The sequence below is a fragment of the Bubalus kerabau genome, chromosome 18, assembly GCF_029407905.1.
Source record: "Bubalus kerabau isolate K-KA32 ecotype Philippines breed swamp buffalo chromosome 18, PCC_UOA_SB_1v2, whole genome shotgun sequence".
In the NCBI taxonomy this organism is placed as follows: domain Eukaryota; kingdom Metazoa; phylum Chordata; class Mammalia; order Artiodactyla; family Bovidae; genus Bubalus; species Bubalus kerabau.
This window is the reverse complement of record NC_073641.1, coordinates 71,572,160-71,644,248: the sequence shown is the minus strand read 5'-3', so window position 1 is coordinate 71,644,248 and position 72,089 is coordinate 71,572,160.

Below are 72,089 nucleotides of genomic sequence, written 5' to 3'. Positions count from 1 at the left end.
ATGTGCATCTATGTGTGTCGTATGTGTATGAGTGTGCACGTGTGGTGTGTGCATGTGTGTGGTGTGTGTGCATGCAGCATAGCATAATTTTATTTGTTGATTTTTTTTCTCTCCAAATGCAATGACTTTGAACTCCTTCCAATAGAGAAAAGAAATGCAATCTCAGAGCCATGGCTGAGACGGCTCCCTGAGCAGCATCTTAGGAGAAACCAGGAGAATCCCTCAGCCTGTGATTTCCTCGCGGTGAAGCTCCAGGTGCGGTCTGTGCGGTGCTAAGCAGAAAAGCAGACCTTTAAGGTGGGTAGCGTTCCACCGGGAGCAGGGCAGGGTCGCGCCCACGCCCGTGACTCCTTGCTCCTGCCGTCAGCCAGTGTGATACCCAGTAAAGGGGAAATCGGAAAGATGAGGGGGGTGAGGACCCCGCCCCTCACATCTGTGGGCGTGACCTCTGCCCGAAGTGGGAGGGGCTGATTCCTGCAGGCCTACGGGAAAAGGTCCCTCCGCCAGTGAGACCACGATCACCATGGGACGAAGTTAATGTTTAGTGGGATTTACAGCCTCGGATTAATGGTTCTCCACCAGACACTCTCCCCTGACTTCTTCGCTTTCCCCTAGATTTTTTTTTTTTTTTTGACCACAAAAGAAACAGGGCAATGTGTGAAGGCTCATTAATTCTCTTTAGTTTTGATCCCCCCCTCTCCTTCTCGCGCCCCTCCTCCTGGAGGTTAAACAAGAGGCATGTCAGGGGCCCTTCCAGAGGCACTGGTTCACCCGAGGGTGAGAGGTAGCGCCTGGAAGGGGCGGCCCCTCCAGCCCCGGCCCCCGGTGCCCACCGCTTGCTTTATTGCCTCCTGGATCAGCAATTACACCACTGGGACAATGGACCTCCCGCTCTGGTGACCGGGGACTCAAATCTGCCCGATTTGCCAGCGTGTCTCATAGCAACACTCCCTTTGCCGTCGGGGAAGCCTACTTGCAGGATGAAGATGGATGGGGGCCTGAGAAAGGCTTGCCCGGGGACTGGATGCCGGCCCCCTGCCCCCTGTCCCACTGGATCCTGACCCCCGGCTGCCCCAAGCACCCACCTGACCCGGCTGTGGAGAGGGTGCAGCGGCTCCTCAGGACGTCTCAAGTCCCTCCGGGGACGGGGTGGGCGGATGCGGTGACTCTGGGCCCAGTGTCCCTGGACCACACTGCCATGGAGACCTGTGCTCATTGCAGGGGACCACAGCCTTCCCTGTCTCCTTGCCCCATGTACGTGTCCCGAGGAAGTGCTACGAGGTCGTTCTCACTCCCTTTTAAGTTGTGAGGAAAACAGGGAAACTGAAATGTGATTTCCAAGTGAAGAGGCCAATTCTGGCTGAAAAAACTGACACACAGCCCTTCCTTAGGGAAACACCCTTTCTTACGGTACAGCTGCGCTCTCTCATGCCTTCACCCACTGCGAGAAACACCAGCTTGGATATCAAATCTGCTGCTCTCCCTGCTGCATGAAGCCATCTTAGGAGCCGGGGACCAGGGTTATCCACCCATCAGCACTGCCAGATCTCTTCCCGGGGAGCAGAGCTTCCGGGAGAGGAGCCCATGTGAGCCCAGCCACCAGCCTTCCCCAGCGAGGCCGTGTCTGTGTCTTAGGCCTGCTGACACAGGATCACGGCAGCTAAAAACAACAGAGGTTGCTTCCATGGTTCTGGAGCCAGAACCGTGAAAATCCCAGACATTGGCAGGGCCACGCTCTCTGAGGCACGGTGTGTGGGGGGCCCCTCCTCCAGCTTCCCTCGCATCCCTTGGCTTGTAGAGCATCCATCCTCCTCTGCTCCCTTCTCCTTCCATCCGTGTCTGTTGTCTCTTTGTAAGGACACCCATCGCTGGGTTAGGGCCCAGGCTAGTGCAGCATGATGTCCTTCTACCCCATTGCGCCGGCAGAGACCCAGTCCCAAATAAGGCCTGGGGGTTAGGACCTGAACACACCTTCTGGGGGCACATGGTCCACCCCCAGCAGGTTCTGACTTTGGTGCTAAACAGAGGCCAGTCATGGAGAAAAAGCCTGAGGACTCCCCTCCCAGGACCCCCCTTTCCAGGTTCCACCAAGCCCAGCAGTCCTGTGGCTCTCAGGTCTGTGATGGGAGCTCTGCCTTCTCTGCCCCCTCCCCCAAAGAGGCCCTGCTGTTCTCTTCATCCTTGGGAAGCTTCAATTCAGCAACACGGTGCTGTATCCATGGATATTTTCCTTATAAAAAGGACTATAAAGGTTGAATGATGACAACCACATAGCAAAACTACTTCCTTCTTCCTTGGATTTTTCCACCTATGGTTTAAATGTATCTACTAAGATATCCACAAAGGTCTGTATGGTCAAAGCTGTGGTTTTTCCAGTAGTCATGTATGGATGTGAGATTTGGACCATAAAGAAGGCTGGGCACTGAAGAATTGATGCTTTTGAAATGTAATGTTGGAGAAGACTCTTGAGAGTCCCTTGGACTCCACGGAGGTCAAACCAGTCAATCCTAAAGGAAATCATTCCTGAATGTTCACTGGAAGGACTGATGCTGAAACTGAAGCTCCAATACTTTGGCCACTTGATGTGAAGAACTGACTCATTGGAAAAGTCCCTGATGCTGGGAAGGATTGAAGGCAGGAGAAGGGGACGACAGAGGATGAGATGGTTGGATGGCATCACTTACTCAACGGACCTTAGTTCGAGCAAACTCCAGGAGACAGTGAAGGACAAGGAAGCCCGGCGTGCTGCAGTCTGTGGGGTTGCAAAGAGTTGGACGTGGCCTAGCAACTGAAAAATAAAAGGTAACGATGGCCCCTCCTGCCTGAAAGGTGAGGAGCATTCTAAAAGGTACGACCATTATGAGGGTAGACAGTATTGATGGCATCTTTTCTCTTGGGAAATAAAAGCAGCCCAGACACAGTTGGAGTCCATTAAGCCCAGTTTCCATCCTAATTAGCACTGTATGCGATAAACTCAAGTTTTCAGAAATATGATATTTCTTCATATTTTGGTGCTAGAGTTATAATAATAAATTCTTCAGTGCTCTTTACCCTAAAAATATTTTGAGCCCTGGAAGAAATAAAATTATTCCAAAAAACCCCAGCAAAACTGTGATTTTGTTCCAGTTCCAATCCAGGGAAAGAAATTGCTGACTTCCTTGCATGTTGCTTGCCAAGGGAAATCTATGCCTTAATTCAGGGCAGTTGTCATATTTTGCAATCTCTCCTAAAGTTATTCAAACTATCTGGGAACAAATGTACAGAAAAGGAAGAATGCATGTTAATATTCTGTGGTCTCTAAATCTTCAGCAACAGACCCCATGGCTTCTCATTCATTCAGCCAAATCACGTTTTTTCCTTTTCATCTCCCATCACAGCCTCAGTGCAGACTCTGGGTCACGGAAGACTGAGCTGATTCTTACTGCAGTGTAGACAACTGAAAAGTTTGCTTTTATTTTATTTTACAAAGGTTTGGGGGGCTTCCCTGGTGGCTCAGTGGTAAAGGGGTACTGCTAATTCAGGAGATGTGGGTTCAACCCTGGGTTGGGAAGATCCCATGGAGAAGGAAATGGCAACCCACTCCAGTATTCTTGCCTGGGGATCCTATCGACAGGGCAGCCTGGCCATAGGGATCACAGACAGTCGGATACGACTTGGGTGATCGAACAACAAATATTTTGGTCTTGGTTGTTCTGGTTCTTTTGCTCTCTGAGCAAAAGTGTTAAATACGACTTGATGGGTGGACTGTGGGTGGGAAGCTGAGTCACTGTCTCTGGAGGAGTGCCCCCAGAGGCCCAGGCTCATGGCCGGTACCCAGGCTCCCCTCCCCTGGTGTGGGGCTCGGGAGGGGACCCTCAGGCCGGAGGGGCCGTGACACGGTCCTGGACTACCTTACTTGTCCGTTTCCTCCTTTACTGTCAGCCATTTCCTGTCTTGATTGTTCCACCAGGTGAAGTACCAACGGCTGAGTTAGAGGTGCCAGGGCACCACGGTGCTGAGTACAGTGGGCGATGTTGCCCTGAGCAGCACATCGAGACGATGGAAGACCTTGGGGGCGTTCAATTTCATGCTATAAATACCATGAGGTAGCAGAAAATGGCATGTGAGGGGTGGCTGTCGCTGAATCCCACGTGTCATCTCTGTGCCATGCAAAAACCATAAATACCCGCAGGGTGCGGCCATGTTCTCCTGTGCAGCTTGACCCTCCATCGAGAGGGGTTTCATCTCCGGATGAGAATGCAGACTGGAGAGGTGCTGTCTCTGGTATAGGGGGCTTGGGCTCTGGGAGGCAGCCCCGGACATGGTGGGCTCCCCCTCTGCAGGCTGCAGGCTCCCATCTTGCGATCTCCTGGGGCGGAGGAAGGACACACCTCCAAGACTGCCCGGCCTCCCCCGGTGGGCACAGGGGCCGCTTGGAAAGGAGGCTGCTTGGGAGGGAGGCTGGGTTGCACAGAAAGACCACTGTTCCCACCTGAGGTGGGTTCTGAGGTCCCCATGGGCAGGGATCTCCTTGCAAAGACCCCTCTGTCTCACTAGGAGTGGTTTTGACAAAACAAAGAAGTTATGCTTTGTCTTAAGCACAGGATGAATTTATCAAAACCTCCTCGGAAAAAGTGACAACAGACAGACCGATCCAGCAAAGTCTGAAACTAGGAAGGTGAGGCGTCTCTAAGGATGAGGACTTGGGGTTGCCTTTGGGGCTGAAAAACTAGAGTCTATCAGCCAAAAGGATTTTTAGCGTTTGATGATGTGTACTGAAGATACGTCAAGGATGAAGTTTAAGAAAGAGCCTTTGAACTGATGATCTCGACTCAAAGATTCCAGCTGGCCTCAGGGGCAGAAGGCAGAGGTCTGGCCGCAGCAGGGAGGCTCTGGGCCACGTGCTGCCCGTTGCTCAGTGGTGTCCGACTGTCTGCAAACCCTTGCGCTGTGGCCCGCCAGGCTGCTCTGTCCATGGGATTCCCCAAGAAAGAATACTGGAGTGGGTAGCCAATCCCTTCTCCAGGGGATCTTCCCAACCCAGGGATCAAACCGAGGTCTGTTGAATTGCAGATTCTTTACTGTCTGAACCACCAGGGAAGCCTGGTCCATGAGACACCCCCAAATGTCAAGGTCCCTTAGCAAAGCAGGATTTAGACCAAGTGGGCCTACACCATCCCGTGTGTGAGGCAAATGGCTTAGCAGTCAATTTCTCTATAAGCTGAATAATTATATGCTCAACTATCAGCTGAGCAGTGACAGACTTTATCTTCTTGGGCTCCAAAATCACTGCAGATGGTGACTTCAGCCATGAAATTAAAAGCCACTTGCTCCTTGGTAGAAAAGCTATGAGAATCCTACACAGCAGAGACATTACTTCGCCAACAAAGGTCCCTCTAGTCAAAGCTATGGTTCATCCAGTTGTCATGTATGGATGTGAGAGCGGACAATAAAGAAGGCTGAACACCGAAGAATTAATACTTTTGAATTGTGCTGGAGAAGACTTTTGAGAGTCCCTTGGACTGCAAGGAGATCCAACCAGTCAATCCTAATGGAAATCATCCCTGAATATTCACTGGAAGGACTGATGCTGAAGCTGAAGCTTCAATACTTTGGCCACCTGATGTGAAGAGCTGACTCACTGGAAAAGACCCTGATGCTGGGAAAACTGAAGGCAGGAGAAGGGGATGACAGAGGATGAGATGGTTGGATGGCATCACTGACTCGATGGACATGAGTTTGAGCAAACTCTGGGACATGTTTATCCTTTGCTAGCAAAGAACAGGGAAGCCTGGCACATTGCAGTCCATGGGGTCACAAAGAGTTGGACACCACTGAGCGACTGAATAACAACAGTCAGCTGATACTCACCAGTAGGAAATACACTGGTTAACTTTTTGAAGCTGGAGTTGAGGAGAAGAGAGTGATATAGCATTTCTTCACTGAGTCAATGCCTTCCATGCTGGCCCAGGGCTGACTGTCTTACACCCTCTGGTTCACTTCTCCTGGTTGGTATGAATACATCCACTGTGGAATGGAGAGACTGAGGCTCAGAGATGTTCAGAAACCTGTCCTAGTTATCACAGCTAACCGATGGCAAAGCAGAGATTCCAGCCTGGGTCTGCCCAGACTCCTTTGGCCCTTTCCCCACAACTTGCTTCTGAAGTCAAGAGAAAACTGGAGGTTCAGTAGGGCTCCCCAGTACCTGGGGAAGAAGGGCAGAGACCTTTCCCTGGAGGGAAGTGGGATCTGATCACCATGACGTCCTGGTGGGGCTGCCGTGCCCTGCGTGCCTCCCACATGACCCGCACGGAAGCCTCTGGAAACATGACTCCAGGGAGGTGAACTGAGCCAGTACTGGGAGCAACTGGGGTGAGTGAGCGAAGAGCCAGGTGGGTTCTTCCAGCAGGAGAAGTACTGGGCGGGCAGGTAGTCAGATGGGGCTTTTCCAGAGGAGAATCCAGATGCAGGGCTGAAGGGGGTCAGTAGGGTGAGCTTAGGAAGGCAGGGGAGATACTCCCTGGGGGTCACCTAAGGCCTTTGGGGGGCAGTTCCTCAACAAAGCAGCACTGGAGGAGGATCTGTCCGGCAGAGGACATCATCCTTGACTTTGGTCCCAGACCTGCTCTCTGGGTGGGACTAGTGACACGACCCAGGAGGGCTGGGTGCTCAGAGCAGGGAGGGGGTGGGGGGGGGAAGATACCTATCCATCTGTTTCCAGAGACGCCGTCTCCCCGGTATCTGAGTGTGGAACACGAGACCATTGCACGAGCGTCTCCCTGCACGAGAGATAAATCTTCCTACTTACACCAGCCGGTGCCATGGCTCCACGCGGCCCTGGACCTCAGGGCTTCTGAATCGTGGAGATCAGGATGGGTCCGGGCGCGCAAAGGAGGCTCCCAGGGCAGGCAGACCTCGCCCTCTTGCGCTTGCCTGAGCCTCGGGCTTCCTTTGTGGCTCAGATGGTGAAGAATCCGCCTGCAGTGCAGGAGACCTGGGTCCAATCCTCGGGTCAGGAAGATCCTCTGAAGAAGGGAATGCTTACCCACTCCAGTATTCTTGCCTGGAGGATTCCAAGGACACTGGAGCCTGGAGGGCTGCAGTGTCCTTGGACTGCAAAGAGTTGGGCAGGATTGAGCACACGGCATGATGGGTGTCCACAGAAGAGGCCAGGCCTTGGGTGACCCTGCAGGGCCAGGTTCTGAGGGCCAGGTGGAGGGCATCCTGCCTCACACCAGCTCTTCCAGGTGGAGGAGTCCCAGCCATCACGGGCCTCCCATCTGCCTCCACGCAGACTGTGCCTTCTCCCCACCTATTCCTGTTCATGTAGGGACCACCCTACTGTGTTGTGATCTAGATGCACCAAAGCCCCCACCCCAGGGACTAGATGGGGAGACCCAGGAGAAGCCCTTGGTCCCTCAGCTTCTGCTGGACATCGCCGAGGGGTCTGAAGGCAGATGACCGCAGGGGCACTGGGGCCTGTGGCTGGAACAGCTGTTAAGCCCGAGCACTTTTCCCGGACGTGAGTCCCCCCGCAGCTTCTGTGGGGAGCACACATCTTCTCCTCCTTAACATTTGGGATGATGCCCACGAGTCCTCAGCCATTGCTCCTCAACTGTGAGTTCTAGAAACAGGGAGGCCTTTCTTATTCTTGGAGAGAGGTCCTGAGCCTCCCAGGGGTGGGTTTGGGTGGCGTCCAGGGGCCTAGACGAGCCCTCTGCCCTGTCAGAGCTGAGTGTCCACTGCGGTGTGGCAGCCATTCTGTGTCTGCGGATCCTTCCTTTCCTGAACAGATCCCAGACATCAGTTAGAAGCGGGGTGACCTCCTCAAGTGAGTCCCAAGGCCTCTGTCAGAGGACTGGCTCTCCTTTTCCCTGGATGATGTACCTCAAAGCATCATGATTGCTCCAAGCCTCAACTGCCCCATGGGGAGACTCAGACCAGGAATCCTACTAGTCTCTAGGAGGCCAAAGGATGAAGATGGAGTTGACACAAAAGTTGGGAAATGTAAGTCATTATCCTTTACACCTAGGCAGGACTAGGGTGCCGGCTTCCTTCTGGAGAAGGAAATGGCACCCCACTCCAGTATCCTTGCCTGGAGAGTTCCATGGACAGAGAAGCCTGGCGGGCTATAGTCCCTGGGGTCCCAGAGATTCGGACATGACTGAGTGACTGAGCACAGCACAGGGTGTTGGCACGGCCAACTCAGCAGCCAGTAGTCATGGTGACTGCTCAGCGTCTATCCAGGCCAGGAGTGCCTGGGTCTGAAGGGCTCTCCTCAGCTGTGAGTGACTTTTATTTTATTTTATTTTTTTTTTAATTTTATTCTATTTTTAAACTTAACATAACTGTATTAGATTTGCCAAATATCAAAATGAATCCGCCACAGGTATACACGTGTTCCCCATCCTGAACCCTCCTCCCTCCTCCCTCCCCACCCCATCCCTCCGGGTCGTCCCAGTGCACCAGCCCCAAGCATCCAGCATCGTGCATCGAACCTGGACTGGCAACTCATTTCATACATGACATTCTACATGTTTCAATGCCATTCTCCCAAATCTTCCCACCCTCTCCCTCTCCCACAGAGTCCATAAGACTGTTCTATACATCAGTGTCTCTTTTGCTGTCTCGTACACAGGGTTATTGTTACCATCTTTCTAAATTCCATATATATGCGCTGGTATACTGTATTGGTGTTTTTCTTTCTGGCTTACTTCACTCTGTATAATAGGCTCCAGTTTCATCCACCTCATTAGAACTGATTCAAATGTATTCTTTTTAATGGCTGAGTAATACTCCATTGTGTATATGTACCACAGCTTTCTTATCCATTCATCTGCTGATGGACATCTAGGTTGCTTCCATGTCCTGGCTATTATAAACAGTGCTGCGATGAACATTGGGGTACTCGTGTCTCTTTCCCTTCTGGTTTTCTCAGTGTGTATGCCCAGCAGTGGGATTGCTGGCTCATAAGGCAGGTCTATTTCCAGTTTTTTAAGGAATCTCCACACTGTTCTCCATAGTGGCTGTACTAGTTTGCATTCCCACCAACAGTGTAAGAGGGTTCCCTTTTCTCCACACCCTCTCCAGCATTTATTACTTGTAGACTTTTGGATCACAGCCATTCTGACTGGTGTGAAATGGTACCTCATAGTGGTTTTGATTTGCATTTCTCTGATAATGAGTGATGTTGAGCATCTTTTCATGTGTTTGTTAGCCATCTGTATGTCTTCTTTGGAGAAATGTCTATTTAGTTCTTTGGCCCATTTTTTGATTGGGTCATTTATTTTTCTGGAGTTGAGCTGTAGGAGTTGCTTGTATATCCTCGAGATTAGTTGTTTGTCAGTTGCTTCATTTGCTATTATCTTCTCCCATTCTGAAGGCTGTCTTTTCACCTTGCTAATAGTTTCCTTTGATGTGCAGAAGCTTTTAAGGTTAATTAGGTCCCATTTGTTTATTTTTGCTTTTATTTCCAATATTCTGGGAGGTGGGTCATAGAGGATCCTGCTGTGATGTATGTCAGAGAGTGTTTTGCCTATGTTCTCCTCTAGGAGTTTTATAGTTTCTGGTCTTACGTTTAGATCTTTAATCCATTTTGAGTTTATTTTTGTGTATGGTGTTAGAAAGTGTTCTAGTTTCATTCTTTTACAAGTGGTTGACCAGAGTTCCCAGCACCACTTGTTAAAGAGATTGTCTTTAATCCATTGTATATTCTTGCCTCCTTTGTCGAAGATAAGGTGTCCATATGTGCGTGGATTTATCTCTGGGCTTTCTATTTTGTTCCATTGATCTATATTTCTGTCTTTGTGCCAGTACCATACTGTCTTGATAACTGTGGCTTTGTAGTAGAGCCTGAAGTCAGGTAGGTTGATTCCTCCAGTTCCATTCTTCTTTCTCAAGATCGCTTTGGCTATTCGAGGTTTTTTGTTTTTCCATACAAATTGTGAAATTATTTGTTCTAGCTCTGTGAAGAATGCTGTTGGTAGCTTGATAGGGATTGCATTGAATCTATAGATTGCTTTGGGTAGTATACTCATTTTCACTACATTGATTCTTCCAATCCATGAACATGGTATATTTCTCCATCTGTTAGTGTCCTCTTTGATTTCTTTCACCAGTGTTTTATAGTTTTCTATATATAGGTCTTTAGATTCTTTAGGTAGATATATTCCTAAGTATTTTATTCTTTCCGTTGCAATGGTGAATGGAATTGTTTCCTTAATTTCTCTTTCTGTTTTCTCATTATTAGTGTATAGGAATGCAAGGGATTTCTGTGTGTTGATTTTATATCCTGCAACTTTACTATAGTCATTGATTAGTTCTAGTAATTTTCTGGTGGAGTCTTTAGGGTTTTCTATGTAGAGGATCATGTCATCTGCAAACAGTGAGAGCTTTACTTCTTCTTTTCCAATTTGGATTCCTTTTATTTCTTTTTCTGTTCTGATTGCTGTGGCCAAAACTTCCAAAACTATGTTGAATAGTAATGGTGAAAGTGGGCACCCTTGTCTTGTTCCTGACTTTAGAGGAAATGCTTTCAATTTTTCACCATTGAGGATAATGTTTGCTGTGGGTTTGTCATATATAGCTTTTATTATGTTGAGGTATGTTCCTTCTATTCCTGCTTTCTGGAGAGTTTTGATCATAAATGGATGTTGAATTTTGTCAAAGGCTTTCTCTGCATCTATTGAGATAATCATATGGTTTTTATTTTTCAATTTGTTGATGTGGTGTATTACATTGATTGATTTGCGGATATTGAAGAATCCTTGCATCCCTGGGATAAAGCCCACTTGGTCATGGTGTATGATCTTTTTAATGTGTTGTTGGATTCTGATTGCTAGAATTTTGTTAAGGATTTTTGCATCTATGTTCATCAGTGATATTGGCCTGTAGTTTTCTTTTTTTGTGGGATCTTTGTCAGGTTTTGGTATTAGGGTGATGGTGGCCTCATAGAATGAGTTTGGAAGTTTACCATCCTCTGCAATTTTCTGGAAGAGTTTGAGCAGGATAGGTGTTAGCTCTTCTCTAAATTTTTGGTAGAATTCAGCTGTGAAGCCGTCTGGACCTGGGCTTTTGTTTGCCGGAAGATTTTTTATTACAGTTTCAATTTCTGTGCTTGTGATGGGTCTGTTAAGATTTTCTATTTCTTCCTGGTCGAGTTTTGGAAAGTTGTACTTTTCTAAGAATTTGTCCATTTCTTCCTCGTTGTCCATTTTATTGGCATATAATTGTTGATAGTAGTCTCTTATGATCCTTTGTATTTCTGTGTTGTCTGTTGTGATCTCTCCATTTTCATTTCTAATTTTATTGATTTGATTTTTCTCCCTTTGTTTCTTGATGAGTCTGGCTAATGGTTTGTCAATTTTATTTATCCTTTCAAAGAACCAGCTTTTGGTTTTGTTGATTTTTGCTATGGTCTCTTTTGTTTCTTTTGCATTTATTTCTGCTCTAATTTTTAAGATTTCTTTCCTTCTACTAACCCTGGGGTTCTTCATTTCTTCCTTTTCTAGTTGCTTTAGGTGTAGAGTTAGGTTATTTATTTGACTTTTTTCTTGTTTCTTGAGGTGTGCCTGTATTGCTATGAACTTTCCCCTTAGGACTGCTTTTACCGTGTCCCACAAGTTTTGGGTTGTTGTGTTTTCATTTTCATTCGTTTCTATGCAAATTTTGATTTCTTTTTTGATTTCTTCTGTGATTTGTTGGTTATTCAGCAGCGTGTTGTTCAGCCTCCATATGTTGGAATTTTTAATAGTTTTTCTCCTGTAATTGAGATCTAATCTTACTGCATTGTAGTCAGAAAAGATGCTTGGAATGATTTCTATTTTTTTGAATTTACCAAGGCTAGCTTTATGGCCCAGGATGTGATCTATCCTGGAGAAGGTTCCATGTGCGCTTGAGAAGAAGGTGAAATTCATTGTTTTGGGATGAAATGTCCTATAGATATCAATTAGGTCTAACTGGTCTATTGTATCGTTTAAAGTTTGTGTTTCCTTGTTAATTTTCTGTTTAGTTGATCTATCCATAGGTGTGAGTGGGGTATTAAAGTCTCCCACTATTATTGTGTTATTGTTAATTTCTTCTTTCATACTTGTTAGCATTTGTCTTACATACTGCGGTGCTCCCGTGTTGGGTGCATATATATTTATAATTGTTGTATCTTCTTCTTGGATTGATCCTTTGATCATTATGTAGTGACCATCTTTGTCTCTTTTCACAGTCTTTGTTTTAAAGTCTATTTTATCTGATATGAGTATTGCTACTCCTGCTTTCTTTTGGTCCCTATTCGCATGGAAAATCTTTTTCCAGCCCTTCACTTTCAGTCTGTATGTGTCCCCTGTTTTGAGGTGGGTCTCTTGTAGACAACATATGCAGGGGTCTTGTTTTTGTATCCATTCAGCCAGTCTTTGTCTTTTGGTTGGGGCATTCAACCCATTTACGTTTAAGGTAATTACTGATAAGTATGACCCCGTTGCCATTTACTTTATTGTTTTGGGTTCGAATTTATACACAATTTTTGTGTTTAAAGTCCTGGGAACTAAGGATAACTCAGGCACTTCATCCTTACTTGATACAGAAAGCATTGTTTCAGATTCCTACTTATTTTTTGGATGTAAGTGGATTTATCCTTATACAAACCAATAATTTCCATGTGGGTCATAAGAGAGTTCACCTCCACCTACCATGTTGAAAGAAAAGCAACATTGAGGGGGGAGGAACCCTGAGTCCCCACTTCCTGGTTCTGGCCTTTGGTCACTGGTGAACCTCAGAAAAGAGGTGGGACATCTCCTCACACAGAGACCAGTGGGCTGCGAGGAAGCGTATACACTGACTTCCAAATACAAAATTCCAGTCTCTACCACGACCTCTCCCGGTATAGACATCTCCGCCTGTCTTGAATCCCCTGAAGGGTGGGCAGGAAAGACTCAGGCAGTCATTTTCAGAGTGACTGGAGCAGAGTGTCTTTAGAAATACCATTAGGTAAACATGGCAGGTGTCATCGGCTCGTGTTCAGCTTCTGTTTCACTCAGCCACTCATGCTAGGCTGAAGGTCTTTTGGAAGGAAAGACGCTGGGGTGTTCTTCCAGGGGCGCTGGCTTCCTCTGGGGGGCTCTGCCCCCGCTCACTTAGGAATACAGCCTGTGTATTCTCACGGCCTGTGACGTGTGCACGTGCCTCTGACCCGCCTGCCCAGGTCTGGTCAGTGGATCCCAGCTCTGTGCGTGGGGCAGGGGGCCAGCCACTGAAGGCAAGAGGCACGTTCCTTTTGCAAGGCGACAGGTGGGGCTCCATTTGTCTGAACAACAAGTTCAAAAGGAGAGGTAGTCCTTCAGAGGGAGCAATGTGGAATTTCCTGCCCCACAGACTCAGCCATGCCAAGCATGCCAAAGCGTGGGTGTCTGCCCTGCTCTTTGAAATCAGAGCTGGGTCTTTGTCAGTCATCCCCTGATGACTGCCTGGCACCCTCGTGCATGTCTGAGGACACTCTGCACCCTGTGCTCATGGGACAGGGATGCGGAGCGCCCTCCTCTCCTCCGGGGGATGACGGCTGGCCGGCCCGGGTGTGGAGGCCCGTCTGTCATCGTCGCTGTGTGCACACCTACGACCTTTGAGGTCGTCTGGCAAGCATGCCCAGAGCCTGTCCCATCAACAGTAAATCATTTTGTGAGCACATGTAGCAATTATCACCTGGAATAAAGGTGTTGGATCTTAACAAGGGGGTGTGCCCAGGGCAGATCATCACACATCGGGGCTGCTGGGAGGCCTTGTGGCTTCGCTGAGTCACCTGCTGAGCACTTGGGTGATGGGTAACGCGCCGGCGGCCTGCGCACCCAGGCCCACGCTTGGAGACAATGCGAGTGCTGTTAGCCAGCCTGGGAACAAGGAACGCCTCTGTGTCCTGCACCTTAGCACGGATTTACTGGTGTTTCCACTGATGAGGGGCAAGCAGCGACAGGCAGCCAGCGAGCAGGTTTGCACCTCCAGCTGCTTCCGGGACCCAGAGTGGGGGTGCCTCGTCTGGGAGTAGCTGGGCTCTGTGGCCCAGGACCCCAGCTCCCCACACCTGCCATCCGGTGCCTTCCAGGTGGAAATGCAGCGACACCTGTCATAAGGAGAGCATCTTCTCTGTGAGGCTGCTTCCAGCTGGGAATGGGCCATCTGAACCCAGATCAACACACCTGAGTCGCCAGACGGCCCCAAAGTCATCTTTCCCCTGACCAGTTGTGATGTCCAGAGAAATGTCTGGAACCCCCGTGCTCGTGGCTCAGACATCCCCTCCCCCCCATCCCCCAGTCTCTCTTTCCCTTCCTCTCTCCATCTCTACTGATCTCCCTCCACAAGGCCCTCCTCCCTCTCCCCACACGCCCACAGCCTGAAAATCCACTTTTGAGATGTGGCTTGGAGATCCCAGCTCCTGTGGCCTGTGTCTCTCTGCCCCCAGCCACACCTCCCCTCTCCTCGGCCCTTTTCTCCTCCACAAAGGACAACTGGGCATGAGTGGGCAGGCCCGCTTTGCGTCCACCTGGGCGGAACAGTCACTTCGCTCCTAAGCAGATCTGCCAGCCCTAAGACAACCCTTTGTTTTCCTTTTGTAAAAATATAATTAAAATCTGATAACTGAGTGATTTGGAGGACCTGTCCGAGCCAGCTGAGGCACCTGAGGATTCCTTCTTTGTTGTGTGAAGCCTGTGAGCTCTGGAGCTCTGTGAGTTCCCCCTCTATGAAGACAAGCTGTCTATACCCACTGAGGGTTAGCAGAGCTGTGAGGTAGAGCATGTGGCCACGCTGGGAGCTGCCCTCAACAGCTGGCCCCGCCTCTGGAGCCCCAGCCTCCAGGCCTTGACCCTGCGAGACCCTCCCCAAGAGGGAGTCAACCCTGGACCTGGGCGGGTTCCTTGAGAGCCGGCCCCAACCCTGGCCTCAACAGCATCTTGCCTGTCAGAGCCGCATTATCACAGGAGGCTCTGGGTCGTTTTGGTGTCTGGCTCTCAAGCACTCGATGGACATGAGTTTGAGTGCGCTCTGGGAGATAGTGAAGGACAGGGAAGCCTTTTGTGCTGCAGTCTGTGGGGTGGCAGAGTCGGGCATGATTTAGCGAGTGAACAGCAACAGCCCAGTAGATAGCCTTTGACTAAACAACTGTGACAGGGGTGTGGATGGCATAGGCGAGCCTCCGGGGGTGGGGTGACTCTGGCCGCAGGGCTGCGGTCTAATGTCCACCCAGCAACTACACCAGAGGCGAGTGTGGTGAAGGTGCAGGTGGGGCTTTGCTGCCTCTCCTGGGCTCAAGCGGTGCTCCAGCTGCCCTCTCCCTCTCTCTCTGCATTCTCAGTGAAAACGCCACTTAGGCAGAACCATGAGCATGGAGATGGCTGGGCACAGGGTGCCTGGGGGAGCGTGAGCCCCATCATGCACAAAGCCAGCAAACCCGTGTCCCGCCTCTGGCGCCTCATTCTGAGCTGTGCCCAAGCCCTGAGGTCACCGGCTGGAGCACCAAGCACCATGAGCAAGGCTGGTCACTGTGGCCAGGCTCCATACTGCCCACACGTTTGCTGTGTGGTCAGAAGCACAGGCCAATATAGTATACACTGAACAGGCTTTCTCGTGAGACCCTCTACCAGCCAGAGCTCATCACTTCATACTTGCCATTTGTTTTTCCAAGAGGTGATAAATCCCACAAAACACATTCTATCCTAGAACCCCTGGTGCCTAACAGTAGTTATTTCTTGAATAATTGGAAAAGACTCTGATGCTAGGAAAGACTGAAGGTAGGAGGAGAAGAGGGTGACAGAGGATGAGATGGTTGGATGAAATTACCAACTCGATGGACATGAGTTTGAGCAAGCTCTGGGAGTTGGTGATGGACAGGGAAGCCTGGTGTGCTGCAGTCCATGGGGTCGCAGAGTCAGACATGATTTAGTGACTGAACAACAACAACCCAGTAGATATCTATTGAATGAGCAACTTGTTAAGACAAAATATAAAATATTTCCAAGTGATTGGGGGTAGCAATGAACCACCAATGGATAATCAGAGTGAGAAATCCAACAGCGGGTGATGACCCCCAGGTCAAGCTGCCTTCTCACAGTATGCAACCACATATCAGTTATTTTATTTTTGAAGCTGTATGTGGTTGCAACAAAGGTCTGTCTAGTCAAGGCTATGGTTTTTCCTGTGGTCATGTATGGATGTGAGAGTTGGACTGTGAAGAAGGCTGAGCACCGAAGAATTGATGCTTTTGAACTGTGGTGTTGGAGAAGACTCTTGAGAGTCCCTTGGACTGTAAGGAGATCCAACCAGTCCATTCTGAAGGAGATCAGCCCTGGGATTTCTTTGGAAGGAATGATGCTAAAGCTGAAACTCCAGTACTTTGGCCACCTCATGCGAAGAGTTGACTCATTGGAAAAGACTCTGATGCTGGGAGGGATTGGGGGCAGGAGGAGAAGGGGACGACAGAGGATGAGATGGCTGGATGGCATCACTGACTCGATGGATGTGAGTCTGGGTGAACTCCGGGAGTTGGTGATGGACAGGGAGGCCTGGTGTGCTGCGATTCATGGGGTCGCAAAGAGTCGGACACGACTGAGCCACTGAACTGAACTGATGTGGTTGCTACATCCAAATCAGTACATGGCCCTAGTTCCCATGCCCACCTACAGCTCCCCTGCCCACACAATTGCTCTCTTCTGAGCAGAAGGAGCTCAAGTAGACCTAATCTAAGTCCCCTTCTACCCTTTTTCACAGACTCAGCAGTTTTCCACATCAAATATCAGTAAAACAGACTCAGCTTATATCCAGACTTGGTAAATGACAAGCTGGAAATCTGATCTAAACTGAGAAAACATGGTTAATAATTTTTATATGATGATTTCAGGTTTTAAATAGTGATTACATAGCTACCTGCCATGAGAAAAAATGTGCTGAAGAAACACAACAAAACACAAGCTTAATTGACTTTTCATCCCTGAGAACTTTCCAGAAAACCCACATTTTGCATTGGATGGGCTTGTAGGAGACCTCAGGTCGGGTTCCACCTCCAGGATTACCTAAAGGCAGAGGTGAGAGGTTGAATCTACAAAACCCCCGCTCTCACTGTAGAGCTGGTTCTCAAACCACGAAAGCCCTGCAGATAAGCCTTAATAGTTTGTGGAGCAACGCCCCAAATGATGCAATCTTGGTTTCCCAGGTCAGCCTGGTTTATTTTGCTAAACTGAGTGTATTGTAATCTAAAATCTTATGCGACACAAACATCAATTAGTTAGCTGCTGACCTAATGAAAATGATCTTGCTGCATATTAGAGTCAGCTGATACTTTCCCTAATTAGAGAAGGCCCCAATTAGAGTTAACCTGAAGGTCAGTGCTCCCGGCTCTCAGGGCTGCGTGATGCTGTTGGTGCTCATGTCGGGCATCATGGAAATGAGCCCTGCAGAGACACGGCTGCTGCTGCCACCGGAGGACCAGACTCCACACCGATGGACATGGACGTTCCTGATCCCCCAGGCCTCCGGCGGCCAGCTCACCACCCGGGCCATGAGGGCTCACCTTTCTCTCTTTCTTCCTCGATATTCCTCCAGCCATTCTTTCTCTTTTCTGGATCGAAAAAGCTACACTTAACCACTTCATACATTACACGGAGGCCACCATCCTTAACCAATGATTCACATGGATGCTGTTTCCAATGTTTTGTTGCAATTAGAACATTTAAATAAAATATTCATATGCATTTTCTTAATTAAAACATTTTTCTCAACATATGTTGGTGAGCTTGGCTTTTAGCCTCCTCCTCCACGAGGTTTGGAAACGTTGACTTCTCATTATCTTTTCATTTCCTTTTTCCATTAACCGGTTCAAACCCTTTTTGTCAAAAGCATTTTTTGAAAGCCAGACCAGAGATGCTATGTATTTTGGAAAGAAGAAACTTAACCTCACAATTAGCAGTCTCACTCCAGATGATATTCTTGCCGGCACACGATGGTCATTTATTCACAAAACAATTTAACAGCCATAAAACTGAGTGAGAGATAAAAGTGTGCATCTTTCATTAAAAAAACAAGCAGCAGTGATATTTTACTCTCGACCCAATTATTTTCAATAAGACAACTGTCCTGAAGTCAAAAAGAAAAAAAGAGAATATTTTACATATGTATGCAATGTTCATGGTCAAACAATGGTGCTTTCAAAATAAGGCAAATACGGGCGCAGCGAATACAGCTCAGATTTGAAAATGCCCTCATCCAGTGAATTTTATTCTAGTGCACATTCCTAGTTAAGCAAATAATCTTGACCCTAAAGCTTAGATCTATTCAGTGGATGGTGTCATTCTTTTATTCCTATAAAAATGAAGTAAATGTTCCCTTCCTGGGAAGCTAAACAGAGCAGCGAAAATCACTCCCATGACACGTTCTCTGGAACACAGGGCATGGCCTCCGCATCCCTGTGCTTAAAATGCGTCTAGAGGGTCAGCACCCAGCCGTAAGCAGACGTTTTAGACAAATGTTAACTATGTAGTGATGCTGGCAGAGACGGCGACAAAAAAACGGCTCGAAGAATTTATCAGAGGAAGGCGTTTCAGCGTCCTCAGCTGCAGCAGCAAGCTGGCTCCGGTGTGTGGCCCTGAGCCTGCCACCTTACAGGGACATTTTTCGCCACAGGAGGGCTCCCATATAAAAAGTGAAGCAAACCATTAATCAAGAAATTGATCATAAAAATAGAGCTCACGCGACATGGATTATTTTAATGAAAGAAACACCTGCTGAGCAGGAGCCCCAAATAACTAAGAAACACTCAAAGTCTTTTAACATCCCGATGGCCCCCAGACTCATGCGTGACTTAACCCTGCAGTGATGGAAACCATCACCCACACAAATACACATACGCAGTGTGTGCTCTAAAGCCACCCCTCACATTTTTTGAAGCAGAAGAGAATCGTGAATGGCTTAATAGCATTAAAAAAATCCATCCACCCATGCATGAATGAATCCATTTATTTATTCCCTAAATTAATCCACATGTATTATGTATGTTACCTGGACCCCAAGCTCCCAGGAACTGGATATTGGATGACTGGAAATCTTTTCTTTTGGGGGGACGTGGATGCCCTCTGTATTTTTATTCCTGAGCAGGAAGTTCCACTGCAGGACAGACTCCTATGTTTTGAGGAACATCACCTGTCTTGCTCTCTGGCCAACGGGAGACATAAGCCAGGGCTTGAAGGCAGGTACCACCCGGAGATAACGCTGAGCACCTGATAAGGAACACAGTCTGCTTACCAAAGTTCACAAGACCTGAATTATGATACACGGTGTTCTGACTGTTCTCACATTTTGTTCCATCACGAGCGTCTTTGTAAGAGTGAAATCATTCCAGGAATTTGTGGACAACATCACCATGACGCTCCCACGGTTTTGTTTCTCTTCTTTAAAATAGCCATTCACAGGTGGCCTTCCCCGTCACCCTCAATTTGGCATCCTGAAGTGTGCCGTGAACTGGCTGCTCTGTGTTCTAAACACACGTCTACCTCAACCTTCAGATCTCAAATCTAAGCCAGGCGTTTAAAGATGATGGGAATGTGTGTGGATCCACATAAGCATGCGCAGACACATGCATGCATTTTTTTTTTAATTTTATTTTTAAACTTAACATAACTGTATTAGATTTGCCAAATATCAAAATGAATCTGCCACAGGTACACATGTGTTCCCCATCCTGAACCCTCATTTTTGATCCTCCATTTCTCTCTAATATTTTTAGAGAAACTTGATATCTCAGTCACAGGTTTTGAAGGGATGGTCATGAGTAGTACACATAATAACATGTTTTCAGGCTTTTCTAGAAACCTGCTTCCGTCCTGGTTTTAAGCAAATGCAATTTCAGATATCAAAAATGCAGAAAATAGGAAGAGAACAGGATTGTGAAATACATTGCCCGCATCTTGTGTGGAATGTATAAATTCTTGGATTGGATCAAGTGTCCAGGGCTGCTCACTTGTCTTTAGAGAATGGAGTTCCCCAGCTGCTCATTAACTGCCTGGGAAATTGTCTGAAATTGCATGTTATTGCCAGATTCATAAAACCCATATTAAGAAAAATGAAGTTAATAATGAAGTTGATCCTTACCACACACCGCCTTGCAGCCACGGTCACCGGCTCTAAAATGAGCAGCTGAAGACCAAAATGAGCCCTGCAATAAAAACTACTAGGCCCGTATGCATGTGACAGGCAGAGATTTGCTGGGTGTAAATCAGGTTTTCTGGGACCTTTTGGGTTCATCAGTTTGCACTTCTGGTCCTCACCCTGCCCGGAGCTTCAGGGAGAGGAATGGCCCAGCATGCACAGTGGCAGGTTTATGTATGTGCGTTTACATATGTGTATGTGTGCATGTGTATGTATGCATGTGTGTGATATGTGTGTGTACCTGAATGTGTATACGTGTGCGTGATGTGCGTGTGTGTATGCATGTGTGTGTATGCCTGCATGTTTATGTATGTGTATGTGTGTGATATGCTTGTGTGCCTGAATATTTGTGTGTGTGCATGATATGCATGTCTGTATGTTAATACATGTGTTTACATATGTGTATGTGTGCATGTATATGTATGTGTGTGATATGCCTGTGTACCTGAATGTGTATATATGTATGATATGCATGTGTGTATGCATGTGAGTATGTATGTCTATATGTTTATGTATGTGTGTTTACATGAGTGTGTCTGTGTGTGTGATATATGTGTACCTGAATGTGTATATGTGTGTGATATGCATGTGTGTGTGCATGTGTATATGTATGCCTATATGTTTATGTGTATGTTAATGTTTGTGTGTTTAAATGAGTGTATGTGTGCATGCATATGTGTGCATGTGTGTTATATGCTTGTGTGTACCTGAATGTCTTGATGAAAGTGAAAGAGGAGAGTGAAAAAGTTGGCTTAAAGCTCAACATTCAGAAAACAAAGATCATGGCATCCGGTCCCATCACTTCATGGGAAATAGATGGGGAAACAGTGGAAACAGTGTCAGACTTTATTTCTTTGGGCTCCAAAATCACTGCAGATGGTGACTGCAGCCATGAAATTAAAAGACGCTTACTCCATGGAAGGAAAGTTATGACCAATCTAGATAGCATATTCAAAAGCAGAGACATTACTTTGCCAACAAAGGTCCGTCTAGTCAAGGCTATGGTTTTTCCAGTGGTCATGTATGGATGTGAGAGTTGGACTGTGAAGAAAGCTGAGCGCCAAAGAATTGATGCTTTTGAACTGTGGTGTTGGAGAAGACTCTTGAGAGTCCCTTGGACTGTAAGGAGATCCAACCAGTCCATTCTGAAGGAGATCAGCCCTGGGATTTCTTTGGAAGGAATGATGCTAAAGCTGAAACTCCAGTACTTTGGCCACCTCATGCGAAGAGTTGACTCATTGGAAAAGACTCTGATGCTGGGAGGGATTGGGGGCAGGAGGAGAAGGGTATGACAGAGGATGAGATGGCTGGATGGCATCACTGACTCGATGGACGTGAGTCTGGGTGATCTCTGGGAGTTGGTGATGGACAGGGAGGCCTGGCGTGCTGCGGTTCATGGGGTTGCAAAGAGTCAGACAAGACTGAGCAACTGATCTGACTGATCTGATCTGACCTGAATGTGTATATGTGTGTTATATGCATGTGTGTACATATGCCTGTATGTTTATGTGTGTGTTTATGTGTGTGTGTGCCCGTATATGTGTGCATGTGTGTGATATGCTTGTGTGCCTGAATGTTTAGGTGTGTATGTGTGTTGTGTGCTGAGTGGTGGGTGTTTATTAACCGGGATGGAAGTACTCCCACATCTGAACCCTGGACGTGACTGTACCAGGGGTGGAACGCCAGCCGCAAGGCCGAGGGCCTCTGTCCCCCTTTCTTGGCATTTTCACCTGAGCACTGGTGAGAGGCTTTGGGGTCCCTGGAAGCCGGGTGCTCCTGTCCCCACTGCAGTGACTTCAAGCTCCCCTGACCACCTGGAAGACACCCCTGGCCTGTCCCGGCCTCAGTTTCCCGGCCTATGACTGGGCCCCCTTTCCAGGCTGTCAGGACGACCGTGAGAGGAGGCAGGCTGTCTCTGGAGCGTCAGCTGGCACACGGCAGCCCCACGCTGTCTGCTCCCGATGATAGCAGAGGAGACACCGGCAGGGCTGGACCCTCCCCACGTCCTTCATACCGAGTGCCCCACTCTGCCCAGGCCCTTCAGGGGTCTGCACCGCCCAGGCCAGGACCCCATCCCGGTTCTCAGCACAGGGGATCCTTCCCGCCACACGCACAGGGGGACTTGTCTCAGGGTTCGTCCTTGTCTATGTTGAAGCCTCCCTGAGTGAAATGGGGAGTTCAGGCCTGAAATGGCAAACAAACTTTGTCCACCAGGACCTGCCTGGATCCCATGAACCAGAAAGTGGCCACGTCTTCCTGACTCTGGGCTGTGCCCACCTAGCCTCTGTCCTCTCCGGCATCCCCATGCTGCCCAGAGCTCCTCCTGCTGCAGACCACCTCACCAGGCCGTATCTGACGGACCCTGGCTCGTCCTCATGTGGTTTGCTGTGTCCCACAGACCACGCAGTTCTACAAGGATCTACTTGAATTTCCGTGATCCGACCAAAGTCCCTTTGTAAACCTGGTCGCCCAGGTTCCCAAGCCCTACCGACTCTGCTTCTGTGTGCATGTCATTTTAAGTATTTCTCTGATCGCATTCTGCTTGGAAAACAAAGCGGTCTTCACGAGTTTATGAGTCGTAACAACAGGGCCTGCTTGGAGCAACAGCACCTTGACTCACGCCGCCCAGGAGCCGACTGGCTGATCGTTGCAACGACCATCAGGAGAGCCTCAAGGCAGCACGGACGTTGCTGTGAGACGCACAGAGGCCAGCCTCGCCACTCACAGGCCAGCCAGGGCGCGACCCTCCGGCAGAGGCCCGAGATGGATGATAAGCGGTCTAACCATTTTCCAGGACCACAAGGCAAGAGACGTGCATAGAGGCATTTCAATATTTCCTCAGACTCACAAAGAATGAAACACTTCCCTTTCATATTTAATAAAGATCTCCTCCGTCAGCTGCAGCCAGTGATAAGCGTAATATCCTTAAATGGCTCATCCCCGGATCACAGCTCAAGTGCTTCTGCCGGTCAGAGCGGGGAAGCTGTTAGGAGCTGCTGTGTGCATTTCATAAACCCAAGGAAAAAAAATATATATATTTTTTTGATTTGGCTTTTTACTCTATCTTAAATGCTTTATTTTTCAGGGGCGAGATAAGGCCTGGTTCTTCCCATAAAACCAGAGCTTAGCCGTTCCCACGTCTCCCTCCGTCCTGGAGAGGGGCCGCCTCTGCACAGATGGCTCAGATTAAATTGTATCTCGCAGTCCTTACAGCACGAGCGCTAGATGAACTGCCAGAAGGGCCGTAGGCAAGAACTAAATTGCTTTGGTTTCAGTACACAGTGAATTTGGCTCAGACAAGCTGAATCAGTACATTGAATGCGAATCCCTCACAGATTTGAAAGCAGCCTTTAGCACAATTATTGACTGTGAGTGATGATTATGTCTAATTGAAGGAGACTTCTGCTACCTGTAGCTCGGCTGGAGTCCGCCCGAGCCGCGGCCTCTTAATTCACTGTTCCAGCTTGAGAGCGGCCGCAGAAGCTAAATCCTGACGTGTGTACACACGGTCGATAAACTTTAATAAACTTTACAGGGCCCGTAACGAGGCTGAGTGTATAATTCAATTTTTTAATTCGGGGAAGGAAAATGGCTAACAAGTCTGCCAGGCTGCAACAATGCATCACTTCACGGCACGCAGGGAGCGTCCAGGAAAAGAGAGCCCATGCTCTCCAGCTCCTCGGGGACCGCACCCTGAGGGCGCCTGGGTCTCAGGCCAGCCTCTGGGCTCGCACCCACTCACTGCAAATCTGTGAGGAAAACAGAATGGGGAGGTGCTGCCCCCCACCCCCAGGAGAATGGGGAGGACCTCTTCCCGCATCCCACCCGCTTGCCTGGACTGGCAGGTCCTGGCCTACGACCCCAGCCCAGCCCGTCACACGGAGGCTCTAGGGATGGCCAGTCCTTCCCCAGAGTTATTTTCCCCAGAGAACAGAAGGCAGCTTTCTCATGGGCCTTGTGGTTAGAATCTTATTTTTTGTGCTTTTTGAAAAAGACACACACAACAGCAAATCCTGTCACTACTAGGCTGTGAGGGTCTCTTTCTCCAAGTTGATACATACGTGTGTGTGTGTGTGCTCAAACTTTATATATATACGTGTGTGTGTGCGTGTGTTCTCAAACTTTATATATATACGTGTGTGTGTGTGTGCATTCTCAAACTTATATATACACGTGTGTGCATGCGTGTTCTGAAACATATATGTACATGTGTGCGTGTGTTCTCAAACATATATATATATCTGTGTGTGTGTGCATATTCTCAAACTTATATATATATGTGTGTGTGTGTTCTCAAACTTATATATATATATATGTATATATATATGCATGTGCCTATGTGTCCCTAAGAGTGTATATATATATGTGTGTATGTCCCCAAGTTTATATATGTATATATATGGGTGTGTCCTCAAGCTTATATATATATGTGTACGTGTGTGTGCATTCTCAAACTTATATAAATATATATATATGTGTGTGTATGTATATATGTCACCAAGTTTATATGTATGTGTGTGTGCATGTGTGTGTCCCCAAGCTTGTGTATATATATGTGTGTGTGTCCCCAAGTTTATATATATGTGCGTGTGTGCGCCCAAGCTTGTATATATATGTGTATGTGTGTGTCCCCAAACATATATACATATACATATATATATGTATGTGTGTCCCCAAGTGTGTGTATACATATGTATATATGTCTGTGTGTGTGCCCAAGCTTATATATATTTCTGTGTGTTGTGTGTGTGGCCCCAAGCTTATATATATTTGTGTATGTGTGTGTGTATGTTTGGTGTGCGTGTGTGTGTGTGTGGTTTCAGCCCACTGGCAGTTTTCTGGTTGGAGTAAATTCATTCCAAATGAGCACTTAGGCCACTTGACATTATTTTAAAGAGCATTTATGGCAGGATTTGTAAATAAATTCCCTTCCAGCGCTGCAGACGCAGAGCTCAGCTGCACTTCCCGTAAAATCACCCCTCAAGTGTTGCACAAGCCTCGTCACTGGGCCTATTGGCCATTAATTTTCCTCATGAGGAATGGGCCAACGTCCTCATGGGCTTGAGTTATGATTTCCGGTAAACTGGAGCATTTGTTAGAGAGTAAAAACACAGCCCTCAGAAGGACTGCATGGACTCTGGGCGGCGGGCAGCTATGGGCGTGGGGAACTGGTTCTTAGCACCGGAGGTGAGGGTGTGCTGTGCCCCTGAGCTCAGGGTGGAGCCGCTGGCTCACACGTGGCCCCCGAGGCTCCATGGCCTGCACCACGTGCCAACCAGGGCACCATTCGTGTCCACGTGTCTGCTCACGTGGCCAGTGAGCACTCATGAAGAGGCCCTCCTGTTCGTTGACCAATAGCTGATGGGGCTTTGGCTCAGTGTCCACGCTGAGATCAGAATACCTACTCGCTCTTTCCGCAGCAACGGAAACTTCTCTTGGCCCCGTCCTCAGTTTGGAAAATTATCTTCAGCATGTCAGGAGTCCCCCGGGGGGCCTCGAGGTGCTCTGTGCTGGGGGATGCATGCAGCCAGGCATCTCCAGACCCAGAGCTCTCCTGCGACCTTGGGCAGGTCCCCTCCAAGGCATTTCCCCCTTGCACCACGAAGACGACATCAGTGCTGGAAGGGTGCTCCTTCCAGCTGTGGTGTGAACTTCAGCTCACCAGCATCACCATTTTCTTTCTGTTCCCATGCTGGGCAACCAGCGCTTTCCGAGTCCATCAACATGGGAGGTGCTGATGGGGAGATGCGCTCTAAGAAGCACGGACTCTGCTTGAAGAGGGCGCAAGGCCCAGCACATGGACTCCAGGTGTTGACATGACGCGCCTTCAGTGACTGGGCACTCAAAACAATGACAACTCCCTGAAGGAGACGGACTGCCAGGACTTCAGAGGGTGGGGTGTGGCCTCCAGCTGGGGCACCGAGATGCCTTCAAGGCAAAAAAGAAAATGGAATGATTAAGGCTGGATGCACTGGGCTTCCCTTTACTTCCTCACCTCTCCCAGCCAGGGAGAGGATTTGGTGAAATTCTAATTTGGGCGAAATCAAGATTGACTAAAACAAGCAAAAAGCTCTTCTAGGACATTTCTAGACAACACTGATTCAAGAAAAGAAAGTTTGGATTTTCCTAAGAGACTTACTCTCGAGCAAGCGCCAGCACCCATACGTGGCGTGCTTTTATCTGGGGGACATACGCTGATTGGCGAGATACTGAGGTTTTCAAAGGGAGTACTGTATGGCTTTATGGTTCTCTTGGAAAGTGAATGTTAAGGTTCTACATATATAGCAGAATTAGAGGGCTCTTTGCACACTGAGCTTTTGGGGCCCGGATCTGAACACGATGCCAGAGAGATGAGGTGAGCCTGTGAACTGAGAGGTGAAGCCTTGCTTCCAGTCCCTCCAGAGGTGTGTGCCTGGCTCCTGCGGCCTCTATCCCTGACCCATGTGGCTCAGAGTGACCAGCAGGGAACAGGGGCCTTGGCCCAGCCTATTCTGTAGAGGACGGGCAAGTCCCCTCTGATCTGTGGGGCCACCTCCCTGCCACCTGCTCTGCTAAGACAGACAGATGTGGTGAGCACCCCCTCCAGCCTCCTGGGGCCTCTGGACACTAGGGTGTGGCCCAAGCATGTCACCCCTTTTCTCTGCACCTGTTTCCTCACTTGTGAAGTGGAGCCCTGCCCCGTGGGATCACCAAGGAGTCGTGGGATCACCCGGTCTACACAAGTATATTCGGCATGGAGTGAGTTCTCCAAGCCTGTTACCTGGTATGCTCATTAATGCAATCACCTGTTAGTTTCCTAGGCTCCTGTGACAAGTGACCACTGACCCGTGGCTTAGAACACACATTTGTTATCGTACAGTTCAGAGATCAGAATTCTCAAATCATTCAGTGAGTAAAGTCAACTTATTGGCAGGGCTGGCTCCTTCTGGAGGCTCTGAGGGCAGAATTCATTCTCAGCTCTGCCCAGGTTCTAGGGGTACCCACACCCCTTAACCTGCAGCCCCTCCCCCATCCTCAAAGCCAGCACTTTGGTATCTTCTCTCTTGGTGCCCCCTGCTTCTGCCCTCCCGTCTGTTCTTTCTCTCTCTGACACCCCACCTCCCTCTTCTGGGAGCCCTAAGATGACACCGAACCCACCCAGATAATCTACAGTAACCTCCCACCTCAAGGTCCGTAACTTACCTCGTGGGAGGCCGCATACCCACAGGCTCTGGGAATTAGGGCCTGGGTCTCGGGAGGCCCATTCATCAGCTCGCCAGGACTGCTACCCCTGCTGCCTGCCGCCACGTTCTGCCTAGTGGACCTGACCCCCCATGACCCCACCTGGCCATTTTTATTTCCCTGCCCAGGATGACTGGTTCAGGGACGCACATGACCTGGCCCAGGCTGATCCAAACATTCTTGGAATCACTGCAGAGGATGGAAATACAAGCTGAGAGAGGTCAGGGACAATGCTTTCTAAGAGGTGGGAGGTCTTCCCTGAGGATGGAGCCCACAGAAGAAGACAGAGCTGGGAGACAGTGAGAAAGAGACGGGGCCTCTTGGCTCACAGCTGGAGTTCCTGGGCCTAGCCATTCCTGAAGCCCTTGTGTCCCAGCACTCCTTGCTCATGAGCACTGAGAAATATCCTTGATTGTATAAACTAGTTTATGTTTCTTCCGTTCTTATCAAAAGCAGTGTTGTGCCTGACATGGCAGAGAAGACGTCTCACTGCCTTCTAATCCCATGAGCTTTTCCCCTTCCAGGGGAGAACCACCCCTCAACCATCCCACATCAGGGGAGGTCTCACACTGCACACCGCCTCACACTCCAAGCTTCTTGGCGGTTCCTCTGAAATTTGAGGAAGTAATTTTCTTCTGGTGTGTATTTACAGGGATCCATTAGATCAAATTCACCCTTGTTTTCCCGAAATGTGGTGAGCATGATTGCTGTGGTTTGTTCGTTGTTGTTCTGTTGCTAAGTCATGTCTGACTCTGTAACCACGTGGACTACAGCACACCAGGCTCCTCTGTCCTCCACTGTCTCGCGGAGTTTGCTTGAATTTATGTCCATTGAGTCGATGATGCCCTCCAACCATCCAGTCCTCTGCTGCCCCCTTCTCCTCCTGCCCTCATGTTGCTTGTCCAGGCAGCGTTTAAACAGTTCTAAGAACACAGGCACGTAGCCCACTGGGTTACGCGTGTGTGTTCCCAGCCAGGGATGGTCACGGTCCTGAGTTAGTCTCACTCCTGTTGCACAAGCAGTTTTGCACTCGGAACTTCTGATGCGCAGCTGCTCTGTAATTCACATCCTTCATGTATTTCCAGAAGTCCTCCTGGAACTGGTTTCTTTGTGTGTCTTTCACGTTGTTTTAGAAAATTGGAATGAAATGTAAATATTCAACAGGGAAAGACAAACAACACAAATTGAATTTAGGAATGGTTTTGATGAGAGTGGAGTGGAAAGAAAGCCTAAGTTGAGGAATCGATCCTTCTTACCCCACAGGACCCGGTTACCACTGCCTCTGACACAATTCCCACTTTTCTAACTTGATGAAAGTCACATCAATAAACAACGCAGGGTCCTTTTCCTGGGTCATCACTGGTATCATCCTGCCAGAGATAAAACCCACACGTGGAGGCTGCTGGGGCAGGACCCCGATGGTTTTGGTTCTCTGGGGCACTGTCTTTACCACCCTGGGCTTCTGTAGCACATATACTAGAGACTGAGCAGTGCAAACAGCAGACACGCATTCATCAGAGTCTGAAGGCTGGGAAGTCCAAGATCAAGGGTCCTGGTGAGGACCCTCTTCCTGGTTTGTAGATACAACCTCCAGCTGTGTCCTCACATGATGCAGAGAGCTCTAGTCTCTCGTGTTCTTTCTCATAAGGACACTAATCCCATCCACAAGGGCTCCACCCTCATGACCTCATCACCCCCAAGACCCACTCCTGATGCCACCACATCAGAATTCTGGGGGGGGGCATGGGGCACAGGCTGTCAGTCCATGGCAGGAGCCCACACCGGTGATTCTGAGAACTGTGAAGCTGGGAGTGCGTCTCGCCATCAGCCCTTCAGCCCAGCCCTCCCTCTGCACAGAAGTCATTGAACTCAGATATCTGGAGACATTCAGGGGTTGAGAGGGAAAACGTTCATCATTTCAAAGGTGGTTTCCCCCTTAAGTTCTGTGTGCCCTGCATTCCTGGAAGAATGAGAACCACCATCCTATCTGGGGCAGTAAGGAAGGCTGGGAAGTCCAAGATCGAGTGAGGAAAGACAGGAGGCTGGCTTGGGATGGAAAGGCTGAAATGGGGGCAGGATTGTGAGCAAGAGGTAGTGCCAGGGCATCTGATTAGAAGGTCCACGGGCAGTCCAGTCCCGCTGGCCGTCCTCAGCAAATTCTCCCCAACGCCGAGCCCCAGCCTGGAACCCCCATTCCTGTCTTCACATCCTTCAGTGCTGCTGACTTTGATTTTGCAACCCTCTATCACACTTTTCTAAACCCTGCACCCCTGGAGCCAAGAGTGTTCTGTTAAAGCATATTTCCGTGCTTAGTGTCAGACAAACAGGGGTTGGAGAGGCAGCGTAGTTTAACCTTCTTTGCAAGGGGGGCTTTTCTTAAAACTCCATCTTCTATGATCTTACTGGGGTAGAGGGTTAAGTCAAGCCAGGTAAAATAAAGCAGGCTCCACCCTGCTTCCTGTTATACAGAATTTAAAAGTATTTTCTAAAGAATTAGGTTGGAATTTCTCCGCCCTTGGGAAGATAGAAGGCACAGTCACGGTGAATGATGCTTGAATGAGATGCTGAGGACCCTGTAGGCTGAGTCTTTAAAGAGTGGAGAGCGGCACTGAGGTTGGTATCTGGATTTCTGCTGACCTGACGAAGGTGAAGGGGGCTGCTGAGGTCATGAACGTGGGCTCTGGGGCGGCAGCAAGGAGGGGCCAACCGAGTCTGCAGGGTGGCCCCCGGGGTGGGAGACACGCTGCTCCCGTCTTTCTTCTTAAATGAGCATCTGGGACCAGCAGCTCCATCAACAAAGTCATCGGAGCCGCTGCCTCCTGGGCGCAGAAGGACGGTGAGTACCTGCCCCAGGCGGCCTGCTTCCAAGAAGAGGTCCCGGAGCCCCCGCGCTCAGACCAGTCGAGCTCACCCACGGACCCGAGAAAGAGGCTCAGTGGGGTCTGGCTCCTCTGAGGGTGAGGCGGCCGGGAGGCCCAGGTGGACACTCTGGCTGGAGACCCTGCTCATGGCCACGCACCTCCGTGTCCCTTTCTCGTCTTGGAATCATTTCATTTAAAAGTTCGTTCAATGTTTTTTAATATAATTTTATTTTTTATTTACACATGGGTCTTCACTGTTGCTCAGCTTCTCTCCAGCCACAGTGCTCAGGCTTCTCATTTATTTTTTACTTACACGTGGGTCTTCCTCGTTGCTCAGCTTCTCTCCAGCTGCGGTGCTCAGGCTTCTCAATGCAGTGGCTTCTCTTGCAGCAGAGAACAGGCTCTGGGGCACTCGGGCCTCCGTAGTGGCAGGTCCTGGGTGCTAGATCACAGGCTCAGCAGCTGGAGCGCTTGGGTAGACAGGGATTGAACCCATGTCTCCTGCGTTGGCAGGTGGATGCTTTACCACTGCGCTGCCCAGGAAGCCCTAAAGTGAAGTTCACTTTAGGCCTTCCTGATGATTTTTCACAAGCGTCACTGACCAAGTGTTTTCCAGGGAACATCTATAAGTGTGTGCCATAACGTGGTCTGATGTTTGTAAAGTCATGTATGGCGCCTGCAAGTTGGGCGAGGTGGTCAGATTGGAGTCGGTTAATTTCGCTGCAACACTATGAGTCCGTAGACATTAAAGCCTCTTTTTAAAGGAATCATCTGTTAATATAAGCGGAGCCTCCATCTTCAAACAGGCTGGATGGTCCCAGCACGTCCAGAAATCCAGGACGTGCTGGTATTCTAGTCCTGGGAGTCCTGAGCGGCCCCCACGACTGGGGTGAGCAGGGGTCAGGGCTGTCCCTCTATCCGGCTGCTGGGTGAGTCTGCATCTGCCAGGGCAGGGCTGTGCTCAGCTCCTGCGGTGATCCTTTAAACACACCAGAGAGGCGATTTTTAAAATTAGTGCAGGCACAGACAGACCACATCAAAAGTGTATTGTCTCCACTTGTTCTTGGAAACCAAACTGGCATGCTTGCAGAGATTCTTAGTTGCTAGTATTTCCCCTCCCTCATGGCTTCAAATGGTGACAGCATCCATTTGGTTAAGATTTGTTGTTGAGAAAGAGAGTTCTGAAGTGTCCGCAGTCGGCGCATGTTATTGTGCTGAGCTTTGAAAGACATCAAGCAGTTCAAGACCAGCGTGGAATGCACACACACACACACTCTCTCACGGTAATCACTGTAGTTTATAATATATAGGATGTGTCTTTTATATGCAAAGTGCATCACACAACTCAGACGCATCATCGCAGTGTTCTGTAATGTAATGGATAAATTCTGTATAATATACAGAGAGGACATATCTGTAGTCTGCACACATTGTTGTTGCTGTTTAGTCATTCAGTCAAGTTCAACTCCTTGAGACCCCAGGCACTGTAGCCCACCAGGCTCCTCTGTCCACGGGGTTCTCCAGGCAAGAATACTGGACTGGGTTGCCATTTCCTCTCCAGGGGATCTTCCTGACCCAGGGATCAAATCTGAGCCTTCTGCACTGGCAGGTGGATCCTTCAATGCTGAGCAGCCTGGGAAGCCTCCATAATGCTGGTGTTTAGTCGCTAAGTCATGTCTGGATAAATATATACATATAGAAAGACTATAAATACATTCTACACACAAAGCAGTGCACACATGGGCTCACATGTTCATGATTTTCGTATTTTATCATATACAGAACACATTTCTGCTTTTTAAAAATGTGTCTTATTCTATATAGAGAGAACATACATATATATATATACATATTCTATATTCAGTCATGTTCAACTCTTTGTGACCCCCATGGACTGTAGCCCACCTGGCTCCTTTGTCCATGGGATTTTTCAGGCAAGAATATTGGACTGGGGTGCCATGTCCTACCCAGGAGATCTTTCCAACATAGGGATCTAATGCATGTTTCTTGCATCTCCTGCATTGGCAAGGGGATTCTTTACCCCTAGTGTTCCTGGGAGCTTTTATATGAAGAATGTGTATAATTCTATATACAAAGAATATATATATACACACATATTCTATACACAAGCCACACACACACTTGTGGTAATCACTGTGGCATTCTATAACATTTAGGACGTATGTCTTTTACATGCAAACCACATCGCTCATTCTCATATATTGACCACTCAGTATTCTACAATATATAATGGATATTGTATATCTTATTATATAACATAAGAAGAGATCATATGTTTTCTGTTTACATGTATATGTATGGACTCTCTGTATGTATATGCATATTCTGTACACAAGCCACACACACACACACACACACACACACTCATGCCTCTGTCCACTGCAATAAGCTTTCCACCATTTGGATAATGTGTGTGTTTGTATTTTCCTAACCTTTTGAAGGGTGACCCCCTAAGCCTCCTCTGTGTAAATAATGCATTGGAGTAAAATATGAACTGTCAAACTCAGGCAACAATTAATTATATAGCACATAAATCCTTCCTTCCAAATGACTAATACACAGTCCTTTGTGTATGAATGTTTCTCTGAATTTTGTTTGAACTACCAGCCTCATAACATCAGATGGTGCAGTCAGGATAATTTTCATTAGAAAAATAATTATAGGCTAAATATGGTTAATAAAACATTAACTATAAATTTGAATATTTTAAAAGCATGTCCTTCTAGAAGCAGCTTCTAATGAATTTTGATGAAAATACCAAGATTACTTAAGGAAAAATAAATAGACGTGATTATTACACACAATTGTGAGATGGATGAATTACAAAAAAACAATTTTAACTTGGAAATAATTATTCTGGGCAATATGCTTCATAAAATTGATGATGATAAGAAGGAAGAAGAAAAAAATGATAATTCTTCACAGATGACAGAACATTGGGTCTAATTTCGATCCTTTCTAGAGTCATGAATTTGTAGTTATTAATCATAAATCCTTCAAGCTTAAAGTTTAAAATAATACCAAAATATAAGCTTCCCCTGAAAGATTTCCCATTGATTGAAAGTCCAACAACGAGGCTTCTGGTCGCCCCTGGCTTAGGCTGTCTCCATCTGGGTATTACCTGGAGACACGCCCCCGAAGCTGACCTGCTCCGGGAGAGTTCAGAGAGAGTTGGAGTGTGGACGCGTCCTGCGCAGGAGCCATGCCTGATGGGCACAGCTGCGTATCCTCACAGCACAGAGGAGCAAACTGAGGCTCACACAGGCTCAGGACGTTGGCCAGATGCCTCAGCTCTGACAACGCCCGCTGCCCCACGCTGCCGACCAGCCCGTGTGGGCTGAGGTCTGGCTTCCTGCTGCAGCTCTGGCCTCCGAGCCCATAATCACTGGCCCTCCTCAGCCCCTCCAGGCCCACCCCACCAGGACCCCCATCTCTGCCCTTTGCTTTCCCTGCTGCCACAGTGGCGCCCCCCTCACGACAAGTCCAGCGGGCACACAGGACCTTAAGGTCACGGTCCCGTGCCCCAGACCACCTGGCATCTTGCACTGAAGCCCCCGCCTGGCGGCTGCCCGGCCATCACATCAGCCCACGTGGCCCCAGGTGCCCTCCGCCCAGCACTGGCGCCCCAGCTTGATGATTTGAGCCCAAATGAATGAGAAACACATGGATTACATTTCCCCGAAATCACATGTGATTTGACAAATGAGTAGAAATCTCTGGCAAAACACATTTAGGCATTTTTTTTCTTGCTTCCAAGTATGAGAAATGAGTGTGAGAAGCCACAGAGACCTGGACACAGTACTCTTGACTCATCCATGCCGTGGGGCTGAGGGATCCATGTCTGTGCTGAGCTGGACCAGCCGGAAGGGGGGCCCTGCCCTCTGCCCCGGGGCGGTGGGAGTTTGGGAAGAAGAGGGCTCAAGTCTTTCTTCTGTCTCCTCCTCTGGCTGGGAAAGCTCCTCCCCGAAGGGACCAGGCTCCAGGATGAAAGCGTCAGGCCTGCAGAGATGCTCACGAGAACAGAGATAAGAGTGTCTTTAAGGAAAGGGCGGATGTCCTCAGAGGCTCTCACCTCCTGAGGAGGACTGGCTTCATGACCCTTTAACTCGTCACCTTAAACTTGGCACATCCCCCAGCAAATGACATCTCACTCAAGTCAACGAAAATGTGATTTTAAGGTGGGGTGAGCTTTGGGCTTCTCTTGTGGCTCAGCTGGGAAAGAATCCACCTGCCATGCAGGAGACCTGGGTTTGATCCCTGGGTTGGGAAGATCCCCTGCGGAAGGGAAAGGCTACCCACTCCAGTATACTGGCCTGGAGAAGTCCACTGACTGTACAGTCCATGGGGTTGCAAAGAGTCGGACACGACTGAGTGACTTTCTCACTTTCGCCAGCTTTGTCCACTTGTTTCCCACCATCGGGCTGGAAGGACGTGTGTGAAGTTGGGCGAGTCGGGGACCCTCCTCCCACCTGCTCCCCAGCTCCCTGAGGCAGCGGAGACCTGAGAGTGGGCAGTCCAGGCTCTGGCATGGCCTGCCCTGGCCCCTGGCTCAACCCCAAGGCCCTGAGCCCTCTCACTCAGCAGCCAGGGCCAGAGTGACTCGGTCCCCTTCCCCAAAGGGGAACTGGAGTTACTTGGAGCTGAGACTTCAGGAGACTGGCGGCACTGGGGAGGGGCTGCTGGGGAGCTCTCTGTGTCTCGGAGCGGGGGGGACGGGGGGCTTCATCTGCCCCCACCTGGAACAGAGTGATGCTTCCTCAGGTGAGAGGAGCCTGCAGGTAAGGGCGCCCTTGTGGCTCAGCCCGCCCACGTCGGGACAGGTGTGGGCCCCGCTGCCTCTGCACCTGCCTGCCCAGGCCTCTCTGCCCGCTCCAGGCATGGGGCAAACCAGCCCTGGGAGGCTGCTGCCCACACGCCCCCACCTCCTCTTTCTTTGATCGCCCCCAACCTTGGCAGGCTTCCAAGTGATGCAGACTCCACAGCCAATGCAAGAGACTTAGGAGACACAGGTCTGATCCCTGGACTAGTAGGAAGATCCCCTGGAAGAAAAAAGGGCTGTGCACGTACGTATTCTTGCCTGGAGAATCCCAGGACAGAGGAGCCTGCTGGGCTCGTCTCTTGGGTCACAAAGAGTCGGACACAACTGAGCACGCACCCTCGGCAAGCTGCTATTTTCCCCCGAGGATGGCTCCTCCTTACCTCGCTTCTCTCCCAGGATCGTGATGGCCCATGAGGCCTGTTTCTTGGCCTGACCTCCAGGGAACGTGCCCAGCCACAGCTGACTGCAGAGGCGGATTGGCCTCCTGCCCCCTGGCCCTGGCCTTTTCAACCGGAAGACTTCTGCCCCAGGACCCAGGCGTCTCGGGTCAGTGTCTTCCCAGAACCCCAGGGCTGGGCCCTTCTCCTTTGCTCTGGCTGCTCCAAGTGGCTTTGGGCTGGTGCCACTAGGGGTGCGCCCACTGAATCCTGCAGCTCCTAGAACTTGACGTGGGAGCAGCAGGTGCCCACAGACACCTGCTGCATTGAGTAAAGAGTTAGAGACACACATGGGAGCTCTCTTGGGGAAAGCTCCCCCGATGGGGGGAGAAAGCCCCGCTTCCTCAGCGCTCCACCTCGGCATCTATGAGGGTCCTAGAGAAGCCACCTCCAAGCACACCCAGGGAAGAGTCTGGTGGCATGCCGCGGGGCTGAGCGGGGCGGAGGGAGGTGGTGGTGGGCGGGAGCTCTTAGCAAATATGGTCTGGAAAAACGAGAGCCAGGAGGAGGGACCAGCGAGCCCTGGCGGGCAGGTGAAGCTGCAGGTGAGCCTGTTGGCAGCATCGAGTTCCAGGTCAGTTAACACGGCTCGATTCTGTGAACAGAAAGTCCCGGGGGATTCCCCGCATTCCAGTACAAAGCCGAGGGCCCAAGGATTCAGGTCGGTTATGCGGTAATTACCGCAAGGCAACAACAGTCATTATCAGGACGTAGCATCTGCAGGCCGCCGAAGAGGCAGCCTGGGAGACACCCCTGCTTCCCTTTCTGTCTGAGGTCCTGGGCCTCCAGGGTGAGCGGCCGGGCCCCTGGCCCCCTCGCGGGTGCCCCCAGCCCCTCCTGTGACTGCAGCGGAGACACTGGTCACCAGACCAGAGGACACCGCCAGGGCACGACGCGTGGCCTTCTCCTCTTGGCCTTCCTTCTGCCTTTGAAGTCTGTGCGTGCGTGTGCGTGTGTGCGTGCGTGTGTGTGTGTGTTGTGAGAAAGAGCAAATGCACAGAACACTGAGAGAGCTGCCAGGATGTCCAAAATGCGTTGCCAAAAGTTCTGGTGAGTTCACTATCAGTGACTCAGAAACACATGACTTACATTAGTATAGACATTCTTGTTTGGAACTTAATGAAAGCTGTCTTTGGCAAATGAATGCTCAGTGTCATCAGAGAGGAGACTTGACAAGGACCCAGGGGAGGGTCCAAGCGCACGAGGGCCCCATGGCTGGACTGCAGTGGAGTTGGGGTGCCCTGACCTTGGCCCCCAGGGGGCCCTCCTCTGTGGCTCCTCCTCTCTTGTGGCGCCCCATCGTGATGTCTTGATGGGATTGCCCAATCCTTGAGGTCCTGCTGGACCCTCATTCCCAAGGCCCGCCTCACAGCCTGCTCAATCACTCAGGGTCCTCTGGCAGGGGACTGGGGTACCAAAGGGCACCCACACTCTCCCCCACTTCTTTCAGAAGTTGGGACAAAGATGGGCCACGTGTCCACCAGTTGAAATCCCGTGGACAGAAGAGCCTGGTGGGCTACAGTCCTTGGGGTCACAGAGAGTCGGTTACGATAGGCACCCAAGAAGTGCCAGGGCACCCAACTTCCTTTTCACTGTGCTTATTTGTCATGAGATGAGAGAGTCCTCCTACTGGGCAACCGCTGTGCCCAGCTCATCATCTCGATCTTCACAAGAGCATCGTCGCCTGCTTCATGGAAGATGCTCAGTAAGCATGTGCAGTGGCCCCACTGCACAGACAGGAAGGTGAAGTCCTGGGGATCACAAGTGGTCCTTCTTTCCCTGTCACCCCAACCTGCGTCTCACTCCACATGTATTTTGTGCTTCCTGTCTGTTTTGATGCTCCTTCGGCCTCCATGGGTCTCCTTGGGAGACACTTGTGCCAACTAATTCTTCTCAGGAAATCCACGTTAGGAGGCCTTGCTCTGCCTTGTCAAGGCCTCTCCCCACCTGTTCGTGCTCAGCACTCAGGGGGGTTTGCGGTTCCACTGGCCGTTGTCACCATCCCGCCAGCGCCTCCCTGACTCACAAACAAGACAACGCGGAGCATCACTGTCGTGAACTCAGCGGCCAGGTCCCAGGGGCAGGCCTGCCCAGCAGCCACCAGGGAAGGTCCCGTGAAGGCTGTGGTGGGCCCAGAGCCAGCCTCAGAGATGGATGCCGTGCCCCTGGATGGATGGGGCTGGAGCGGCGGGCGTGTGCGGAGAGGAGAGAGACCCCGCTCTGCCTCCATCAGACTCTTCAATACAGCGATTCTGGACTCACCTGCTTTGCCCCCCATCGCGCCTGCCTGCTTTCAACTTTTCTCTTTCTTTCATGCTTCTATTTGTGGTTCTAGAAGTAGAAACTGCCCCCAGTATCCCCAGGAGCTGCCCGTGGTGGTCAAGGAACATTTTACAATAGGAAATCCTTTCTGGTTTTCTCAAATTGATGTGTAAGAGGATATAGCAGTCTCCCAGGGCTTCTGACACAAATGACCGCAAACCAGGAGGCTTAAAACAACAGAAATCTACTCTCTTGCATTCCTGGAGGTTGGGAGTCTGAAATCGACATGTGGGCAGGGCCATGGTCCTCTGAGGGCCCCATGGGAGGACCTTCTGCGCTCTTCAGGCTGTGGGGCTGCAGGAGTCCTGGGTGCTCTCTGACTTGCAAATGCGTGCCTACTCGTGCTCAGTCGCGTCCACCTCTTTGCAACCCCACAAACCATAGCTCGCCAGGCTCCTCTGTCCATGGCATTTTCCAGGCAAGAATACTGGAGGGTTGCCATTTTCTTCTCCAGGGGATTTCCTGACCCAGGGATGGAACCAGTGCGTCCTGCGTCTCCTGCTTTGGCAGGCGGATTCTTTGCCACTGAGCCACCTGGGAAGCCTTGCGAATCTGTCTTGCCAATCTCTGCCTGTGTCCTCACAGGGCCTCCTTATTGTAAGGACACCAGTCATTGAATTTACGGTCCACCTGAATACGACCATGTTCTAACTTCAGGACATCTGCAAAGAGCCCGTTTCCAAGCAAGGTCACGTCCACAGGTACCAGGGGTCAGGACTTCAGCATGTCTTCTGGGGGGACCCTGAACAGACGGTCAGTAACAAGTGTGCAGTGTGACACTGAGTCCTCACGCTGACGACTGGATGGACGTAGAATACTAGATTATTAAACAAAATGCATTTCTAGTCTTAAAACAATACCAAAGCTAAAGCAAATGGAAACTAGTTTTTGAATCATTTTGTTTTACATTGTTGATCTTCTTGAATAACAACATGTATTCTCATTTTAATAAGATTTGAATATTTTTTAGGAGAAAAAGACCTTGAGAACATAGGTGAATGAGTTCTTAGTTTTAAAATTCACTGTATTTGAATAAATTCAAACTTTCTACTTTTTTGCATCCGACGAAAATTCATTTCCAAAGACTTTTTAAATCTTTACTGTTAGCAGAACAGAAAATATGCGACCATCCTGATTACAACAGTGAGACTAATGATTTTGCTGAAATAAAGGCAAGGAAAAATAATCTTATGAAATAAACATATAATTTATGAATTATGGAAGTTGTTATTTTTTACTAGGATGGCACGCCAGCCCACTGGCAGATTCCCCCAGACGTGTATAATGATAATAATTAAAATGTCTTTGCTATCGTGCCAACTTGTAGTTTTGAAATAGTTTAGCTCTAGGGCTAGACTTCAATGCTGCTATTCAGTAGGTGTATTTGTCATGCAGAAGAACAGAACATGTCTATCAATATTCTAGCTTTTGTTTCTGACTGGTAAATAATTAGACATTTGCTACACGGGCCCCCAGTGATAACCTTGCCCTGAGCCCTTCAACGCCAGGGACAGGCTTTCTGGGGGGCAGTCAGAAGGGCGGGGGCTCTGAATCCCATGTTCTGAGTTTGGGGGCGAAGAGAGAGGCTCACCAGGCGGTGGGCAGAATGCCCCCAACCCTGCTCTATCTTCACAGGGAATTTGCAGAAGAATTGTTAAAATCAGCCCTGAAGTCCTGCCTGCTGGAATATCCATGCTGTCTGCATTACCCAGCTTCTGACTTCTATTCCATTGATGTCCCCTGGGATGAGCTCACCTGCTGCACCCCTATCCACCTCTCAGGGTGATTCTCATCATAGCAGCGATGGACATCCTTCTCTCTGCATGCTGATGGCACCGGAAGTCAAACATGCCATCTATCACTTCATTCTCCACGAACCTGTTCTAGGGACCAGGACTTTGTTCCCAAGGCCCTTTCACATCCGCGAGGCCCTTGCCCCCGACAGCTCTGTGAGTTGCTCAGCTTGGGAGAGGTGGGGTGAGTGATAGAATCCCCTCTGGTCAGACACGGTATGGGCATCAGATGTCCTAGAACTGTGGGGAAGGAAGGGACCCACCCACCTTCTGCTCCCCAACTTCTGCTTCCTTGGCTCTGCCTCCCAGTGGCCAAAACCAACCAGAAGTCCAGAGTCAGGGAGTCTAGATGCAGTCCCACTGGGTGAGCTTCCCTCCTTGCCCAGAGCTGGACATGGACTGGGACCCTGCTGTTTGAGATGAGGTCCACCTGCAGCATCCTTGCCTGTGCCTGTCCATGTAACGTGGCCACCTGTGCAGCCATGGGGGCTCACACCTTCCTCTGCAGATGGCATTGACTATTAGACATGTCTTCTTGCCTTGGGCTCAAGGGTTTTCTCAGCAGCAGCACCTGCCAGCCCTGCTCATCTCTTTGGACCAGTTCCTGACTCCCCCACCTCTCCTGCCTCCTGCATTCCTTCAGGTGTCTGGGGTGGAGCCCCTGCCCTGTGAGCCTCTCTTTGGAGGCCCTCAACTCTGGGTCCAGTGAGTGGGACCTCAGACGTCCCTGTCCCAAGCATCCTCAGTTCAGTTTAGTTCAGCTGCTCAGTTGTGTCCGACTCTTTGCGACCCCATGGACTGCAGCACACCAGGCCTCCCTATCCATCACCATCTCCCGGGGTTTACTCAAACTCACGTCCATCAAGTCGGTGATGCCATCCAACCATCTCATCCTCTGTTATCCCCTTCTCCTGCCTTCAATCTTTCCCAGCACCAAGGTCTTTTCCATGGAGTCAGTTCGTCGCATCAAGTGGTCAAAGTATTGGAGTTTCAGCTTCAGCATCAGTTCTTCCAATGAATATTCAGGACTGATTTCCTTTAGGATGGACTGGTTGGATCTCCTTGCAATCCAAGGGACTCTCAAGAGCCTTCTCCAACACCACAGTTCGAAAGCATCAATTCTTCAGTGCTTAGCTTTCTTTATGGTCCAACTTTCACATCCATACATGACTACTGGAAAAATCATAGCCTTGACTAGATGGACCTTTGCTGGCAAAGTAATGTCTCTGCCTTTTAATATGCTGTCTATGTTGGTCATAGCTTTTCTTCCAAGGAGTAAGTATCTTTTAATTTCATGGCCGGAATCAACATCTGCAGTGATTTTGGAAGACCCCCCCCAAAAAAAGTCAGCCACTGTTTCCCCATGTATTTGCCATGAAGTGATGGGACCAGATGCCATGATCTTAGTTTTCTGAATGTTGAGCTTTAAGCCATTTTTTCACTCTCCTCTTTCACTTTCATCAAGAGGCTCTTTAGTTGTTCTTTGCTTTCTGCCATAAGGGTGGTATCATCTGTGCATCTAGGGTGATTGATACTCCTCCCGGCGATCTGGACTCCAGCTGGAATCAAGCGTCCTCAGCATCCATTCAGCTCTGACACCTTCCCCATATGTGGCACCCGGCTGCCGGGTGACGCTGAGCGAGCTGCCTCCTCGTGGGGGCCCAGCCCCTCACCTGGGGCAGGACTGGACGAGCTGTGTCCTGGCCCCTCCTGTTCCTCCAGCATCAGGTCCTCCATCACAGAGATGGGGCTGAAGACCCCTACTCAGCGTTTCCCGTTAACCTTCTAACTAAGCCAACACCTCACAGGCGGTGCTTCCAGCCTCACTCGGTGCCTGACAAAGCCCAGGGATCTGCCCATGGGCTCTGCCCACTCTCTCCCTGCCCCGCCCCTCCCCGCCCCTCTCCACCCCTCTTCTCCTCCTCCCCGCCCCGCCCCTCCCTCTTCTTCTTCCCCCTTCCCCTCTCTTCCTCCTCTCCCCTCTTCTTCTCCCCGCTCCCCCTCTCTCCCCCCCACCCCATCCTCTCTCTTCCTCCCCTCCTTCTCCCATTCTTCCTCTTACTCCTGTCTCTTTCATAAGCACTTATTTTTTCCTTTTCTTTTCTTTCTTTTGAAACAGGAATAAAAGAAGTCCGTTTCCTTGAAGGAGGGCTTTGGTTTGAGAATAAATGAGGTTTCCAGGGGCCAACACCCCTTTGCCTGCGGCCCCCTTTGCCACGATGGGCACTTGACTCATGTGGATGGAGATGTGGCCCGGAGGGCACCAGCCTTTTATCCAGACCTCCCCTTCTTCTCCTGTGACATAGATAAGGGGGTTTTGCTTATGGCAAAGGGAAATATCCCTGAATCACTGAAAAGCTGCTTTTGTATTCTCTTGATAGTGATGCAAGCGACAGAGTCTCTGGTCTTCCCCATCCCGGTTTTCTTTGGTCTCATCCATCTCAACTTCAAAGAGTCCGGTCGGAAGGATTCTGGCCAGTCCATCTGCCTCGAACACACCCCAGCCTTGCTTCTGAACCTCAGGACCCTCCAGCTCCATCCTACCTCTGAAGTGGGGTTCTCGATTCTGGCTGCAGGTGGAGGGGCTCCTGAAGCACCAGGCTGGCCAGAGAAGGGAGAACATGATGATTTTGGTTCATCCTAAATGGGTGGGGATAAAGAAAAGCCATGACAAACTAGAGAAAGTATCAAAGAGACATCATTTTGCAGACATAGGTCCGTGTAGTCAAATCTACAGTTTTTCCAGTAGTCACATATAGATGTGAGAGTTGGCAGGATGAGAGGGAGGTGACAGAGAATGAGATGGTTGGCTGGCATCACTGACTCAATTGACAGAAGTCTGAGCAACCTCCAGGAGATAGTGAAGGACAGGGAGACCTGACATGCTGCAGTCCATGGGGTCGCAAAAAGCCAGACACAACTTGGCCATTAAACAGCAACAACAAAAGTATGTATTCAAGCTGGAAAACTCAGATCTAAATTATGTTGGCTCAACACCACCAATCTTGCCCCAAGGGAGCAAACATTGGTTTTTAGGGAGCAAGCATCTTAATCTTCTTATTCATCAAGCACAGACATACATACTATGCAAAGACAGCTGGGCTGTATCTATGCATTGTTAACATTTCATGAATGGGGAGCAATTAAGTTAAAAAAAAAAAAAACTGGTCTGAGAAGGCCCTTTAGGTGGATAGTAATGAGAAAAAGTGGTGATGCACCAGTAATATCTCAGAAAGGTGGTTCATATATTTGTCTTTTAAATAAAAGTGTGCGAAACCAGACCATCTCAAGGCATCTGGCCCCACGGGGCTCAGAGTAATCTTGTCACCAAACGCCACTCTCGGGTGGCTTCTAGACCACATGATCACTTTATTTCATAAATGATCCAACAAGCCTTTGGGTCTGAAATCTTCCAAGGAGAGAGGTGTTGGCACTGGGGTAGCGGATCTGGGGTTAGGAGGGGCCCCAGGGTTCCCTGGGCTGCAAGGTTACCCTGAAGAGAAGGGGACAACCCTGCAGAACCACAGTCTCAGGCTTTGAGCATCGCCTTTCACACACTTCTTCCGCCTGTAGCCCCCCAAGGGGACTCATGCAGTGGACCCCACAGCCCACTGCCCCCCAGGACATCTCACCTACCCAGGAGCCCCTGGGAGGCCTCTTGGAGCTGGTGTTCCTGGAGGCCAGCTAAGACCTGTGACATTTCAGCCCACCTCCTGTCTGCGCTCAGGGCCCAGCACTGCTCACAGTTGCTGCAGCTCGGCCTAGGAGGCCATCACCCAACCCCAGGGAAAGCGGTGTTCCGGGGGCCCGCTCTCTCCCGCCCAAGGCTCGGCTCTCAGGCTTGCTACTGTTCTCAGCTTAGCCACGATCGCCTGTATGCTTGCTCTTAGGGTCCCCAGGGGTGGTTTCCTTGTGATCAATCTGCACCAGCACCAGCGAGGGGGGCTGCGTTCAGAGCTCTGAGGCCTCTGCGTCCTGGCCCAGAGTGGACGATGCCCGCCACGCTGCCAGTCCTGGCTCACTGTCTTCATGCCCCTGAGGCCCTGCTCCAGCCAGCGGCACTTGTTCTCACGCACTTCCTTTTTGCCATGCTGTTATCTCTGCATTTCTTAACTTGCGTATCTTTGATGATTTTATTTAGCATTTGTTTTGGATTATGCTCTTCGGTAAGAATTTAATGTTTTTCAAGTTATTATCCTTCTATATCATGTCTTTCTCTATTGATTTGAAATATATACAATTTAATTTATAATATATATATAAGATATAGTGAATATATATATCAATATATGTGAAATATATATGAAGTAAGTATAAGACAAAAGGCATTTCAAATCAATCAAGAAATACTGATTATGTGAAGGATAAATAAGATTATATAGAAAGACACCTATATATATATATGAATAGAGAATATATGCATATATAATATATATGTGCTTAATCAGTCAATTATATGAAGGATAAATAAGATTATATAGGACACCTATATATATACCTATGTATATATATATATGAACAGAGAATATATGCATATATAATATATACATGCTTAATTGCTCGATTATATAAAGGATATGCAAGACTATATAGAAGGATATGTATGTGTGTATATATATATATAAGATATAGAGAATATCTGTATATCAGTTCAGTTCACTTGAGTCTGTCAGTCTTGTCTGACTCTCTGTGACCCCATGGACTGCAGTACGCCAGGCTTCCCTGCCCATCACCAACTCCCAGAGCCTGCTCTAACTCATGTGCATTGAGTGGGTGATGCCATCCAACCATCTGATCCCCTGTCGTCCCCTTCTCCTCCCACCTTCACTCTTTCCCAGCATCAGGGTCTTTTCCAATGAGTCAGTTTTCCAGTGAGTCATACATATACATGTCTGTGTACATATATATACACACACATAGTTCTCCTGGGGTAAATCCCACTGTGTTTGGTGTCTTGCATGTGATAAACTTGGGCCCCCCATCGCTCTCCCCTCTCTGTACACACCTCTGTCCCCCTCCCATCTCCAGCTCTCTCTGTGTCTCTGTGCTGGTCTCATCGCATTACTATATATTACATATTTTTCATTCGATGTATATCCGTGTCTTGATCTCCTAAGCTGTTCAGTTTATCTGTCTAATCTTTGTCAGTATCACAGGTTTTGCTTTATTTGGTACCAAGTATGTTTGGTAGATCTTTGGTCATTGCTTATTGAAGCATTTCCTTGGCCATTCTTACACGTTTATCCTTCTTACACTCATTAGAAGTATGACGCCAGGTTCTTACAGAGAAGCTTGCACTGGAAGTAGAATTGCATTACACTTATAGCTGGTTTGAGGGAAGTCCATCTTCCCCAGTGGAAGCCTGTGTTCCCAGTGTCAGTTCCCCCCACTCCTTTAAGGAGAGGAACCCCACCCTGAGTGGAAGTGGTACCTCGCTCCCCAGGGGCCCTTTGCAGTTGACTCAACGTGGGGTGGTGTGATCTGAGAGGAGGTGAGCAAGGTGACTCCCGGGTGGTACCCCTGCCATCAAAGTCACTGCTCTGCCCCCAACTCCCTTCCCACAGACGGGTCTCACTGATACAGAGTCCTGGCATTTCCATTCCAATGTTTTGACCTGTTCTTCCAACTACACTGAAAGAGAAGGGCAGAGAGCAGATATGGGTTCTTCTCTGCAAACTGCACACCACGGGCTCCCAAAGTAAAGTAGAGTTGAATTCAGCAAATACTCACTAGACTCCCCCTCATGGGCCAAGTGTGGGGACAGAGTCATCTGTCATCCTCAGAGGGGAAGACACATCTCAGCACTTAAGCTGTGCAATGGCAGTCTCTGGAACCGTCTCTCTACACAGGGCAACAATTGGTGGTCTATTACAAATGGTACATAGTGAAGTGAAAGTTGCTTGGTCATGTCCAACTATTTGCGACCCCATAGACTATACAGCCCATGGAATTCTCCAGGCCAGAATATTGGAGTGGGTAGCCGTTCCCTTCTCCAAGGGATCTTCCCAACCCAGGGATCGAACCCAGGTCTCCCTCATGGCAGGCGGATTCTTTACCAGCTGAGCCCCCAGGGGAGCCCAGAAATGGTACCGAGCACAGTCTAACCTCTGAGCTGCAAGGTGGAGTGCAGCCTGCGCTGTGAGCCGTGCGGAATCGTGGTGTTGGGAATCCCCTTGACCTCCTTCTGCTCCCCTATCTTCCAAGAAACTACCTCACCTCCTCGGCCAGCCCCACAGCTTCCCTTCCCCCTTACACTTCTGGAGACGTCTCGAGGATAAATGAGGGGCTGGAGAAATACTCTGAGGAAGACAGGGTATAAATGTGGTGCAAAGCGTCACCTGCTCTCATCGGCTGAAAGTGCCGCTGAGTTGATGCTAAATGGATGTGTGTGCTGTTTCCTAAGGGAGCTCCTTTTGCTTCCACGGAAGGTCCCTGTGAGGCTCAGGCTTTTAAAAGGAAGGTGAAAAAACAACAAAAAACAATGGAAGGTGCCTTGGTTTATAAATGGCTGTATTATTCTTAGAAGGCATGCCTAGCGTGGAGCCGGTGAAGTTGCTGATGTGGCGTAACCGGGTAGGATAAATGGCTCCTAAGCCCCGGGTGCTGGGCCAGGCTTCCCCGTGGGCTCCTCAGTGCCCATGACTCGCCATGGACGTTGGTGCCACTTCGGGTTTGACTGATGGTCTTTTTAATGATGGGCTTCCCAGGTGGCGCTGGTGGTAAAGAACCGGCCTACCAATGCAGGAGACCTAAGAGACACACACTCAGTCCCTGGGTTGGGAAGCTCCCCCAGAGGATGGCACAGCAACCCACTGCAGCGTTCTTGCCTAGAAAATCCAATGGACAGAGGAGCCTGGAGGGCTACAGTCCATGGGGTCACAAAGAGTCGGACACAACTGAAGTGACTTAGCACGCACACTTTTCAAAGATAAACTCTGAGTGAAAAAAGTCTCTGGAAGCACAAAGTAAAATCATAAAATCAGTGATAAGCAGACAAAAGCCTCGTGTGTTGAACATCCCTGGCCAGCCCTCTCCCAGGGCCCAAGGGATCTACCTGGCCCTTTAGCAGATGCTCAGATCCCAAAGGAGTGGGGTCCCCAAGACATTAGCAACTCCATAGGATAAGCCATTCATTTCAAAACAGATGCATTAAAGCAGCGTGTTCTCCACCCCGCGTGCTCAAGAGATATGACATAAAACAGCCCTCTCCACATCACAGTCCAGGTCCGAAGGCCCTGGGGCCAAGGCTGTGCTCAGTTTCCAGGTGGATTTGCACCACCGGCCACGACGCAGCAGTGGCCGCAAACCCACACGGCATCAGCAGGAGAGGGCGAGGCCAGGCCCAGGAGAGGGGCCCACTCGGCACTGGCAGGCGTTTGCTCTGCCCGGCAACCCAGGAACCACCTCCACCCGCCACTCCTGCTTCTGGTCAGGGGCTGGCCTGTGGTCAGTGTGTGGGGCCTCTTCTTCTGGTGTCCAGACAGCCTTGGGAACTCAGACCACCAGCGGGTGTCTCTGGTTTTCTCAGGACGCTCCTCTCCCAGATTGATGCCCCTATTCCTTGGTCAGTGTTCCATGCCATTGGAGATCCTGACTGTCCAGTGTGTCTGCCATCCACCGTGGCTTACCGGGAAAGCCAGTGACTGAGGCTTACATCCACGTGTGTGGGAGACACCTTGCAACCAGCCACACTTCCTCCTGCAGCCCAAACACAGGAAGCTAATCTCAGATCCGAACAAGCGAGGGGACCAGCATGGATTCCCGGGTTGGGGGCTGCAGTGGGCCACCCTCCTTACAGCCGTCCTGCTGACTGCCTCCCTGGAAGAGTCATCTTCATGGATCAGTCCATGCTATCTTTCCTGACTTTGAATCTCCTTCCTACCAGGTGGGGTAGATCCCAGTGGGCTGGACAGATTTTGAGAAGTAGGACAGGCTCAGCCACTGGATGACGGGGTACCAGGAGCTGCATCAGTGACCTTCCCATGGCAGGCGCAGCAGGTCATGTAAGAGCATCTCCATCCTTTGCATTCATCTCTGGCCCTTGTCTTAGAGGAGAGAGTCTCTCCCATCATCCAGGGCCAGTCATGTCTGAGACGGGGTATCAAGGAACAGCTGTCTACCATTCAGTAAGTAGGTGGATAAGCAAAGCTTCCTCTGTCAAGACTGAGGAAGCTGGCCAGGTTCTCCTGTTGCTAAAAATCTGGTTTTGGACCTGTGACACACCTATGCCGGGGACAGTTCCCCTGGAGCTCACACACAGGTGGCGCTCAGGATTAAGGCTCCCCATCAAGGGGGCAGCCTGGTGAGAACCCTCCAAAGAGTGCTCACCTGACTCCTTAGAGGAGACCCTCAGGCCATGTGGCCCCAACCCTTGGTCACTCCAGAGTTAAACAGGGTGCACAGTTCAAGTGCAATGGTGACATCAGACCCCGCGGGATGGTACAGTCTCCATAGCACTAAGCAGCTGCAGTCACGTTGACGGTGGGTCTTCTGACGTAGGTGAGGACCAAGTCGAGACAGCTACACAAATGAAAACACTGCATGCTTTCTTCTGATGGAATTACCAGCAAATGACTTTTTAGAGTTATAAGGTAAGAAATCTACCTGAGACTACCAAAATTTCAAGAATCCTGGGCATATATTTAAACAGGACAGGTTATATCACTCAATTATTTAAACTCTATAACTGCACTAAATACAGGTAGACGGATGAGCACTTTTGATATGCCTCTCGGGGCTCCCTCTGTGGACAGTTGAGGCCAGACGCCAGGACCCCTCTCACGGGGTTCTGCGTCTCCCACAGCTTGACAGAGAACAGTCTCACAGGAGGAAGGTAAACAGGGGAGATCCTGGACAGAACTGAGTTCCCGGAAGCCACAGCCTCTTCTTTCTGTCCAATCTTCCCTGATTCTAACCACTGTTACCTCCTCCCAGCCCAAGCTCCTCATCCCTCCCAAGGGAGTCTGGGGGACCCTTTGCATTTGGGGTCTCCTTATCTGGGGGCCCCTTCGGGGGTGTCTGCACTCAAGCTTCGCCTCCAGCTGGTCAATGAATTTGGCGAAAGGGAGCTGGTGCAGTGAGGGGCCATGAAAGTGAAGTTCGAGGTCAATCACGTGGATCTCCAGTTGTAAGTCAAGCTGACCCAGCTCGAAAACCACCCACTCACAACTATGGCCTGGGGCTTCTGGATGAAGAGCAGCTCCCAGGAAAGCCTCGCCTTTGCTGTGAAGTTGGGGAAGTCTCCATTTCCATCACTTTCCTTCAGATCTGAGCACAACTTGCCACCCCCAGGGCGGGGAAATCCTCCAGCAGCCTAGCCATCGGCCCCTTTGCTGGCCTCCTGTGGCAAGTGCCTCCTCCAGGAGTGAGGTGGAGGTGCGAAGAGCCGGATGGCTCCCAGTCACTTGTGCTGAAGGGCATCAGCCTGCGAATGTGTCAGACAGCGTCTTCCTCTCTGACTTGGCTGTGGAGACCGCACAGCAGCCAACCTGGCCAAGTGTCATAGATGAATAATGATCGCTTGCTGGGGCAAGAAAGTGAAAGTGAAAGTCTGACTCTTTTCGACCCCACGGACTGTAGCCCGCCAGGCTCCTCTGTCCATGGAATTCTCCAGGCAAGAATAGTGGAGTAGGTAGCCTTTCCCTTCTCCAGGGCATCTTCCCAACCCAGGGATCAAACCCAGGTCTCCTGCATTGCAGGCAGATTCTTTACCACCAAGGAAGCCCTGAGGGGCAGGAAACAAACGCTCAATTATCTTGTTCCCTCTAGAGGGGAGGCTCTGCAGAGAACAGAGACAATCCAGAGGCCAGCTGGATTTCTGGGGGCCGGCTGGGGGCACACAGGCCAGGTGGGGGCTGCCGTGGATTTGGGACACAGGGCTCCTGGCTGGGCCGGGGGTGGGGAGCGGGGACATCCCTCACAGGCAGGTGCTCAGGGTTTGTGCCTTTTGGTGGGCATGTCTCCAGAGCTTGCTTTTCTGCTCAGGGTACAGTTCCATTCTTTTTCTTTTTTAAGATTTTTAATTAGAGGGCACTTTCTTTACAATTTTGTGTTAGTCTCCGCTATACAATGAGACGAATCTCGAGCCTCCCTGCATCTTCCCATCCCATCCTCTAGGTTATCACGGAGCACCGCACTGAGCTCCCTGTGCTATATAGCAGCTTCCCACTAGCTATCTGTTTTACATGTGGAAGTGTATATACGTCCCACTCTTCCGGAGAGCTTCCTGACCCACTACAGAAGTCTCTGTGCAGCTAGGATGCTCAAGCGGGAGGTGAAACAATAGCCGGGATCACCTGGGTCAGACTCCCGACGTGGTGTGTGTGCTCAGTTGCTCGGTGTCTGACTCTTTGTGCCCCCACTGACTGCAGCACGCCAAGCTCCACTGGCCTTCACTGTCTCCAGAGTTTGCTCAAACTCATGTCCATCGAGTCGGTGATGCCATTCAACCCTCTCATCCTCTGCCACCCTCTTCTCCTTTGTCTTCAATCTTTCCCGGCGTCAGGGCCTTGTCCATTGACTCGGCTCCTTCATGGATCCCGTTCATGGATCACAGCCTTGCCGTGGTGAAGGGACTTGCACAACTCTATGAAGCTATGAGCCACGCCATGCAGGGCCACCCAAGATGGACAGGTCTTTGGGGAGAGTTCTGACACAAAGTGGTCCACTGGAAGAGGGAATGGCAAACCGCTCCAGTATTCTTGCTGTAAGAGCCCCGTGAACATGAGCAGTTTGAAAAGCATGACATGCACAGACTCAGAAACGTAGCGTGAGGCAGTTAATCACACATGGGCAGCGTGGGTGCGGTCGTGGACATGAGGGGTGTGCTCACCGGGGCTGCGACACAGCAGGAAGACCCGGCCACTCCGGAAGACACTCACAGGGGTCCCCACAGGCACTCCTGGCAGACCAGGACACACAGGTCAGGGGACCCTGGGGAGTAGGACTCTGAGCACCATTGGGCATTTATGGAATCAGGTTTATAAGGGAGACCTAGGTGCTGTTCTGCAAATTGTAATCCTATTAGTAAAACTATGCTGCTTTTACTACAAAAGATTTCAGTCTTTACATTTGTCCACATTGAAGATAGTAAAAATGAGTCTAAGAAAAAGCTGCCAATGCCAGTGGATTGTGAATGTGTATGTTGTATTCTCTTCCATTTTTGATGATCCAACAGATGTTGTAAACTTGATCTATGGTTCCTCTGTCTTTTCTAAATCCAGCTTGAACATCTTGGAGTTCCCACTTCAAGTACTGTTGAAGCCTGGCTTGAAGAACTTTGAGCATTACTTTACTAGCGAGTGAGATGAGTGCAGTTGTGTGGTAGTTTGAACATACTTTAGCATTGCCTTTCTTTGGGATTGGAATGAAAACTGACCTTTTCCAGTCCTGTGGCCACTGCTGAGTTTTCCAAATTTGCTGGCATCTTGAGTGCAGCACTTTCACAGCATCATCTTATAGGATTTGAAATAGCTCAGCTGGAATTCCATCACCTCCACTAGCTTTGTTCATAGTGATGCTTGCTAAGGCCCAATTGACTTCAGACTCCAGGATGTCTGGTTCTAGGTGAGTGATCACATCGTCATGGTTATCTGGATCACGAAGCTCTTTTTATCTGGATCATGAAGCTCTTCTGTGTATTCTTGCCACCTCTTCTTAATATCTTCTGCTTCTGTTAGGTCCATACCATTTCTGTCCTTTATTGAGCCCATCTTTGCATGAAATGTCCCCTTGGGATCTCTGATTTTCTTGCAGAGATCTCTACTCTTTCCCGTTCTATTGTTTTCCTCTGTTTCTTTGCACTGATCACTGAGGAAGGCTTTCTTATCTCTCCAGGCTATTCTTTGGAACTCTGAATCCAAATGGGTATATCTTTCTTTTTCTTTTTTGCCTTTAGCTTCTCTTCTTTCCTCAGCTATTTGTAAGGCCTCCTCTGACAACCATTTTGCCTGTTTGCATTTCTTTTTCTTGGGGATGGTTTTGATTCCTGCCTCCTGTGCAATGTTACAAACCTCTGTCCATAGTCCTTCAGGTACTCTATCAGATCTAATCCCTTGAATCTATTTGTCACTTCCACTATATAATTGTAAAGGATTTTATTTAAGCCATACTTGAATGATTTAGTGGTTTTCCCTACTTTCTTTGAGTCTGAATTTTGGAATAAGGAGTTCATGATCTGAGCCACAGTCAGCTCCCAGTCTTGTTTTTGCTGACTGTATAGAGCCTCTCCATCTTCAGCTTCAAAGAATATAATCAATCTGATTTCTGTATTGACCATCTGGTGAAGTCCTTGTATAGGGTCATCTCTTGTGTTGTTGAAAGAGGATGTTTGCTATGACCAGTGCAAGAGAATTCCAGAGAAACCTCTACTTTTGCTTTACTAACTATGCCAAAGCCTTTGATTGTGTGGATCACAACACACTGTGGAAAATTCTTAAAGAGATGGGAATATCAGACCACCTTACCTGCCTCCTCAGAAATCTGTATGTAGGTAAAGAATCAATAGTTAGAACCAGACATGGGACAATGGACTGGTTCCAAATTGGGAAAAGAGTACACTAAGGCTGTATATTATCACCCTGCTTATTTAACTTATATGCAGAGTACATCATGCAAAATGCTGGGCTGGATGAAGCACAAATGGAATCAAGATTGCAGGGAGAAATATCAGTAACCTCAGATATGCAGATGACACCACCCTTATGGCAGAAAGAGAAGAGGAACTAAAGAGCCTGTTGATGAAAGTGAAAAAAGATAGAGAAAAAGCTGGATTAAAATTCAACATTCAGAAAAAGAAGATCATGGCATCCGGTCTCATCAGTTCATGGTAAATAGATGAGGAAGCAATGGAAACAGTGACAGACTTTATTTTCTTGGGCTCCAAAATCACTGCAGATGGTGACTGCAGCCATGAAATTAAAAGATGCTTGCTCCTTGGAAGAAAAGCTATGGCAAAAGATTGAAGGCAGAAGAAGAAGGGGATGACAGAGGATGAGATGGTTGGATGGCATCACTGACTTGATGGACATCAGTTTGAACAAGCTCTGGAGTTGGCGATGGACAGGAAAACCTGGCATACTGCAGTCCATGGGGCCACAAAGTGTGACTGAGTGACTGAACTGAACTGATGCTGTATTAGCTTTCTGTGGCTGCCATAACACATCACCACAGAGTGACTTAAAACAACAGTAATTGATTGTCTCACTTGGAGCCAGAGGTCTGAATCCAATGAATCAATAGGACTGAGTTCCTTCAGAATGTTCTATAGGAAACTCCTTCCTTGCCTCTTCTAGCCTCTGGTGTCTCCAGGTGGGGTGTGGCCGCATCACATCCATGTTGACCTCTGTCTTCACATGGCTTTCTTCTTTGTGTGTCTTTGTCTAGAGTTCCCTTTGGATGATCTGAGGTCAGCAGAGGCCACTGCCTGTGCTCATCTCCAGGAATGATGTTTCCTGGAACCTTCTCCACCATGGCCTTTAAAGCCCAAGTTTGAATACTCCAGACTGCGGATCTAAACCCAGCTTCCTTGTCAATGATCTCTGTTCCTGATCCTTCACTTAATTATAGCTACAAAGACCCTTTTCCCAAGTGAGGTCCCGTTCTAGGCTTCTGTTGGGTGTGTTGTTGGGGAGCATGGAAAGAGGATTCACTAGGTGTCTTCTGGTGACTCCAGGGAAGTCATCCTCATACTGAGCCCTGAGTCCGTCTCTCGACTTGGAGTCAGTGCTAAGCTGGCACCAAGGAACCCACTGCCCATGCAGAGGCCCCCCATCCTTGGCCCTTTCTGCAGGGTGTCCCAGAAACATCTATGGTGTGGACTCAGGGAGGGTCTCGGGGGAGCATCTGGGCCCTTTGAGAGGGCAACCAGATGTTCTGAGCATTTGAGGGGCTATGGTCTGGCCGGGCGTCTGCAAGGTATTGAGTTATAGACATGCCATGAGAAAGATGAGAAAGGAGCAAGGAGAAAAGGAGAGTTAGAAGCTCCTGGGAGCACAGATCAACTGAGGTTTGGGGAAACTAGTGCTCAGAGTTGCCAGCTGCAGGTGGTGCTGGGTAATTAATGAGTATCTCAGCCCACACAGGGTTTGCCCCGTGTCCACAGCCCCGCTGAGAAGTACACAGGGGAGGAAAGGGAGAAGCAGGTGAGAGAGGACGAACAGGGCCTGAGCAGGAGACAGGTTTAATAACAAAGTGTTTGACCTTATTTTTCCACAGTTATGGCAGTCTGAGTTCAGTGTTTCCTGAATGATTGAGAGGAAACGAAGGCCATCAAGGTAAGTTGCCTGGACACAGGTCTATGTCTCAGTCACATGTGGACACAAGGAGGCTGAAAGGCACAATCACACAGCGCTGAGAAAGCGGTGGTGGGGGACGGGGGTGGGGGCGGCGTTGGGGGCGCTGACCGTGCAGGCTGATGAACCATTCAGCGGACACATTCTGTCAGGTTTGGAGCGAAGGTCTGAGGAATCCTATCAGTCACAACTTCGTCGATGCCAGCCACCGTTCTCTTGAGGTTATCGGGCTTCCCAAGTGGCGCTAGTGGTAAAGAACCCACCTGCTGGTGCAGGAGACATGAGACTCAGGTTGGATCCCTGGGTCGGGAAGACCCCCTGGAGGGGACATGGCCACCCACCCCAGTATTCGTGCCTGGAGAATCCCGTGGACAGAGGAGGCTGGCGGGCCACAGTCCACGGGGTCACAGGGAGTGGGACATGCGCACACCTTTCATCCCAGAGTTTTGGTGACATACAAGTCCTGAGCTTGAATTTCCCTTTGTAGACTGTGAGGTGTTCTTCAGGTTGAGAAGCATTTGGAAATCATCAAAGTTTGTGTCCCTTTCAGTATTTTACACAAATATTTTCCCAATAACACATGCACTTTCCAAAGTAAAGGAATATGTTGGGGTCCAATAGAGGATCTTTTGGAAGCCACAGAAGAGCAGAGGAATGTTCTAGATGAAAACACAAGTCGTTTCCAAAGGGCTCCTCTGCTCACATGGGTAGATGTTTTGGCAACACCCATGCAGCAGGCAACTGTTACTATAGAAGATTTTTAGGGCTCTGTCTCTCCTCATGTCCCAGCTCTACTGAGCAAGAAGTTCAGGTCTATTCATGAACTTGATCTCATCTTTAAATATTTTAAAACTCCTGGGAGAATATTTATCATTAGCACAAATTAAGGGCAATAAAACATCTAAAAGAGCCTGACTAATAAATGAGCTGAGCGGCTCATTTACGGCCAAATTATTAGAATCCCAGAATATCATAGCTATCGGGTTTCTGCAGCTACTGCATAGGGTGCCCTGTGACTTCAGTGCAAAGCGTCTAACGTGGATCTGTTATCTAAGCTGCTCCTGTCCTGTGAGCCGTTTTCCTCACCGCTTTTCCTAAAGTCCGTGCTCAAAGCAGCCTATCTTTCCCAGTGACGTTCAATTTTGGAAAGAAAACAAACTGAAATGCGCAACTCAATTGTTACAGGATTAGGGCTATTAAAATCCAGAAAGAAGGACTTCAAGTGTGTTAGAAAACACTTCACTAAATCCACTTCATGGAAAAACCATTTCATATTCCTTTTAAGGATTGACTTTTAGCCAGAAATGTCTTCCAAGTGACATCGCTTCCAGCCGAAGTTTGGGTTTATAAGAAGGATGGATTCTTAGAGCATGACCGGCTTGTCACCAGTCCGTTTAAGGAGACACCGTGGCCACGGTGCCTCGTTTAAGCCCCGAGGAGAACAGGAGAGCCTGGCCCTGCAAAGAGCCGAGTTCCCACAGGTTCAACTCAGGGAAGGGATGGCCTTTCTGCAGACCACCAACCCTCTGCCCGAGAAGGTGTCTGCCGCCCCAGGCTCTCCACAAGCTCTCCACCACCTCCTTGCTCTCAGCAGCGGTTCTTCAGGTGGGAAGGGGATGAAGCAACCTCCTAGCATCAGGGCAGGCCATCTCAACTCAAAGTGGTCCCATTCTCAGTCAGACAGAGCTCTCCTGTTCAGAGAGCAACCAGGCCGCATGATCCGTGATGCTCACTCTTCTGTGTTACCAGGCCCCAGGGCACCCGAGTATTCACTAGCACACTCTTCCGGTGTGTCTGAAGGTGCTTCCGGTGAGATTTGCTGGACTGAGTACCACAGATCGTCCTCCCCAAAGTGTGTGGGATTCAGCCAATGTGAATGGAATACAAAGCAGAGTAAAAAATAATTCTCTCTGCTTGACTGTCTTGGAGCTGAGTCACGCGTCTTTTCCTGCCTTTGAACTTGGACTGGAGGCACACCACCAGCTCTCTGGAGCCATGCCACCAGCGTTCCCGGGTCTACAGCTTGCAGATCTGAGGACCTCCCAGCCTCCAGAAGCTAGTGAATCAGTTCCTTATGGTGTCTTTCTCTTGGTAGATAGATGATCGATAGACAGACAGATGGTGGTCTCCTGATGGTTGTTTCTTTGGAGAACCCTGATTTACACTCCACCCTGAGATCCCCAACAAGGCACCTCCCTGAGCATGGCCTTGCCCTGCATCTCGGGAGAGGAGCTGGCCCAGGTCCTCTGGCTGCGGAGGGCATGTTAGCCCCACCTGCATCAACCCTGAGGAAGAGAGCATGTCCCACATCGTTGGGGTGGGGGTGATGACTTTGTACATCAGGGCCAGGGGGCCACTTAGGAAGAACTTACAAGCACTGCTGTTCTTACTTCTGGAGAGAGTTTAGAGACATCAAAAATGTTATAAAACCTATTAACTGTGTCCCCGTTATTGATGATAACCTTGGAGCATGATATTTTAATTGAGGAGGATTCATTAGATCTAGGGCTTCCCCAGGGGCTCAGTAGTCAAAAATCTTCCTGCCAATGCAGGAGACACGTTTGATCCCTGGGTCAGGAAGATCCCTTGGAGAAGGAAATGGCAACCCACTCCAGTATTCTTACCTGGGAAATCCATGGACAGAGGAGCCTGGTGGGCTACAGTCCATGAGGTCGCCTGGTGGGTCACAATCCATGGGGTCACAGAGTCAGACACGATTGAGCATGCACTCACACAGCATTAGCTTTGTTTTCTCTCCCATTTCCAGCCTTTGATCTTCTCCCCATCTCCATGCCTTTTTCTTTAAGTCTCTGTTGAATTTGCTACAATACTGCTTATGTTTCATGCTTTGATTTTTTTTGGCCATGAGCTATGTGGGATCTTAGTTCCCCGACCAAGGATCAAACCTGCCTCCCCTGCATTGGAAGGTGAAGTCTTAACCAGCAGGCCACCAGGGATGTCCCTCCATGCCTTCTTAGGGGAGAACCTTACAATTTATTTTTTTCCCCACAAACTGCTCTCGTTCCTTTAAATGGGAAAAGAACCACTAGAATCCCCTGAACCCCCCTGCTTGCTCCCCATGGCTCATCTCTCTGTCTGGGTTGGAACTGCTCCTCGACTTCAGTATATCTGAGGACGTCAGCGTTTACCAGCTTTTAACTACTGAGAAGAGAAGTGAGTGCCAGCTTCCCCTCCTCGGGGGCAGCGTCTCCTCAACACTTCTGCATCAGGCAGATCCGAGGGAGCAGGAGGCCGGTCAGGGGAGTTGAAGGGGAGGACTGTGGAGGGTCCAGGTGGTGGCGACATCTTCAGTGTCACGGCAGGCCCAGTAGGCTGGACGGTGGGGCTTCTGTTAATTCAATTTCTGCCTAAATTGTGAGTTAGAGCGGACAAGCAGTTGGCAAAAAATTACATCCCCCTCCCCAAAAGGACCCACCTCACGTCACCAGTCCATCATGGAGGAAGTGTCTGTGCATCTTATTGAAAAGAGAGGCACAGTTTGGAGAGAAGAAGAGACAGCGCGGAGTGGAAGCTGATACTCTCCCCGATAACAGATAGCCCCGAGTTGTAGAGGCCATTATTTCTTGCATTTTCAGAGCAAATGAACTTGACAGATGGCCGTGTCACCCAGACCCCCACCTACTGACTTGATTATGCAGAAAACAATACAATAGAAAAGAAATCATTACTGAAGGAACCTGGTTAGTCCACAGAGGGCCGGGGAATGCAGAAGAACAGAATTACAGGGGTGGAATTGAACAGCAAGAATGCATTTAACATAAAGTGGGTTACAGCGAGGCAATCAGTCATGGCTAAAGCTATTGTCTGGGCTTGCTTGCATGGTATATGAAGTCATCTGTCATCTCCCACGGAATTTATGCTTCGTTTATAGAAGAAAGCGACAAAGGTTTGCCAGGGCATGTCTCGGCAGCCTTACGTGGCTCAAGGGTTGACCCACAGAGATGAAATGTCAGCCCCTGTCGGGGGCTTCCGTGCCATCTGGGGTCAAGGCTAGGGTCTTATCATCGAGGGTGCTCCCATCAGACACTCGCATGACCTGATGCCATCTGGGGAGGTGACAGACACAGCTGTGTTCAGTACAAACCGAGTACCAGCTCCCTGATGCCAGCATCGGGAACACAGAAGTACTGGTTGAGAAGGCAGGAGGCCAGAGGCCAAGAGGACTTTTACAAAAATCAGAAAAGTATGCTGCCGTGGGTGCAGAGAGCCAGGCACTTCCTGCTTGTGGCAGTAGGTGTTGCTGGCACAGGGCGGGCTTAAATGCATAAGCACCATCATCCGTGTGCCAGCCAGCCAGGGAGAAACCGTCAAATTGCTGGATTAGCCGCACCGGGCGAATCCACCCCAGATGGAGAAAGGAGCTTCAAGCCAGCCCCAGCTTCAGAAGAGTGAGGCTGCTTTCCTCCCGCCCGCGTCCCGTGTGTCTACGGATTCTGTGCCTGCCTTTCTCCTGGAGTTTCTCTCTGCTGGGAACATCCCCTGCTCCACCCCGAGCCCAGCCGGCCAGAGGGCCCAGCAGTACACCTGAGTCCTGGCAGGCAGCCTGCTCCCCACGTGGTCTCGCTCCCCTGATCACGAGACCCCATGCTTCCCGGCACTGCCTGTGTTTGTGTCTGTCCTGATTCAGCCCCCAGGAGACCCCGCACTCCCAGGCACGTGTCTGTGTCATTTCTACCCAACCAAGGGGCGCCCATGCAGACTCCTGCTACAACCTCCCTCTTACAGATGTGACGCGTGGCTGAGGGTCTGTCTAGGCACTGTGTCTGTACAGTGACCTCTCCTGCGTGGCACAGCTCCTCCTGGACCCTCAGGTCAGATGCACAGATACACGAGCATTTCATCACTTAATCACTTGATTTAGTATAATTTCAAATATAATTGTAAGGCAGACCTAATCGTATTGCACTTCAAAGACACCGTTCGTTTCACAAACTGAAGGTTTGCTGCAGCTCAGAGTCAAGTCCATCGGCGCTATTTGTCTGACAGCATTTGCTCGCTTCCTGTCTCTGTGACACGTTTTGGTAATTCTCCCAACACTTGAAACATTTGCATTTGCATTATATTTTTTATGGTGATCTGCCGTGAGTGATCTCTGACGTTACCTTTGGACTATGATTTGCGAAAGGCTCAGATGATGGTTCCCTGGTGGCTCGGACGGTAAAGTGTCTGCCTGCAATGCAGGAGACTCGGGTTCGATCCTTGGGTTGGAAAGAACCCCTGGAGAAGGAAATGGCAACCTGCTCCAGTACTCTTTCCAGGAAAATTCCATGGACTGAGGAGCCTGGTAGGCTACAGTCCACGGGGTCGAAAAGAGTCGGACATGACTGAGCGACTTCACTTCACTTTACTTCAGATGATAGTTAGCATTTTTTAGCACCGAGATTTTTTTAAAAAAGTATGTACATTGCTTTTAGAATGCTTTTGCACACTTAATAGACTACATCATAGCAAAGCATGTATAAACTCAACTTTTATATGTACTGGGAAACCAAAATTTGTCATCGTTCACCTTTTTGCAGGATTTGCTTTGTTATGGTGGCCCAGAAATAAGCCCATGATATCTCTAAGGTCTGCCTATATAATATGAGTGTAATTAAATAGCACACATTACATATAGTAGGATATTATAATTTGAGATATTAAAATGCAATATAAATAATAATATTTGGAGTTTAATTAAAGATAAACCTTGTTAAAAATTAACTCAGAAGTTATTTTGCAGCTTGGAATAAAATGAAGACATTTTTCCAAAGCATTCATTGCATCTCCTTATCTGGGGCTAAAGTTTTCAGATCATTTATAACCAAGGACGTAGGTCTTTCTTTTACATTTACTTGATGAAAGATGAACATTTGGCACCCCATTAACAATAATTTATTTGTACATTATGTGAAACTATAGAACAAGCAGAAAAGTGTCTGAGACTATTCTAGCTTTTAAAGAGTCCAGGTTCAGAGTCCATTGTTCAAGCCTTGAGAACAAATGTACTTTCCTGGTTTCAAAGCCAGTGAGCAGAGGATGGATCCCATCTACCTGAAGTGGCTCAGAAAGTCTCCCATGAAATTGCATTTGCTTGTAATTATGAGGCTCACAACCCTTGGATTCGGTTTACCCTGCATGGAAACCCCCCCATCCCAGTGTGAGAGTAGCAGCTGCCTCTCGGGATAGTCACAGATCCAGTGGCTTCAGGGACTCAGCCTTTAAAGTCAGCGGACATGGGGGCTTGACACCCGATGCAGGCAGGACTCAGGTCTTCCCCTCCACCTCTCTGGTGAGATGACACTCTGGGTGATGTCTCAGAGCTTGGACTCTCAGCGGGCTTTGTGGGGACAGTGCCCCGAGGGCTGGTTTCCTAGGAGACTGGCTCCTCTGTGGAGCTGCCCCCCACCCAAGCCAGGTGGGATGGATGAGCCGGAGGAGCACAGGGGCACAGGAGGGGGTTACTGAGGGGGTTGGGTGGGTCTGGGGTGCACGCCGATTGCAACTGGAAAGAGCAGCCTGCCCGATGCCTTGACTCTAGCCCAGGGAGACCCACTGCTGTGTCTGAACTCCAGAACTACAGGAACGCATCCGTGTGGTTTAAGCCACGGCGTTTGTGATCCCCTGGGTCCCAGCTTGGCGGGACCACGTCGGGTAACACCTTGCTACTCCAGGGAGCAGTTTCCCTTTCTTGTTGAGACTCTTTGAAATAAATGTCTTAGGAGAAGAAGCACCTCGAAGGCACTGAACGTCTCGGTGGGCGGACTGCTCTCTGGAGACAGGGGCCCTCTCTGAACTTCACTTTCACAGCCCGGGCCGAGTACCTGGAGTCACTAGATGTAAGTGGGCACAGAGCTCCTCAGATGTCCCCTGATGGCTGTGCGTGTTCTAGAAAGCACCCCCAAGAAGGTACCACCCACCACAGAAGCAATGGAGGGGACAAGAGCAACCTCTGTGATGCTGACACGGGGAAATCTAGAAAGCCAGGGGTGGTGGGCGTGCAGGGCAGCACAGGGAGTGCAAACCTCACATCTCCAGAGAGCCTGGCCCAACCAAATAGCGGGGTTTTAGACATGGGAGAATCAGGGGTCATGCAGGCAAGTATCTGAGGGTCATTCTCCTGGGCCTGAGGAATAGACATGCTGTGGATGTAAGCTGCAGCCTGTTGTTCAGTGGCTCAGTCGTGTCTGACTCTCCGCAACCCCATGGGCTGCAGCACACCAGGCTTTCCTGTCCTTCACCATCTCCCGGAGCTTGCTCAAACTCATGTCCTTTGAGTCAATGATGCCATCCCACCATCTCATCCCTTGCTGCAGCCTGAGGCTCACCCGACCACTGTCACCTTAGTGAAAACACGTCAAGCTCACCTGAGTGAGGACACCTCTATCTCACTTTGGCGTGTGTATCCTTAAATTGCTCAGTCATGTCCGACTTCTTGCAACCGCATAGACGTAGCCCTCCTGGCTCCTCTGTCCATGGGATTCTCCAGGCAAGAATACTGGAGTGGATTGGCATTTCCTCTTCCAGGGATCACCTGGGTGAGGGCATCCCTATATCACTTATATGAGGGCATCTCTATTTCACTCCTATTATATCCTCTCTAAGTTTTTCCTTCTTCCTTTGCACTAACTAGGAGCTCACAGCACCACTGAGGGACAAGCTGAGGGTGATCCATGCCTCTGGACAGAAGGGTCTTGTGGGAAGAAGAACTGGCCTTTATTTATCCAAAGAAGAATCTCCCAAGGAAGTCGGATCCAGTTCCTGAGCTCTTCAAAACTGAGTTTGACACAACCTGGGGCATATTGGCAGGAAGCAGACCCAATGACCAAAAATCGAATGTATGTATTTTTAAGGCTTCAAAATTCATATTTGAAGAGTTCAGGGCTAAGACTTTCATTTGGAGATACCCACTGATTAAACGTCCATATAGTCAAAGCTATGCTTTTTCCAGTAGTCATGTATAGATATGAGAGTTTGACCATAAACAAGTCTGAGCATTGAAGAATTGATGCTTTTGAATTGTGGTGTTGGAGAAGACTCTTGAGAGTCCCTTGGACTGCAAGGAGATCAAACTAGTCAATCCTAAAGGAGATCAGTCCTGAATATTCATTAGAAGGGCTGATGCTGAAGCTAAAGCTCCAATACTCTGTCCACCTGATGCAAAGAGCCTACTCATTAGAAAAGACCCTGATGCTGGGAAAGATTGAAGGCAGGAGGAGAAGCAGGCAACAGAGGATGAGATGGCTGGATGGCATCACCGACTCACGGACATGAATTTGAGCAAATTCAGGAGATAATAGAGGACAGAGAAGCTCAGCATGCTGTAGCCCAAGAGGTCACAAAGAGTTGGACATGACTTAGCAACTGAAGAACAGCAACAACTGATTATAATAGTGAGAAAGCCTCAAAATATAACTCCACACATCAAGGCTGCAAAGTTTGATGCCCACCAGTCTCCAAAGAGCATGGAATCTGAGCGCACAGGGCAGTCCCTCTGCGCACGGAGCACTCCTTGGCTCCATCCTAACCATCCATCCCTCACACGGGGATCTGAGAGCGAGTGTGGGTGCCCAGCTGAAACGCAGACTGAGTGAAGGGGGAGACCAGCCCGACTTGGGGCAGTCAGGCCGCCGCTTCAGGAGTCTCCATCACCCACCTCATTGCTTTTGAGCACAGATTTATTTTTGGAATAATTTTAAATTTATGGGAAAGTTGCAGGGTAGCTCAGAGAATCCCCAAGACCCTTCATTACCTGCCCCAAGTCTCCGTCTTTCTTTTGCATCTATTGTCTTGCCTTGAAGCAGTTACTTGGGGGTCCAGAGAGCAGGGTGCAGAAGTCGATGGGCTGACTCACTCAGGTATGTCCTGTCCTGATGCCGAGTCTAGAGGCATCTCAAAAGGGAATTTTAAAAGCTCCTTTTCCAGGAATAGTCTAGTTCTTACCAGTTACATAACCTCAAAAGAAAAGTTATGACCAACCTAGACAGCATGTTAAAAAGCAGAGACATTACTTTGCCAACAAAGGTCTGTCTAGTCAAGGCTATGGTTTTTCCCGTGGTCATGTATGGATGTGAGAGTTGGACCATAAAGAAAGCTGAGTGCTGAAGAGTTGATGCTTTTGAACTGTGTCCTGGAGAACAAACACTCTTGAGAGTCCCTTGGACTGCAAGGAGATCCAACCAGTCCATCCTAAAGAAGATCAGTCCTGGGTGTTCATTGGAAGGACTGATGTTGAAGCTGAAATTCCAATCCTTCGGCCACCTGATGTGAATAACTGACTCATTGGAAAAGACCCTGATGCTGGGAAAGATTGAGGGCAGGAGGAGAAGAGGACGATAGAGGATGAGATGGTTGGATGGCATCACCGACTCAATGAACATGAGTTTGAGCAAACTCCCGGAGTTGGTGATGGACAGCGAGGCGTGGCATGCTGCAGTCCATGGGGTTGCAAAGAGTCAGACATGACTGAGTGACTGAACTGAACTAAACTGAACCTCAAGGCCCTTCAACTCTGGCCTCTGATCCGTCTACACAGTGGAGGCAACAGCGCTGCATTGACAACATCCACGCCTTGGCGATGCTGACGAGCATCCCTGTGCTGCGCTCTTGTCTGTGGAGGGAGGAGCGGCTTCCAACCTCACTGCCGCCCCCTCCACCCTCCCGTCCCTCTTGGCTGCCTCTTTGAGCTGGTGGACCTTCCCCTTTGAGTAGACAGTTTGGTGTGTGCCTACCGCACTAAGCCTCTGAGCTGTCAAACGAGCTGGTGGGTAAACGCTGCTCTTTGACGAGCTGGTGGGTAAACGCTGCTCTTTGACGAGCTGGTGGGTAAACGCTGCTCTTTGACGTTACCTGTTCCTCCTCCCCCACTTGCTGTGAAGGGTCCGTGAGGTTCTCCTGGAGGCCCTTCCCCACACTTTTCTACAGCCAGGTCCTCGGTGGACTCCCTCCCCACCACCACCTTCCCGTCATCCTCTCTTGCATGCACCACCAGCTGTGGGCTGGCAGTCTCACACCTTTCTCAGAGGATTTGGGGTATCCTCTTCCCCCAGAGACAACACCCATCACTTCACACCGAGAGTCAAGGGCTTCTCCAAAGATGCTCATTGCTGTCTTCACACCTGCTCTGCCCCCCTGGCCCTGGGGAGCTCTCTATCTTTTCTTACTTTGAGCTCACCTCCTTCTATGACCCTTCACCTGTCAGCTTCAGCAAGTGTTAGCTGCTCAGTAGTGCCCAACTCTTTGCAACCTCATGGACTATAGCCCACCAGGATCCTCTCTCCATGGAATTCTTCAGGCAAGAATACTGGAGTTGGTTGCCATGCCCTTCTCCAGGGGATCTTCTCCAGCTTCAGTGTAGAAATCATTTCTCCCATCTGGTTCTGGCTTGGCTGTGGAACTCTTCAGACCTGACCTGAAGGCTCTTGAATTCACCTAAATGCGCAGTGTCTCTGCAGACCCCAGACTAGATTGGAACACGTCAGCTCTGATGTCAGGATCTCTCTGCTGATGCGTCATGGTCATATCAAAGTAAAGTGCAGGTCGCTCAGTCATGTCTGACTCTTTGCAACCCCATGGACTATACAGTCCATAGAATTCTCCAGGCTGAACCCAGGTCTCCCACTTTGCAGGGGGATTATTTACCAGTTGAGCCACAAGGGAAGCCCAATGGTCATATCAGAAACCCCCCAAACCTGGACTTGTATCACAGATCAGCTTCAGAGGCTCGTAAAGCCTCTGGTTTCTTAGGCAAGCTTCTGTGTGCAACTGTATTTTTTGTTGGAAAGGGTCCAGAACTGACATCAAATCTTAAAAAATCTAAAATATCTGCAACCAAGGGATAACAATTGGTGTTCTAGAGTTGGAGTGTGATGCCAGGTATGATTAGGGACTTAATAGACACCTTGCAAAAATAATGGGCTGACAGTTTTGTTATGATTTGTCTGCTGTTTGTTTAACTTTCTTTACAACTGCAGCCCAGAAATGACCAAAAAGGCCGTCTGGCCTCCTGGGCTTTCCCCCTCCATCAGTAATGATGGCCACTTCCATTTTCTGCTCCACCATCCAAACTGAGATGGTCAGTGGGACAGGGCTGCCCAGAGCCACCGCTCAGCACCCATTATCCCCACAGGAGCGTTTCCAGGAGGACAGCAGGAGGAGGGCAGCCAGAGAAGGAAGAGGGACGGTCGAGTGACCGGTGGTCAGCTCAGAGCTGAAGGCCGTCCTGCAGGAGGCCAGGACAGGGTCAGTCAGATCAGCATAAATTGCTCTTCAGGGCCCCTCTGGTCCGAACCCACAAGCCCAGCCTGATTACCTGCAAACTGTCATTTCAGACATGCTTGATGGAAAATTCAGCAGCTTTCTGAGATCCCTTCGCCTCCTTGACTGAATGAAGGTGTTGCCCATCTGTAGAGGCATTGATGGTGGGTTCTTTTTCTGGACCCCAGCCCAGGCCCTCTCTGCTGTGGATGTGGTCTGGCTTCCATTTCCAGGCATTTATGTCAATGTGACCCTCACGCACTGACCCCAGTTGTTAACAGCAGATTCCATGACGGTGACTCCCAGTGATACGGTATAATCTGTGGGTTGGCTCTGTTTAAACCACGAACACATTTGTTATGTTAAAAAGAGTCTGTCTAAAGTGGTACCTAGGACTTTCCTGGTGGTTCAGCTGGTAAAGAATTCACCTGCACTGCAGGAGATGTGGGTTTGATCCCTGGGTGGGGAAGATCCCCTGGAGGAGGGCATGACAACCCACTCCAGTATTCTGGCCTGGAGAATCCCATGGTCAGAGGAGCCTGGCAGGCTACAGTCCATGGAGTTGCAAAGAGTCGGACACAACTGAGGGACTAACTCCTCACTTCAAAGTAGCACCTGTTTAGCATTTAGTTGCTGTGTTCATTTCCTGTGGCTTCCATAAAAAATGACCTTACACTTGGAAGCTGAAAGACAGGAATGCACCTCTTGGACTTCTGAGTCAGAGTCTGCCGTCAAGGTGTTGAGAGGCCGCTCGCCCTGAGGCTCTAGGGCAAGGTCCTGCCTCAGCTCTGGCCATCTCTGGGGGCCTGGGGCTCCCGGCCCAGTCTTCTTGTGTCCTCCCCGCTGCGTCCCTGCCCTCTTCTCTGCTTCCTGTATGGACTGCCATGGGCTGAAGGATGTCACCTCAAAGTCACACTCTGTCTCTCCCACAGTGATACATTTGGAGATGGACCTTCAGGAGGCAGTTAAAGTTAACCGAGGTAGTTAACCTTAGTTAACCAAGGTAGTCTGTATGTGAGCATGTGCTCAGTCATGTCCGACTCTGCGACCCCATGGACTGTAGCCCTTGGGGCTCCTCTGCCCATGGGATTCTCCAGGCCAGAATACTGGAGTGGGTTGTCGTTTCCTTCTCCAGGGGATCTTCTCAGGACGGGATTGACCCAAGCCTCTTGCGCTGGCAGGTGGCTTCTTTACCACTGTCACCGTCTGAGCGGGGCCTTAATGAGGTTCACGTCCACGTAAGAAGACGGCCTGAGCTCCCTCCCCACCCGGACACACCAAGGAAAGACCGTGCGAGGATTCGGGGAGAACACAGCCATCCTCGCCGACCGCCAGACTGAGCCACCCCCTGGCCCCGGCCTGCTGGCCTCTGGGGCCACGAGAAACACATCTCTGTTGGCTTAGCTGCTCAGCCTGCAGTATTTATTTTGGTCGCCTGAACTGACACCACCACTTTTCATTAGATTTAGGGTCCCAGAAACCAGGATGACCTCATCCCCAGGCCCTGAATGAAAGCTGCAAAGACTCTTTCCCCAGACGAGGTCACGCTTTTGATTCCTGGGGAACAGACCATTATGGGGGTCACCATTCAACCACTACACTTGGGAAGAACAGCACTTAGAGAATGCGATGAATACATCATCTTTTTTTTTTTTCAGATACAACAGTGAGTATTTAATTAGATGAAGAAATCACAATATCATACGTTTTTTAAAGTTGAAAACAGTTACCAATGATGTAAAATGTCTAAGTAACATTTTTATTAATTAAATGTCAGGCACACCCTTCCATACTTTTTTCCCCACCTTTTATAGCTATGCGCTCTTTATTTTCACTATGACTTTTTTGATCACCCCCTTGTTTTTCCCTCACTTTCTGGGCAATATTGCCAGGTCACCTCCGGAGTCAAGCACTTTTCTCTGGTGCCCATAACCAAGTCTCTTGCCGACTCATTTACTCGCCAGTGGCCCTGGCTTTGGCGACCCTGTGATGAGGCTCCACATTCGCCACACCCGTGTGACCCTGTGGCCACTCCCTCTCCACCTGTGGGTGGTCTCGAATGGGCTTGGATGAAGAACACAGGAGGTCTGGCAGCAGGGCTCCCCGCTGAGGGGGCTGTGGTCTCCACATCCTCATGGAAAGCCTTCATCTCCCAAGCGAATGGCAGAGTTCCTGTAAGTGGAGCCCTGACTACGAGGCTTCACTTCATCTCTGCTTTCTCATCCTGTGTGTCTCTTGATGTTATGACTTCTGGGGTGAGCTTTCAGCTGTAGGATCTCATCAAGACGTGTGTGTTTGTAGTCTAGCAACGTCTCCACAGTTGCTGGGAACCCAAAGCATCCTGGACTTCATGTTCTGATTATCAGGGAACTTTTATGGGAACGTGGTCCCTCCTGCTCATGGAGAGAGGTGGAGGACGGGCTCCATTGCTGAGGTCTCCATCACGACCCCACTTCTGGGCCAGAATCCACAAGAAATGCCCGAGTCACATCATCCAGAAAACAAACCAAAAACACGCTGGAGATCGTTACTTGAATCAGTCTTCAGCTTTACATTTTGGAATGTCTCCTTTCCTGTTTGAATTTGACACCACATACATGTTTCCAGAGGTTCCCGGAAGGCGGCTTTGCCTCCTTTCTTCGCAGGGTCCAGTTATGTTTTTGATCATTCAACTTGCCCCACAAACTCTTCAAAATGACTTAGGAAATCTTGAATAAATTTAAATTATTTGGGGTTTAACAGCTTTCCCAGAAACAAAGCATATTATAGGAAATGCACATTATTCTTCTGATGTAATATTTTCAAAGGCAAATAAAGTTCAGTACAATGGAAACAGTGACAAACTTTATTTTCTTGGGCTCCAAAGTCACTGCAGATGGTGACTACAGCCATGAAATTAAAAGATGTTTGCTCCTTGGAAGAAAAGCTATAACCAACCTAGGCAGCATATTAAAAAGCACAGACATAACTTTGCTGACAAAGGTTCACATAGTCAAAGCTATAATTTTTCCAGTAGTCATGTATGTATGTGAGAGTTGGACCATAAAGAAGATTGAGTACCAAAAAATTGATTCTTTTGAACTGTGGTGTTGGAGAAGACTCTTGAGAATCCCTTGGACTGCAAGGAGATCAAACCAGTCAACCTTAAAGGAAATCAACTCTGAATATTCATTGGAAAGACTGAAGCTGAAACTCCAATAGTTTGGCCACCTGATGCGAAGAACTGACTCATCTGAAAAGACCCTGATGCTGGGAAAGATTGAAGGTGAGAGGAGGGGACGACAGAGGATGAGATGGTTGGATGGCATAACCGACTGGATGGACATGAGTTGGAGCGAGCTCCCGGACGCAGATAAGACAGGGGAAGCCAGGCATGCTGCTGTCTACGGGACCAGAAAGAGTTGGACACAACTGAACTGAACATCTTTCAGGAGTTGGAATAGCTCAACTGGAATTCCATCACCTCCACTAGCTTTGTTCATAGTGATGCTTCCTAAGGCCCACTTTACTTCACATTCCAGGATGTCTGGCTCTATGTGAGTGAGCACACCATCATGATTATCTTGGTTGTGAAGATCTTTTTTGTACAGTTCTTCTGTGTATTCTTGCCACCTCTTCTTACAGGACTGGAAAAGGTCAGTTTTCATTCCGATCCCAAAGAAAGGCAATGCCAAAGAATGCTCAAACTACCACACAATTGCACGCATCTCACACACTAGTAAAGTAATGCTCAAAATTCTCCAAGCCAGGCTTCAGCAATACCTGAACCGTGAACTTCTTGATGTTCAAGCTGGTTTTAGAAAAGGCAGAGGAACCAGAGATCAAATTGCCAACATCTGCTGGATCATGGAAAAAGCAAGAGAGTTCAAGAAAAACATCTATTTCTGATTTATTGACTATGCCAAAGCCTTTGACTGTGTGGATCACAATAAACTGTGGAAAATTCTTCAAGAGATGGGAGTACCAGAGCATCTGACCTACCTCTTGAGAAACCTATATGCAGGTCAGGAAGCAACAGTTAGAACTGGACATAGAACAACAGACTGGTTCCAAATAGGAAAAGGAGTACATCAAGGCTGTATATTGTCACCCTGCTTATTTAACTTATATGCAGAGTACATCATGAAAAACGCTGGGCTGGAAGAAGCACAAGCTGGAATCAAGATTGCTGGGAGAAATATCAATAACCTCAGATATGCAAATGATATGCATTCTGCCTAATGGCAGAAAGTGAAGAGGAACTAAAAAGACTCTTGATGAAAGTGAAAGAGGAGAGTGAAAAAGTTGGCTTAAAGCTCAACATTCAGAAAATGAAGATCATGGCATCCCGTCCCATCACTTCATGGGAAATAGATGGGGAAACAGTGGAAACAGTGTCAGACTTTATTTTTGGGGGCTCTAAAATCACTGCAGATGGTGACTGCAGCCATGAAATTAAAATACACTTACTCCTTGGAAGGAAAGTTATGACCAACCTAGATAGCATATTCAAAAGCAGAGACATTACTTTGCCAACAAAGCTCTGTCTAGTCAAGGCTATGGTTTTTCCAGTAGTCATGTATGGATGTGAGAGTTGGACTGTGAAGAAAGCTGAGCACTAAAGAATTGATGCTTTTGAACTGTGGTGTTGGAGAAGACTCTTGAGAGTCCCTTGGACTGCAAGGAGATCCAACCTAAAGGAGATCAGTTCTAAAGGACATCAGTTTTTGGGTGTTCTTTGGAAGGAATGATGCTGAAGCTGAAACTCCAGTACTTTGGCCACCTCATGCAAAGAGTTGACTCATTGGAAAAAACTCTGATGCTGGGAGGGATTGGGGGCAGGAGGAGAAGGGGACGACAGAGGATGAGATGGCTGGATGGCATCACCGACTCGATGGACATGACTTTGAGTGAACTCCAGGAGTTGGTGATGGACAGGGAGGCCTGGTGTGCTGCGATTCATGGGTCGCAAAGAGTGGACATGACTGAGCGACTGAAGTGCACTGAACTGAACATCTTGCATTAAGTGCTAACATCCAAATCTGTGCCAAAGAGTGACAGCAAGGCAGGTTGGCCAGCTCTCAGGGCAAGGGTGTGGTGGGCGGTGGGGAGGAGGGGGACTCTGATCTAGACGTGGCCTCCTTGTGGTGACGCCCCCATCATCCCAGCCCTTCAGTCGGCTGTTGGCAGGGGTCGGGGAACGTCGAGGCGGAGGGAGGAGACCCCCAGCTCCCATCAGCATTGGCTGCCAGGGCTGCCCACCTCCACTGTGGGGAAGGGAAAAGGGCAGTCCCTCGCAATCATTCCCTCTCTTCTGTGAAGAGAAGTGGGCCATGGGGGTCCCCACCATGCACGCAGGCAGCCCAGCTCGCTGCAGGGTGGGAGGGCATCAGGGCATCTCTGCCTGCACATGGCAGAGAACCACGGCCAGTGCTTGGGAGACAGCCCGACTGGGGCTCCCTGGCCAGTGGGGGTCCTCTGTCCCTGGTGGGGTCCAGGAGGGACTCCAGATGGTGCTTGCGGAGTAACCAGAAGTACTGCTCAGACGTAGGCACTGCCACCTACCCTCTCCACGGGGGCCCAGATGCAGCTGACCCTGCCCACAACATGCCAGTGATGCAGGGCAGGGGATCCTGCCCTGGGACCTGCCGCCCAGGGGCCCAGACATGCCATCAGTTCACGGGGGACACTCTATGCCCTCACCCATCACCACGTCCCGCCAGCTCCGGGGTCCCTCGCTGCCCTCATGGGGCCTGATCACATTGCACACAGAGCCGGCCACGGTCACCGGGGAGATGAGGCAGCAGTGGTTCCGGGCAGAGGGCTGGGGTCTCCGCACAGAGCCTGCCTCAGTGGGCCGGCAGCTTGGGAACGCGTCTGCACACGCAGGAAGATGCGCGTCCTTCGCCAGGACCCAGGGCCAGCTCTATCGGCATAACTTTTTAAACCAGTGACATAAGTATCTATCATTTCACTATATATGAATTTTTTAATATTTCCAATATAGATGATGCTGAATGTGGGATTTCATGAGATATGATTCCACTTAGCCTGGGGGCCTTTTGATTCCTCTGACGTTTTTTTTTTATCAGGTTTCATCAGCTTTATTGGAAAATGGGCTGGGGCCTTATTGGAAGATGGGTAGAAATTTGTCAAACACTTAGCCATGCTCAGCATCCTTGGCTGCTCAGACATAACATGTGCAGCAGGCTTTGGACATGGAGAGAGCCTAGAATGTTCTCTGCTAGGGAGGAATCTGTGGATAAGCATAAACACAGAATAAAATGCTTCCTTACATATATGGCAACTCATACAGGAGAATGGGAGTTTGGCCAAAAAAAGGCAGATATGATTATAATGCCTCTATTAGAATCAATGAAAACCACAAAAATTTTCAAACTGGAATTAGGGAGAACCGAGACAGGCTGAAAATCTTTCTTAAATGAACAAGCATAGGAGAGAATTTCTTTCTTTAAAGGGAAGAGGCAGGAGAGACCTGAGGGTGAATGGAAATTGTGAGACCATATCTAGGTTTAGAACGTGGGGTGAAGCGGGGATCAGGGGGTGCAGGGCAGGACAGGGCGAGGTCTCAGGAAATGCCCCTGGAGTGGGTTTCAGGGGACCGGTCACCAGCCTCAGGCTTAGAGCATGGGGTGAAGTGGGAACTGGAGTGGTGGGCAGGCCACAGCGAGGTCTCAGAAAATGCCCCTGGGCTGGGATTTGGGGATGGGTCACTAGCCTTGAGCACTGCAGAGAGAGCCCTGCCTCCCGCCCCTGGGGAGACTGTTTAGAGCAGTGGTTCTCTGAGTAGGGCCCCTGACCAGCAGCATCGGCTTCCTGGGAACTTGCTAGAAATGCAGATCCCCCGGGTCCATATAGACCTGCCAGATGAGAAAGCAGGGGTGGGGCTCAGCAGTCTGGTAAGCAGCCATCGGGTT